Genomic DNA, 72,089 nt, shown 5'->3' with positions numbered 1-72,089 from the left:
AGAAGTGAAAAAAGTTCTTGAATGTCATTTTGCTGTGGAAGAACATTTGTAGGTATCACTGCAGTTCTGTATTGAAAAATCTGATGCACGGACATGCTGGTGCCTGTATTCTAGGGGGTGAATAACTTTGTTCAATACAAGTTCAGTCACCTGCCATCTAAAGAGCGTCAGACCATCATGGAACTGGCTAAGATGTTCCTTAACCAGATCAACTTCTGGCAACTGGAGACACCATCGCTGAGACGGCAGCGTGTTCAAATTGATGATACGGCCAGCTACAAAGTCAACTACACCAGGTGTTTGAAGTCTTTTTTTTTTATATATATATATATATATATATAGGAGTAAAATTATTGTAGTAAAAAAAATGTCTATTTTTTTTTCTTGAACTGCACCTAATGCTTCGATTAACATCGTTCTGTTTGTGTAACTGTTGTTTGTGTTGCAGGTGGCTTTGTTACTGTAATGTGCCGCAGTTTTGTGACAGTCTTCCGCACTATGAAGCCACACAGATCTTTGGTCGCACTCTGCTGCGTTCTGTCTTCACCATCATGAGGAAGCAGCTGCTGGAGCAGGCCAGGCAGGAGAAAGACAAACTGCCTCCAGAGAAACGAACACTTATCCTCACACACTTCCCCAAGTGAGGACATGCAGGATCATGCACACCATTTAAACACAATATTTTAAATGTGTTTGCTGTTAAATGTTGCCTGTGTGATTTAGGTTCCTGTCGATGTTGGAGGAGGAGGTGTACAGCCCAAATTCTCCCATCTGGAGTGAAGACTCCATAGGTGGTGCAACAGGTGGACATATCCCTAGAGGTGAATTGAGTTTTCTTAAAAAAAAAAAAATGTTAAATGTCAGATTTCATTATTTCCCTTTTGTGTGTGTACATAGACTATTTATGTGCATATGTGAATAAGATTGATCTCATTAGAGTAGCACCTGTACAGGAGTGGGAAGTATTAGGCAGAAAGTAAACAGTCAATTCAAACAAATTGGCAAGTTGGGTCTGGGTGGATCATCTCCATAACAGCAGATCTTGTGGGATATTTTCTGTTATGCAGTTCCAGTGCCTCACATAAGTGAACACAAAAGGGCAACCAGTTAACTATCAACAAAGCTGTCTCATGATTGTGTGAGAGGTGTAACGGTTAGCCTGTTTATTCTAGTTCACAGAAGAGATACAATAGCACAAATTGCTGAAAAATGTAATGCTGATTATGATTGTCTGAGCACACAGTGCATTACATATAGAGTCCTGTGTCCCAGCATCAGAAGTGGACCATGGAGCAATGGTAGACAGGAAAAGCTTTGCTAACATGGTGATTAAAAAAAAGTCATTTAAATCCTTATGCTTGTTAATTTTTCCTGTGCGTGTCCATATGACAGGTGCTGCTATAACAAGATAATCTGATATTCACTTCACCTGCACCTACTAAATTAGACAATCATGGTGCAGCAGCACGATGCATAAAATCAAGCAGAAACAGGTCAAGAGCTTCAGTTAATGCTTTTCAATTAAGAGCTCCAGAATCAATTATCAGAATGAAATGATGAAAGAAAAATGGTGATCTCTGTGACTCGTAGCAAGGTTAGTTGATTTTTTCAGCATGGTTAGTATGAGTTTTCCAGAATCTTTAATTTCCTACTGGGATTTTTACATGCAACAGTTTATAATGGTTACAAAGAAAAACAAAACATATGAAACAACACTTTTAATCACCACATTATCTGTGTAAAGCTGCTTTGAGACAATGTTCATTGTTAAAACCGCTATACAAATAAAAATGAATTGAATTAGATTGAATATTGAGTGAGTGAAATTTTAAGTTATAATGACTTGTTAGCCAAGGACAAGAATTCGATGGCATCAAAGGTAGTAGCTTAGTGGCTAAGGTATTGGATCTGAAGGTTGTGAGTTTAAATCCCAGCCACACTAAACTGCTACTCATGGGTGTCTGAGCAAGGCTCTTAAACCCATAGCTGCTCAGTTGTATACATTAGATAAAATGTAAGTTGCTCTGGATAAGGGTTTCTGTTAAATGCCATAAATGTAAAATGTAAATGTAAAATCATGGACACTGAAATATTCAGTCACTTTAGAACACTGTAAAGACAATAATAGGACCTCATTGGCTTTCAGTGCAGCTTTAATTTGTTATGGCATTGTTTCTACAGAATGTTAGAAACATTCCTTAGAGATTTTGGTCTATGTTGAGAGGATTGCATCGGGCAATTGCTGGAGAATTTCTAATTTAAAAAGACAAAGACAGGTTGAGTTAATGATTTATGCAGTTGATATTACATTCTATATCTACTAATTCAATTACATTTTATTTGTATAGCGCTTTTAACAATAAACTTTGTCTCAAAGCAGCTTTACACATATAATGTGGTGATAAAAAATTAATATGTTCTTTATAAGTAAGTTTGTCCCTGATAAGCAAACCGGTGGTGACTGTGGCAAGAAAAAACTCCCTGAGATGGCATAAGGAAGAAACCTTGAGAGGAACCAGACTTAAGAGGAACCCATCCTTGTCTGGGTTGCACCAAATTTGCACCATTTATTGCAGATATACGATGTTGCAGGGTACAGTGATGGTGATCAGAAGCAAACTGCAGACTGTTGACATTAACTACAGTCCAAATCCATCCTCAAAGCGCCCGTTCTTACTCCGGAATTTCATGGACTCACCCAAGGCGTTGATGAGAAATAGTCCCCAGCTGCAAATAGTGGCCTCCAAACGAAGAGAACACTATCCAGAGGCAGGCCTGGACGAAGTGGGAAAATCCACGGAGGGGAGAGGGGCAGGAACAGTGGTCACTGGAACCTTAGAAGCATGTTTAGAGAGAGAGAGAGAGAGAGAGAGAGAGAGAGAGAGGTGACAGGAATAGAAGGATATGGATTATTATGTGTCCTTATTGTTGGATGAAAGTTAATGTCACTGTGCAGTTTGGACTCCGGCAAGACTTGCTATGGCAGCATAGCTAAAAGGGAGAACCAGAGGGTAACATCCACATGAGGGATCACTGGGATAAGAGACGACCCACCACACCACCGTCAACAAACCTGAGTGAACGTGTGAGAGTGAGGGGATGACAGCATACAAATATCCCAGTTCACCAAACACTCTATATCCATGATCCCTTTAGATCTGAGCCTTTACCTTAAAAAAAGCGTCAGACGGCGTGAGACCCTTAAATGCTTTATACGTCAGTAGCAGTATTTTATAATCAATGCAAGATTTGATTGGGAGCCAGTGTATACTGATTAAAACAGGAGTGATGTGGTTATATTTTCTAGATCTAGTGAGGACTCTTTCTGCTGCATTCTGAACTAACTGAAGCTTATTTATGCACTTACTCGAACACCCAGACAGTAAAGCGTTACAGTAGTCTAATCTAGATGTAACAAAAGCATGAACTAGTTTTTCTGCATCCTGTGACATCAGATTTCTAATTGTAGCAATATTTCTAAGGTGAAAGAAAGCGATCCTGGTAATATTATTCACATGAGCCTCAAAGGAAAGACTAGGGTCAATAATCACACCAAGGTCTTTGTCAGTTTGTCAGAAACAGAAACACCATCCAGACATACTACGTAATCGGAAAGGTTGCTTCTAGCTGCATGTGGTCCTAGTAAAAGTACTTCTGTCTTATCTGAGTTGAGCAGAAGAAAGTTATCAATCATCGACTGTCTAATGTCCTTTACACACTCCACAACATTGTTGAGCTGATCTCTCTCATCTTTGCTGACATATACAGCTGTGTATCATCAGCATAGCAATGGAAGCGAATAACATGTTTATGTATAATTTCACCCAGAGGCAGCATATATAAAGAGAAAAGCAGTGGGCCTAAGACAGGTCCTTGCGGAACACCAAACTTTATTTCAGAGAGTGTGGAGAACTCGCCATTTACTTCACCAACTGATAGCGATCATCATACCACAGTTGTAAGGAGTAACAATTGGAGTTACTATAGCCTACATATCAGTTTAAACTAGGCTGGCAATCTTCCAAGCCACAAAGAAAATGTTTCCACCTACAAAACTGTAATTTTTTTGTACTATTTTGTATAAACACTAGAGACTGCTCCGTGCGGAAAACCCAGCAGGAAATGAGCAATTTCTGAAATACTCAATACAGCTCATCTGGCACCAGCAACCATGCCACAGTTAAAGTCACAGAGATCCCAGATATTTTTATTAGATTTTTAACGTGTAACTGAAGCTCTTGTGCAGTATCTGTTTGATGTGATGCATTGTGCTGCTGCCTGACATTAGGCTGACATTTTTACATATATATATTTATTTTATTTTATTTTATTTTTAATTTAATTTAAATTAAATTGTTAATACCCGCAGTCATTTCTGAAAGTTTTGTTCCAACATGTCATCTCTTCTCCTCTCATTGGTCTTGTTCAGTGTCTTTGTTTCTGATTGGTTTAGTGATCAATACGCCCCAAGTGGCCCGGCCACTCCACTGCAACACTACCTCGTCTCCAGTGGGCCTGACAGGAACAGGCAGCTCAAGTCCTGCTCCCAAAACTGCAACCTCCATGGAACCCAGTGCAGGTAAAACGTTAACGTTAACATTAATGCACTAAACACTTAACCACTGACAGCTGTTAGGGGTATGATTTATTTAATCAAGGACATGCCATCAATATTTTTCTTTTTGCGATAATATAAAAAGAAAAGTTTCTTTTACATGTTTTATTCAATCATCCTAATGCAAAAAAATCAATTTATAAATATTAGAAATAGAACAATACAAATATTGCAGTCTCTCCCTATACCTGCTGTCATGGAGGTCGCAGTATTATTCATGTCATATTTTTTTGTTCATATTAAATAAAGTAAGAATATTCTGAAATAATTGATGTATTAATTGCATATTCGTAGAATAAGTAGCAAACCTTTCTGCCATGAGACATTTTTCTGAGTCAATTCAGAAGAGTGGGAAGGAGGATGCAGTGATGTCGTGCCAAAACATTTGCAGCTAAACCTGACTTTACCAAAAAAACAAAACCAAGTGTGTGTTTGTGAAGGTGGAGAGAAGCGAAAGTCCTCTGAGCCAACGTCCCATGAAGACACTAAGAAAGTACGAGTCATGGGTGACATTCCTATGGAGCTGATTAATGAAGTCATGTCCACCATCACAGACCCTGCTGCTATGCTTGTACCAGAGGTACATAGTCTGTACTCTTTGTTATATATGTTTGTGATGTTTCTAATGATTAAAATATTTTTAGACTTGTCATCTGGGTTTCACATCAAAGACAGATTAATTGATGACTAAAAAGCGTCCGACTCAGAAAGCATGTCTCCTGTCTCCTGTCTCGCAGACCAGTCTCCTTTCTGCTCACTCAGCACGAGACGAGGCTGCACGCTTGGAAGAGAGACGAGGAGTGATAGAGTTTCACGTCATTGGCAACTCCCTCAACCAGAAGCCTAACAAGAAGATCTTGATGTGGCTGGTGGGCCTTCAGAATGTTTTCTCTCACCAGCTACCCAGAATGCCCAAAGAGTACATCACACGCCTCGTTTTCGACCCGTACGTCTTAATTTTTTCATTATTTTAATCAAAACCTTTTTTTCGATTTAGAAAACTGTTCACATTTAAATGAAATGATTGAACTTAATGGAGTAACTAAGTATCTAAGTCTAAGTATCAAGTCTAAGTATCAAAACTCAACATCTAATCTATTAAATCTAACAAACACGAGGTGCCTGAGAACTTAAGCAAAGGTATTTGTGTATTTGCACCCCATTCATCACATCTATGTGAGGTTTATCCCCCAAACCTTTTCCACAAAGTCTGAAGCACAAAATTATTTAGAACAATAACATTGAATATAATAACAATTATAATTCTATAGCATTACATTGCATTGCTTAAATTTAAAAGACAAACAATTATCTAGCATGACATGGCCCTGTGCACCAATTGAACGCAATAAACACATGGAAGTGAATAGCTGATAAACTCAACAATGATGGAACTATAATGAATGGACATTTGTTGGCACCAGGCTAAGGACAGGTTCTCTTTTGAGTCTGGTTCCACTTAAGGTTTCTTCCTTGCCTTCTTTTTCTTGCCACTGTTGCCACTAGCTGGCTCATTAGGGCTAAACTTATATCAGTGGCAGGTGCATTTGGTACCTGGGCCTTCAGTGGGAACTTACCTGACTTAATCCACCTCTTAATACCACCATCACGTCGCAATTATAGAAACCATCAATACTATATAAAAACGCAATATAACAATGCATGGCATTACAGAAAGAGAGGCATTTCACATTTGGAGGGTAAATTCCAATTTACTAAAGCAAGAAACCCAGTTAAGACTCCAAACCTCTACACTACCACTGCAACTGTGCACCTACATCATCTGGAGCAGTTCAGAATCAATATTTGTCTAATAACATGACAAAAACATAAAAATGTAAATAAAATTCACTATTTACCAGAGATGCAGACTCATACTTTGCACCGCTCCCCAGAGGCTCGTATTCACTGGTCTGGAAGTGGTAAACAAACCCTTTCCCAGGCTGAGACATGCTAGCTAGCTTCGGGGTTGGCCAACCTCCTCACGATGTCTGGCTATTCTTCAAAATGTATTTTTATGTATGTCTGAGACCAAATCAATTACTCTTTCTGCATAGGCGTAAAAAAGTCTAACTCGGATGTATTAATGTGTGCAGAGCTACACACGTGTTTTGCTAGTCGAACTTGGCTGTAACAGTATCCCTCTGACCAAACAATCGGACAGAAAAATGCTGACGCTATTCTGGGCCAGCTAGCTGCCCTGTGAGGAGAATATGAAATCTGATTTGTTAAAGAAACAGACTTGTTGCTAATTCTCTCTATGGCCGAGGAGCCAGCAGTATTAACTTTAAAGGCCCTGGGCAGATTAGATTGACATGGCAGCACAAAGAGGCTGAAATCTGATTGGAAAAAAGAAAATCTAACATCCACATACACGTACTGGAAGCAGTGCGGCCAAGAGAAACACTACGAAATGAAGTTGGGAATAAATTAATACAATTTCATGGAACAAATATTTGAATTTAGGTTGTAAATGTAGGTCAGTGCTTCTGATAGTGTTTAGGCCAGCAGAGAAGGCTTTGCTGACCCTGACCGCCTGCCACTGACTTATATTGACATGATTTATACATTTGAAAGTGTAATGTGTAATCTGTTTGATTCTGTAAAGGTGCTTTGGGACAGTGTCTATTGTTGAAAGCACTATACAATCACATTTTTATTTAATTGAATGGTTGTTGGTGTTAAGTTTGACTTAAAAGAAGTGTGTTGAGTGTCTTGCACAGAGCCCTGATCTCAACCCCCTCAACACTGAACACCTGTGCGAAGAACTGAAGCATCTTTGGCTTCCCAACATCAGTGTCTGATTCCTTTAATGATCTTGTAACTAATTGAACAATAAAGAAAAGTGGAATAGTAAATAATAATAGAATAATAGAAAAGTGGTGCTTATTATAACAGCAAACAGAGAGCAAATAAAACTGGAAACAAATATTATATAATATAATATAACAAGACATGCAGTTATTACTGACACTGTTTGGCCAAAAGTAAGATGTGTGCTAGTAAGTTTTGATGTTAATATTTAATGATAGTCATTTTAACTGTAAGTAGTGAAGCAGCAGCAAAGACACAAATGATGTCTAGTTTCTTCTCTAATTTCCTCAACACAGAAAACACAAGACCCTTTCTCTGATCAAAGATGGCCGTGTGATCGGTGGGATCTGCTTTCGGATGTTTCCCTCTCAGGGCTTCACGGAAATAGTATTTTGTGCTGTGACCTCCAATGAACAGGTCAAGGTGAGAAGAACTTATTTCAGATGTATATTTTGAATTGAAAACTGTTACTTATATTTCTGACTGTTTTTTCTCAGGGTTATGGAACACACCTGATGAACCATTTGAAAGAGTATCACATCAAACATGAGATCCTGAACTTCCTCACATATGCTGATGAGTATGCCATAGGCTACTTCAAAAAGCAGGCATGTGTTTTGTTTTTAAAAAAACATGCATGAATTCCTGAAAAGTGGTTCTAACACTACAGCATGTCTTAAATTAAATAGTTTTTTTTGTATAGTAATATAGGTGACACTGGTGTGTTAGTGTATATCTAAGATCAGGACATTGTATTTTTTAGTCTTAATCTTTGGATCATTAATTGTTAAACTAGCAGTTAAAGAGGAAATAGTTTGTATCAGTACTTGCAGAGATTTCACAATTTGTCATCAGACACTTCAGTGAGAAGAGCACTCGAATAAAGCTGGTGTTGTAACTGGTCTTGTGTAAAAGTGACAGTATGCCCCACCTTAATTCCTCTGAAATAAAAAAAGATGGAAGCTGAGCTGCCATGAGAAATGATTTTGAATAACGTTATGATCTTAGAGTAAGACTGAATTGCAAAAACATTGCAGATAATTTTACAATACACATATGCCAGATAATTTATTATTAATGCAATAGTTTATAGTGTGTATCTATAGTATTTATAGTGCTTAATTATAGTAACCCAAGTGTCCACTGTGGTAAAATAAATAAATAAATAAAAACCCTAATGTTTATTTTCCTAAGCGAGCACAATTACAACTCAGGTTTTCATAAAATGTATTGCATTCTTTGAAGGTAGAAACAATTTGAATGAAACTTCAGATCTATAAACTAGGTTTACTGTATAAGTGTTTTGCCTCATGAATAAGTGCTGGTGAAATAATAGAAACTTGTTTAACAATTCTTTGCCTTTCTTTCCATTTTAGGGATTCTCTAAAGACATAAAGGTTTCCAAAGCCAAGTATGTAGGCTACATTAAGGACTATGAGGGAGCTACGCTCATGGGCTGCGAACTCAACCCTAGCATACCGTATACAGAGTTCTCTGTCATCATTAAGAAACAGAAAGAGGTGTGTGTGTAGCTCAATTCAGTTCTTATTTTTCCAAATTAGTAATTGGGAACCTGGCATATCAGCTGATTGCGAGTTGTCGTGTACAGATCCATATACAAGTAGAAACCCTGTGCTCACATGACTTTCTAACACATATAACAGAATGTATTGCAGAATACTCTGTATTCTCTGATGGTGTATTAGCTTTATTTGGAGAAAAAATAAACTACAGTGCTGCTACTACTACTTTGTACAGATCATTAAGAAGCTGATTGAGAGGAAGCAGGCACAGATTCGCAAGGTGTATCCGGGTCTATCCTGTTTTAAAGAGGGGGTTCGGCAGATTCCCATCGAGAGCATTCCAGGCATACGTACGTTATACCTCAGTCACCGAGAAATGTAGTGTATTCTTTCTGTTCTCTTTTGATGGATACATTTTGTATTTTTTTGCTGTCTGTAGGTGAAACCGGCTGGAAACCTTTGGGAAAAAGGTAAGTGTTTTTCAGAGTATTTCAGTGTAGTGTAGGGTTCCATTACAAAAGTCAGCAATTTTCTATACAGATGCCTTAAAAGATTATTCCAAAAAGAATTTATTAAATAATATAATTTTTTTTTTTTTCTTTTCAATCAATAGTCTTAGAATTTTAGAAGTATTTTATAAAAGTAGTTTTTATAATACACCTGTAAAATATGTCTTAGGTCATATTTTATTAATTTATTTTTAAGGTATTTGTCTGTAATTATTGTCATCATTTTAGCTGCTTCTCCTGGATATTGGAATTAAATCTAACTGAACACTCTAAAATTGTAATTCTCTCCCCGTGTTGTAGGATATAGATGTATTTTACAGCTTCTGTTGTGTTTATCTGTTCTTTTCGAACAAAATCCATTAAAGCAAATAGATTCAAAATCTTTTCTTACTATAAAATGAAGCCAAATTATTTTCAGCATATTGTGTAAATATTATGTATTAAATAATTGTGTCCCAAGCTCTATTCACAAGTCTCAGGTAATTTACACATCTAGTCTTTATTGACCCCAGTTTTCATGATTTATCAGAGTGCAGGGTTGCCAATTGTGGCAAAAGAAACCCAACAATACTTCACTATATGAAATGAGGGGGAGAAGTCTGTGCTGACATTTCTCACTGTTCAGAACGTCTTACATTTAAACTTAAGCTTATTACCCTTAATTGTTTATTATTTATTGCATGGCTTATTACCTAAGTTTGTGGATACTACTGGAATTTGAAATTTTCCCATAAGGACGAATAAAGTTTCTATCTGAGTATTATATATATATATATATACACACACACACACCAAAAAATTCCACACAGCCCAGCCCTTCACCATGTTCTACTAGATTGTCGGTGAACTCTGATCATTTTCCCAAATGGCTCCAGAGTGGAATATTTGATGTAGTTATTTGGTGTTGTATGATCCTGATTAGTACACATTGTTTGATTCAACTTGTACTGATAAATTCAATAAAAAATTAATAATTTCTCTTTGATTGCACTCAGAAACAATAAAAAAGCCATTTTCTCGTTTTAATGCTTTCAATACTAAATCAAAATACTGAACACTGTGCTTTTTCCCATCACCACACGACCATATTTGATCCAGTTCTTATTGTGTATTGTTGCTTTATTAAAGTAAACAAAAATTGCAGAATGGATTTTGGAAGTACTGTCATTATAATCTTTTCAAATTGAAGAACAGGAAGCTGCTATACATGTTTCATATAAAATCTATATGAATTGATAGGCTGTATTTTTCAAATCGCATAACAAAAACTTCTCTGTTTTGATTTGTGTGAACATTTCCGGTTTGTTCCAGCAAAGAGGTGAAAGATCCAGATCAGCTGTGTAGCACCTTAAAAACCATTCTTCAGCAAGTCAAGGTGATGCACATTAACGCCACACTTCACAATTTCCATATAAGCTGTACAGAATCTTTTCTGTTCTTAATGACAGTGTGTGTGTGTGTGTGTGTGTGTGTGTGTGTGTGTGTGTGTGTGTGTGTGTGTGTGTGTGTGTGTGTGTGTGTGTGTGTGTGTGTGTGTGTGTGTGTGTGTGTGTGTGTGTGTGTGTGTTCCTGTTCCTTAGTCCCACCAGAATGCATGGCCCTTTATGGAACCAGTAAAGAAGAATGATGCACCTGGTTATTATCAAGTCATTCGCTTTCCTATGGGTATAAATAATTTCAGTAGCACACTATTCACTAACATTTGTACTTAGCAATGAATATTTCATAAAAACAATGCTCTTGTGATGGATGCAAACTTCTTACAATAGCTCCTGTTAAATAAAGCATTGGATATAAAAGTCTGATAGTTTTACACATTACATTTTACAAATAAAACCCCTACTTATTAATTGTCTTCTATTTTTATGTCATGTTCAGCAAACAGGTCTTTCAAGTCTCACTATCTATAGTCTGAGCTTTAAATCTCCGCTTGTACATTAGTTTTTAGTGTTATTGCTCCTTATAACACTACCAATCAACCCATTATAAGTTGCTCTGTATTCCAGAACTGTAATTGTAAACAAAATATACGCAACTTTCAGTTGTTCCTGTAAATGTATACAGTCCATGTTCTTGCTGTTGTGTAGATTTGAAGACTATGAGTGAGCGCCTGAAGAGTCGCTACTACACCACAAGGAAGCTGTTCATGGCGGACATGCAGCGGATCTTCACAAACTGTCGGGAGTACAACCCTCCTGAGAGCGAGTACTACAAATGTGCTAATCTGCTGGAGAAGTACTTCTACATTAAGATTAAAGAGACTGGCCTTATTGGCACATAGAAGGCAACAGTGAGGGAATTGTCTTATTTTTTTAAATCCCTTTTTTTTGCACTTTCTTTCCTTTCCAATGGCACTTGTCAGACTTTGTTGAATTTACAGTTTCCATAAAATTGGTTGTAGCACAAAACTGGACAAGCAGAGCTTCAAGACTCCAGATAGTGTAGATGATCTTAAAGAGTTGTGTGTACACACAAGTTTCCCTCATGTTTCTTCAACCCTGCCAAAAACATTATATTTCACAACTGTGTTTAAGTGAGAACCTGTGTACTTTAAATAATAGCTGTATATTTTCTACAGTAGAGTTTGGCCTTGTGTACATAAATACTCTGTCATGCAAGAAGTGACATTATTACTAAAGAACACCACATACTTCTGTTTTCTATGTAAAAAAAAATCTGCACTTATTTAAAAAGAGATTTGTGAAAAGCATTTGTAAGATGAAGTATAAGGTATAAGGATTTGGAAGTTTTACTGTGGTTTGGTCTTAACTTCTAGCCAACTGATGGGGGGAAAATAACCAAAACAACCTTGTAGTTAACAGCTAAAGAAAATGTGCAATAACTAGTAGATTTGTTGTTTTGTAAAATGTTTGTATTTTTAAATATTTAGGAAAGAGCTTGACTTTGTATGATGTAATTTTATAAATATTATTAAAACTTTAGATCAACTAAAACCTTACAAAGCAAAGTTGTCTGTGAGATATGCCGGTCATATCAATTGGGATGGACTGTTGATAACTGAATAAGACAAACAAACTTTAGTTTCCATTTCAAACTTTTGAATATATTCATGCTAAGTTGTTTCACTTTATTGAAATTATTAAACTAAATACAAATATAATTTATAAATATGTTTAAAAATAGTTAAAGAAACAAAATGCTTAGGATAGATTTTTTTGTTTTTTTAAAAACCTGTGTGTCATATTCATCAGCACTCATGCATGTATTACTTGGTGCTTAAGGGCAAGGCTGGCCTGTTAGGGCAGAAAGGTATCCACCCCACTATCACAAGGTGCCAATGTCATTTCTTACAATACAGCTCAGTCACAGAACAGGCTTGGTTAACCCGGTGACAATCCAGAGCCAAGGCCAGGGAGCAAACAAGCAGCCTAAAGCAGCGATTGCTAGCTGCACTGAGTCATCACTCAGGGTCCACCATACCCTGTGTCTGTTCCCCGAGTGAAAACAACTTAACTTGGGTAAGACTGAATGCATAGCAAGCACCTTTGATCTAAATATAGGACTGTCAGTTTTATTTCTAATAAGTGCTATTTGCCATAAGATAGCTAATAATTATTACTGATCAGAAGGACAATGTACTGTATTACACAGAAACATCAATTAAAACAAACGACTATTTAGAATTAAATGAAGCTATTCTTCCCGGGTACAATTATATACAGTACATCCGCTCCTAACTGGCACAGAAGGCAATGTTGGTTATTTATTATAATAATAAATGTTACAGGAAACTACACAAATGGAATTTGTTAATAGTTGTTTACACCAACAAAACATGTAGCTACCAAGGTTAAGTCCTTTAATTATTAAAGACCCCGCTATTCCGATTTTTCTTGCAGGATTTGCAGATTTGACACTTCTTCCACTCAAACCTTAACACTGAAAACATTGTTAATACAGTATGAAGCTTGCTTTGTGCACAGGGCCATCATGATTTTGAAACACTTTTTGGGTCTCTTTGAGTAAAAAGAAAAATTGAAACAGCATACATTCTATACAGTGCTATTAAAACTTTGTGGTAAAAGTCCCTCATACTTTGGCTAGATCATGTACTTGCTCTTACATTAATGTGTTGAAATATTCACTGATTAAATCAGAGGGTTTTGTTGGCCAAATTTCCCATGTTTCTGTTCAGCAACAAACATTTATATAATATGTTTCTTCATTGATTTTGAAACACCTAAAGTATGAAAACAACCATATCAAAATATATTTTAAGCAGAATAATAATAATAAAAAAAGCTCCCCAGTTAATCCAGAATGGAAAAAAAAAGTCTTTACTATAATCTACTAGAAGTGGTACTTCAATCTAAAGGTACAGGCTCGTTATTAGTAGCTTGAATTATAATGGCAAGAACAAAAGGCAGATCTTTCTCTTACAAACCTGGTAATTACAGAACAGCCTTCCATTTAGTGTTCGGGACCCAGACACAGTCTAAGTGTAAAAGTTTTTTAAAAAATTTTGCAAGTTGTTGTCTTAGATAAAGTTGCATATCTGGAGCGTTCAACAGTTACAGTGGTTTAGTGTACTTCGATATCGCCCCATCCGGAAATGAACCTGAATGAGCAATTACTACTAAATGCCATAGAATTTGGACATATAAATAAATCCATCACAAAGTCTTACGAAGATACCATTTATTCTTAACACGTGGAACATGTAGTATAAAGATTTCATACTGAATAAATTATATTTATTAAGCCAAAAAAAAACACCAAGATTTTTTTTTAGCTACATTGTCTGAAATACAAATATGAAGAATCCATAGAACTTCCAGGGGGGTAAGGGATGATTTTCTTGAGGATTTCTTTAGGAATCGCCTAGATTTGGTTAAATGCAGAGCTCACTTAGAGCTGCAGACATATTAGATTTGACACGTTTCTAAATAAGTGTTTGGGCTGAACATAAGGAAAAAAATCTGTCCCAGGTGTATGTGATAAAAGGGGATTAAATGAACACATGGCAATGCGCAACAAAGAGATCTTGAGTGTAACCTTTAATTAATCAAAGATTAAAAATGTTGAAGAGCGCAATAAGGTGAGTAAAAGAAAGAGAGCGAAAGAGAGCAAAGTGTATTGTACATCATTATTTACACTGCAGCCTGGACTGCATCTGAAGCTCAAGACCAGTCCTAAGAGGTGATTTCTTTGAGGGTCAAGTTATACAATCAAGGGACAAAGAGGTCGGGGTGTTGTACACGATACTTTGGGGGTGGGGAGAAGTCCCCCTCTCTCTACAGAAGAACGAAAATTCATTTTAAAAACTACAGTTTTTTGCTGCCAAGTCAGCATTATCTCAGTGTGAAACAGTATTATTATTATTACAGTATGTTTACAGCTCGTCACTTTAAGGTATACAGTACAAAAAAGTCATACAATCTACTGTACAGGCCTTCCATTTACAGATGTCTGTTCACAGCCAATGACCTGGTTCCTGGGCTCAGTGTATATCATCCACGTTACAATTTTATAGTCTGAAACTTTATAGTCTCCAAACAAGATCTAGACAAATGGTGTCTGCTAAGCCCAGTAAACCAAAAGTACCACTGGGCCACCTTTATTCCCCAAACTCACTGTAAATGTGACAGCAACTTTGGTTAGTTTTATTTTATGGTTCTTTTTAAATCTACTTTTCATTTAATAAAAAAAAAAAAAAATCTTCAAAAATGGCAGCACACTCTCCCAAGGTCAAAAGTCATATATCCACATTAGTTTCTCTTCATTTTATTTATGTTAAATCCACTTTGTGAAAATCCTTCCTTTTATAAAGAGGCAAGGTAGAAAGAGCAATTAGTGGAATTTGAGGTGATTTTTGCATAAATTAAAAAAAGGGACGTTTTTCACCGTTACATTTCTCCATTCAGATTCAAAAGGGTTAAAAAGGAACAAAGCTCAGCCCCATAGCTGTCATGACTGGCCAATCAGAAACAGTACATCACAGATGACGTGGGACACTCCTGAGTTCAGGAGGGGGGATACAGAGACATCCAGAAGCCGTGACTCGTACAACATGAACTCGGAGTGGTTCTCCTCTATTTTGGCGAGGGCATGCAGTGCACGGGCAGCCCGCCGCATCATGTCCACACTAGTGGGTTCAAAGTGTGACCCTTGCATATGCAACACTGAAGCCTGACTCTGTTGAAACTGTGTGGCCGCTAGACTGTCCTCCAGAAACCCCAAGAGGTTCCCTATACTACCTTTCTGTACGGCAATGGCCCGAGCTGCCACGCTGTCACCGTGGGCCAGGTTAGCCAACAGCACCACTGCCATCTCCCGACATACAGGTACCTTACGGTCACCAATTAAGCGTACCAGAGAACTGTAAAATTTCTCCAGGCGACTAAAGGGTGGTGTGGCTAGAATGAGGTCAACATTGTTGTCCTGGATGCTGAGCTTGCTGAGGGTCTCCAGAACCATTCTCTGAGGGGAAACTGCTCCATTAAGTCCGAGTGTTGGAAAGGGGTCAATGGCTTCTGCTGAGGGGCAGACAGCCCAGTGGAGAAGACCATCCAGCAGTGGCAGGCAGATACTCTCAGGATATATGGACAGGTCTAACTTGCCGGAGATGTTCGCCAATGTGACCAGACAGTTTTCTCGCAGAACTTCCAAACAGTCCCACCACCATTCATCTTGCTCACAGCTGACTCCTTCATCCTCCTCGTCCTCTTTCTCATAGGTGACAGGTGCCTCCTTGCGCTCAGGATGCCTGTGGTGCAGGAGAACCACACGGCCCAGTATAAGCAGCAGGCCTGGGTGTTTGGACATTTCAATGTCGTTGCCCGGGATGAAGGAGAGACTGCGGACAATGTTAGAAACGCATATGCAGCGGCGTGCTAGTGCATCCTGCCAGTCTGACAATGTGCACAATGGGGACTCATCTTTGCTGTGTGGCTCATCCTCAAGTATCTTAATACTGCTAACCTGCTGTGATGAGTCAATTCCAAACAGAAACTTGTTCTTCTCCTCCTTGTTCTCCATGCCGTTCTGGACAGATTCTTCAGCTACTAATGCCGAACACCCAGACAGCATATGGTTAACAGTGGATGTAGTCGTAGCAGCTTTACTGTCGATCGCTGCAGTGTTGTTCTCCTCCAACAGTTGGCCTGAGGGAGGTTGAGACTTCGTATGCTCTTCATTTTGCTGGTGTGGTGTGCTTTTCTCTTTATTTCTGTTCTGAGTAACCAGGTCCACTTTAGGAGGTGCCTCTGTATGGACAGGTGCCTGTTTATGATGTTTATGTTTTAGCAGCTCCATCTTGGTCTCAAAATTAGTTTGAATGTGCTCTGTAGTGTCTCCTCCACCAACACTCCAATGAATCAACCCACTGTCAAAAGTCTGCCGCCGGCCCAACTTGCCGGTGCGACCAATAACAAATGGGTCTTTCTTCCACACTACCTTAATGGGAAGCTTGTCAAATTTGCTAGCCTGTTTAAACTTAACCTGTACAGCACTACTGTCCTGGTAGGGAGTAGATAACTCCTGATCCTTAGAAGTTTTTCCTTCGTCCCCTTCTTCAGACTTTTCACTGGAAATCTCGTCATGCATAAGTTCACCCTTCTCATGCTTGACTTGGATCTGTGATGGTTGTTGGCTACTATTCTCCTCTTTGTCCTCTTCGTCATCCATTTGCCCTACTTCTGGGATTTCTTCATCAGACAGATCAGTGTCGACAGCATCCGGGTTGATCAGCGTTCGCTGCCCAGGATCTCCAACCTCATATTCCTTCAAGATGCCAAAGATTTCAATGAGACATCTACGGAAGTACTCTACTATCAGTTCAAGGAAGCCAGGAAGCTGAAAGAAAGTAAAGCAAGATCATTAGGCAACTTTTCCAGCTTTTCATCTCCACAGTTTTGCAGATATTGCACAAAAATCTCACCTGACACAGACCAAAGGTAGAAATGCTATTATCATCATACAGTAGAATACTGATGGTGTCCAAGGCCCAGGAACTCTCTGCCAGCAATCCTGATTTGAGGGACATCATGACTCTCCAGGCTTCCGGTGTTCCTACATACACATATGCACATAAACTAGGATGAAGCAATTGGAATACACATGTTCCCCATGGCAAAAGATAAAACTGTACACAAAGCTTCTTACCAATATCTTTTGTCGTGAGTCGGCGGCGCGATTTGAGTACAGGCTGGGTTGCCTCCACAGACCCTGGAGGAAAGGCTACATCTCTTCTTACCAATGGAGGCTGTACTGGTGGTAGGGCTACATGTGAGGCTGGGACTAGAGGTCCAGCTTTCTGAATCTTCATCCCACTGTGCATATAGGGGGACTTGCTAGGTGATGTATTATTCTCCATTGTTCTTGGCATGGGTGCTGGACTTGATACCTGTGGAATGTGATTTTGAGAGGATTGAAAATTGGACTGCAGAGTTCTGGACACGGGTGGGCCAGAACCACTGGGTCCATAAGGAGGTTGCCTCTGGATGACATGACCTGGCCATGGACCTTCATGATTCATTCGCTGTTCTGAAGGTAACATGTCTTCAGAACGGCTCATTGCATGATACCCTGGACCTTGACTGGGAGCTCCAGGAGGTCCCTGACGATTGGGATAGTTGGAATAGTTCATGTCATTTCTGCCTTGCCACATGGGACCTTGGGGCCCATCAGGAACAGACGGCAAGGGGCTGCCCATCATCGGCGGCGCTATGGAGGACTGAGTGTTTGTGCCTACAGCATTAGGCCCCCTGTCCCTTCCAAAACCGAAAGGGAAAGGACTCTGTGGACCAGGCGGACGCCGATCTGTGCCAGGATAGGCATTATACTGGTTGTACATGTCCTGTTGGGGTTGGGTTCCACCTGAGGGTTGAGGGCCCTGTTGCTGCTGGCCACTGAATGGATACATTTCACCTTCATGACGTTTTGCTGGAGGACCATAACCACCATCTCCTGGCCTCTTCTGTGTGAAATTCTGCAAGAGAGTGATCGGGACATTTCTTGTTTAAACTAAAACATGTAACAGACAAATTAGATCATGATTATTAAGAGAAAGGCTTAATGTGTTCAGTGCTGTACAAACCGGCTGCTGCGAGTAGATTCCAGGCTGCTGATTTTGGTATTGTCCACTAGGAGGTGCACTTTGGCCAGGGTACTGATTAACATAAGAATCATGCCTGCAGGAAAGAAAATATGGCAAAATAAACAAGGTAATAATTATTACCAATGCAGTCAACTTGACAAGAAGTAATGCTCACCTTTGCTGCTGAGGATTGGGTGAATACATCCCTGTGTCAGCACTAGATGACGTAGTGTTTGGTTGTGGTGCTCCATGACTGACACTGCCATCTGGACTCAAGCCAGGCTCTTGTCTGAAAGGAGACAATGAAGGGTTAACATACATTCTTTTAAATCTTTGTTGCTTTGTTTGTTGTACACAGGCATTATTACACAGCTTCAGAAACTCACAATGATGTACCAATTTTTAACTAGCTTGTACAAAGCTCCAAAACATCATAACAATGCAAAGTATTAATAAAAAACACTTCATTATATCCTTAAAGACAAAAGCCAGACATGGGTCCAGAGGGCATGGAGCTCTAGGACAAATCCTGCCATCTAGACTATTGTCTGGCTCTTATCTGTAAAGATACATATATGAACATTTTACTTTTACTCTATACTTTTATACCTTCGGTCATATCCTGGTCCATATGGTCCGTACTGTTGTCTGTGACCCAACTGCATGTTACCAATAGGTCCTGGAGGACCTCTGTTATACTGTTCATTCAATCCACTGCTGTGTCCTTGTCCCGGATTCATGAACTGCTCACCAGCTAAAACGTAAACAGAGTAATAGCGAAGTAAGATTCTCTGGCTTTAATGCTCAAATCAACAGTTAAAATATTTGCAATTATTCGAAATCTGGGAAACATTTGAGAAAATCATTGCACTTCCATTCTTTGATGTACAGTAGTTAGATACACACAATTCTTACCTTTCCTCATGCCACCAAAAGGATCCTTATTAGGTTCATATTGTCCTAAACGACTTATGTCAGGTGGGCCACCCATTCCAGGCTGAAAGCTGGAATTTGGCGTCACTGAGCTCCTTCTAGCAAAGGCAGGATCTCCATTATCAGCAAATGGATCTTGAACACTTACACTGCTCCTGTTTGAAGATTTGACCAAAAAAAGCTGTATTTATATATATGCGCACACACACACACACACACACACACACACACACACACACACACACACACACACACACACACACATTCATACATACACACACACGAACATACCGCACACCAGGCATAGGGGGCATCTGGCTGTGGGGTGTTGATGCAGGTGTAGGGGGTTTAAGATCATTTCCTTCAGTCATGGAGCTGCTTGTTGACTGTGGCGTTTGAGGGCCCTGTAAAGATCCAGATCCCGCTAGAGAAAGATACAGAAAGACCAGTTTATATGTAAAAGCCATTTATTTATCTCCCTTTATTTAAAATAGAAAAATAATTGTATTTCAATATCATCATCATCATCATCATCATTACAATATGCATTAGATATATCTTACTATATTAGATATACATATGTCAGATGTTTTATATATGAACTATTATACCTTTAGCAGAAGTTTAGATAGCATTTTTTTAAAATACAATGAAACAAACTACCACTACTGACTAAGATCTAAGGTGAGAACAAGCACTGACCTGGAGAGGGAGGCTGTACCTTCGCCTGATTCTTTTTTGTGTCATTGTTGAAAATTTCTGGAGGTGGGTCCTCACCGCGCTCGATCTTGCATTCGAAGGCATACAGACACTGAATGTACTGCTTCTTTAGTGAACTAGCTGCACTACTAGAGGTTCCAACATTCAGGTTTGTCGCCAACTCCCTCCACTTTTTATTTTTATTCACCTTGAAAACAGAAAAAGCAAGATGAGAGTATAATTACATGCAATCTGAGCACAATCCATGTGGATTAGTTAGGAATTTTTTTATGTTTCTGTTGAGTACAGAACATTCAAATGGTCAAATTCACATTGCAACCCATGAAAAACAAAGACAACATCTCTGCTGTGATCAAGACCATGTCACCATTTCTACACAGGCTTTCAATCAAATTCAGAATCATTTAACTTTTTAATACAAAATTATTTACAAGCAATGATTTTAAACCACACTTTCCGAGATCAACCTAAAATAGACTGGTTCAATTCAATTTGACTATTTGTATAGCATTTATTAACATTAGCATAACATTGGTTTTTTATTTAAGTTTGTCTCCTCTCAAGGTCACTTTTTTTTTTTTTTTTTTTTACACACACTGCATGTAATATATATATATATATATATATATATATATATATATATATATATATATATATATATATATATATATATATATATATATATATGAATAATATATATTTGATTTAAACAGGGATAAGGTTTCTTGTTTCTGATAATACCAAAAAAGGATAATATTTTGACACAAAATTGTACAACTAGCTAAAAATAAACACTGCTCATTATTCATAAAAAAAAAGCATAGTGCTTTTAGGGACTGGGAAAGCAGTCAGGATGTGTGAGAAGAAAAAAAATGTTAAAATAATAATAATAATAAAAAGCCTACAGACAGCAAGACTTTAGAGACTAAGGGCAGTGGATCAAATCTTTATGTACCTGTGTAAGGCCACCAATCTCTTTAACAGATACGTAGAGGCGAAAGAGGTCGAGAGGCTTTCGGCCCACCGCCGGCAGGTTGGTCAAGCCCATGGCTTTCTCCTCAGCAAACGCCAGGTAACGGTCCACCCACATCTTCCTGTCTGGCTCAGTACCTAACTCATAGAGCCGGGTTATTTTCTCATTTGTAGTGGTGGACGAATTTGACTTCTACAAGTGTAAAAACAAAGAGAACCAAACAAGAAAAACTTAATTGACAGTTCAACAACCAAAATGTGGGATCGTAATGTTTGAATTTTAGTGCGTGTAGCACAAAGTTACTCTGACACAGATCCTAACCTTTTTTGATTCTGTTTTGGGAGTCCCATCAACTTTATTATTCATCTTCTGGTTTTGGTTGATTTTATCCATGCCAAACTCTGGACTAGGAGCTATACCTGGAAAACAGAACGAAACAGGTGTGACCTTTATGTGTTAACATACAAATGGTCCAGGAAACATCTTTAGTAACAAGTCAACCAATCATAATCGACTAAATTTAATTCCAACACAATATTTTACATTTTTTTTTTTCGGCTTAATAAAAAAACCTTTAAAAACATAAATAAAATGCAGTTATATATGCAATACAGCAGCTCTTTTTTTCTCCAAAAAGCATTTCTTTATATATTCATTGGGGGGGGGAAGCATATATTTACTACAGAAAAAAGAGAAAAATATCTTTGAGGAGATCAATATCTATGAAACTGAGCAATGCTAAAGGCTCTACTAACATATTCAATTAATTTCCATACCAAGAATGCCACTACTGTAATCTTGATCTGAAGAATTTGTTCAAATTATACAGATCCTAGAGAATTATATTTATGCCAAAAATACAAAGAAAACTACTAGAAAGTAGTAGTAGATTGCATACATTGTTCTGGCACAAAAGCTTCTTTACATATAACTAAAGCTCTATTCCAGTGTAAAAAAAAAAACAACAGGTTAAAAATGTTATAAAAGTTTTCTGTAAAGCTAAAGAAAATAGCTTCGGAGCTCACCTGCTGAGTTGTTAGCCATGTTGCCTCCCATGGGGTATGGCCCTGCCTGGTTCATCATCCCATGTATACTGTTCACAGGTGGTACATATGGAGATCCAGCTCCCATCATTCCCTGGTTCATTCCGGGATAACCAGGAGGCCTGCAAAAAAGCAAGCTACTCAGCTAAAAAAACCAAAAACAAAGCCTGTCTACGTGTAATATTTATAAGCTACTATTTTTAGGCTTTAGGCTGCTCATGACCTAGTATCCTGCCAGCAGCAGCAAGGCCACAGCGAGGCCAATGTAATGAGCAGTTATTGAAATAAGCAAGTTAGCATTTCCTCACACACCTTTACAAAAAATAAATAAATAAATAAAAACCAAACAAGTAGTGTGAAAAGGTGCATCATCACATCTGTCATCACAAGTGCCAAGACCATTTAATATAAAGTGAGCCATAAAACTTTAAGGAAATTAGCCTTTGAATTTGAATCAGTCACTTAGGATTAGTTGTCTATTGACCCCCCAATACTTGGCCAGATATTGCCACTTGACAAGTCACGAGGCAATACCTAGCAGAGTAAACTCCTCACTGCTTTATTTTCAGATTAAATGCACCAGCTGTGTAAGCTCCTACCTGTGTATAGAGTTCAATGGACCATGGTGCATGCCTGCTGAGGGTGGATCTTGAGCTTTTCTGTTCATGCCAGGTGGAGGGCACATGCCTGAAGCCACCTGAGGTGGAATGGCACCCATGTTGGGACTCATGCCAGGACCGTATGGCCTCGAACCCATCTGCCCTGGACCCATGCGCCCTGGAGGCATACCGCTATACGCACCCCCTCCTCCCTGTCCTGACATGGGATTTATAGGGTTGCCCATGCTCGGACCTCCAGCGTAGTTAGGACCAGGAATACCACCATAGCCTGGCTGTCTCGGATAACCTGCAGGAAAGAGCGCAGATGTGTGAAAAGTGTCAAAGAAGATAAAAAGTATAAATGTGTCTTCTACTTGTTATCAGATGATCTAAAGCCATATACACGGGACGATCTCTTATAAAATCGATATGCTAGAGTCTGCATAAGCAGAAGCCATGTTTTTTTTTTTTAACATGTACACTACAGGTATATTTAAAAACTGCACATCGCAGGTATAAATTATTTAAAAGTCCAATAGTGCAGTGGTCCCCAACCCCCGGGTCGAGGACCGGCACCGGTCCGTGAGTCAATTGGTACCGGGCTGCACAGAAAGAATACATAGCTTACATTATTTCCATTTAATTTATTATCTGATTCTGAATGATGTTGTATTTTGGAAAATTACCGGATTCTCTTCACCACATCTGTCGACTCACTCTTGATGCATGTCATGATGCCTCGGTCACATGTCTTACCAACATCTGCTACCTTCTTAAAGGGGCTGCTCCGGCCGCTAACACATAATACATTACCGCTAAATTCAAACCCCCAAGCCAGCAAAATGAACAAAAAACTACACAGTGGATTCTCGTTTATTATTTTATTTAGAAAATAACAGTTTTTGCCGGTCATATTTTATTTTGTTGTATTTATTCACCACACCTTAAAGGCCGGTCCGTGAAAAAAAGGTTCATCCCACAAAAAAGGTTGGGGACCACTGCCATAGTGTAAATAAAACAAATTATTAAAAAAATTACAAAAACTGAACTCTAATTTACATCAGCATTTTGGTGAATGCTCTCCAAAACAGAGCTCAGGTGCTTCCTGTTAGCTTTGAGTACCTTGAAAATGTTCCTAGAACATGACTGGAAGCCCTAAAGTCCTAAATAAACTCTACAAAATCCTCACTGATCAAATTGTATAAAAATGTTTTCCAAAGTTCTGAGTGAAAAATGTGTCAATATTCAATATTTGTTCTTCTGTATAGGTAGATTAAGAACCAACAATCTACCAAGTAAAGTGTATTTTCTAAGATTTTAATAAAATCTGAAAAGTACACAAAACTGGTAATATTTTTAGAAGCCATCAGAGACTCTGCTTGAGAAGGTAACACATGTAAGACTTCAAATTAGAAGAAGAAGAAAAAAAAAACTGAAAATGTATAATTGTTCAAACTCATCCCAGTTTGCAATGCAATATACACTTGCAATCAGAAATATTCAACCCCTAAAGAGTTTTAAGGATTTATAATTAAAAATCTTTTTAAAGTGCAGGATTCTGCTTTGGATGGCCTCTTAATGAGTTTAGTGATACATAAAATCATAGTATTTGTGTGTAACAGTATATTTTGTTAAGATCGCCATGTCACAATTATTCAACCCCTATATAATATTGTTGTTTTTAAAGCTTTTTGACAGTTTTTATGGCCTGAAGTGGAGCTGAAACATCATTAAGCCTTTGGGAACTCTATAACGATTCCTTCATTTGCTTCAGCTGTGATGCATATATAAACCCCGACCATGCAGACGTTTAAGGTGAGTTGCAATCATGGAAAAGACAAAAGAGCTTCCACAAAAGCTGAGAGAGAAGATTATTTCATCACATTTGAAGGGCATTGGGTATAAGAAGATTTCCAAAAGATTTAACATTCCAAGAGACACCATTGGGAGCATTATAAGGAAGTTTAAAACCTATGGAACAGCTGCAAACCTGCCTGGCCGTGGAAGAAAGCTCACAATTTCATCAAGAGCCCTTAGCAACTTAGTCAGGACAGCTAAGAAAAACTCCCGTGTGACTGCAAGAGAGCTACAGGATGACATGATGGAGGCTGGTACAAGTGCTTCAGTGGCAACTATAAGACGTGCAATGAATAATCAAGGACTTCATGGCCGGACCCCAAGACGCACTCCACTCTTGACTAGGGATGCACCGAATATTTAGCCACCGAAACTTTTCGGCCGAAAATGGCCCAAAAGTGCATTTTCAGAAACAGTTTGTTGTGATGACGGAAACAGAAAACGCGGCCTGCACGTGCATGTCTGAAGCAACATGTCTGCGGTGTGGACGTATTTTAGTATATCTGAGAAAGACCCACGGATGGCAAATTGCAAAACATGTAATGCCAACATTTCAAGAGGGGGTGCGTCTGCAAAGACTTTCTCCACATCGGGTTTAATTTATCATCTAAAATTTAAACATCCCAGTCGCTATGCTGAATATGAGAAGAACACGGCACAAAAAAAGCACAACCCCTCCGAGCACGCGCACTCCGTCTGTGGCGGACTTTTTTGAAAAGACAAGGAAGTTTCACAGTGATGGTGTCAAGGTAAAGGCCATTAAACAAAAGATCATGGAATTTATTGCCTACGATGATCAGCCATTCTCTGTTGTAGAAGATGTGGGGTTTCGCAGGCTGATCGAGCACATTGAGCCCCGTTATGCCATACCGAGCAGACGACATTTTTCAGAGGTGTGTTTACCTGAGCTGTATAATGTTGTTGCAACTCACGTTCATAAGAATATAACTGAAGATATTTCAGCATTCAGTTTTACGACAGACATATGGAGCTCAGACATCAGCCTTACTAGTATGCTCAGTCTAACTGCAAAATGGATCGACACCGATTTCCAGCTGCAAAAGATTCTGCTCCATTCACAAGAGTTTCGAGGGTCAAATACAGCAGCAGCCATTTCTAATGCATTCGCCAATATGTTCGACACCTGGCATATCGACGGATCTAAAGTACATGCTATTGTCAGTGACAATGCAAAAAATATGGCAAAAGCGATAAAAGACAGCCAGCTGAAGGGAATACGGTGCATGGCCCATACACTAAATCTGGTTGTGAGTGAGGGAGTGTTGTCTCAACGCAGCGTAAAAGACGTACTTGGCTATAGGCAGAAGAATTGTTGGACACTTTAAACATTCTCAGTTGGCCTATTCCCGCTTGCAGTCTATGCATGATCAGTTTGGAACACAAATAAAACAGTTCCAGCAAGACGTGAGTACGCGGTGGAACAGCACTTATTACATGTTGCACAGCCTCTTTGCGCAAAAGCGAGTCTTGGCTGCACATAGCGCAGATCACGATCTCCCCGCAACATTCACTTCACACCAGTGGGTCTTAATAGAAAACATTCTCACTCTTCTTGCCCCATTTGAGCAGCTAACTAAAGAGATCAGCTCCTCTGATGCATCTGTGGCGGACGTTATTCCTTTAATCGCAGCACTAAAGCGTCTCTTAAGCAAAGAGGTTGAGACGGATCACGGAGTGAAAACAATGAAAAGTACACTCTTAGAGTATGTCAGCACACGTTTCACTGAGATCTATTCAGATCCTCTGCACTTCATCGCAACTGTACTTGATCCGCGTTATAAAGATCATTACCTAGATGCGGAAATAAAGCAGCGCGCACGAGAAATGATCCAGACCGCGATGGATGCGGAGAACCCACGGGGAGACGGAGCGGGAGCAGCGCACAGCGCAGGAGAAGAAGATCAGAGCACAGAAAAAAACACTCGTCTCTCTGCACCAGATGAGGGGCATGCACCCTCGTTGTCTGATATGTTCACTGAAATCCTGCAAGAAAGTGCCTCAAATAAGAATAGGTAGGCTATTTATTCTGTTCTGACTTAGGCTTCTATATGACTATCAGATTGTAGCCATAGTTCTGCTAGATATTTTTTTTATTTGACAATTTTAATTTATGCACTGGCCCTATTTAAATAACTATCTCAAATCTTTCTCAAATGTCAGGCAGGTGACAAGCTCAACCACTCAACAGCTAGTTGGTTATCTGTCTGAAGTCCCCATCCCCAGAAGTGATAACCCTCTTGTCTACTGGAAAAATAATCACGGCCGCTTTCCTGACCTGGCAAAGTTGGCACGCAGGTACTTGTCTGCTCCGTGCACAAGCACTGACAGCGAGAGACTCTTCAGTGCAGCAGCCCATGTTCTCGATGAGAAGAGGAACAGACTTCACTGTGATAAAGCAGAGAAGCTACTCTTCATCAAGAAAAACCTGCCACTTTACCTCAAGAAGTAGAATGGGCTTGTCTATTGTTTAAATATTTATTATCCACTTTGCAAATCTGCAATTTTTGGTGCTTTTGTTGTTGTTAAAGTTCTACAGTTAACATATGGGCTATTGTTTTGATACACTATTATGTTGTAGGCCTACAGTGAAAATATGTGCAGTTGCACTTGTTCTGAATGCACGTTGTTTTTGTTTTTTTTGAAAGAACACATTTAATTTTACAACCTTTCAGCAGGCCAGAGGGCCTGTACATTATTATTTAATGTACACGAGTGCATTTAAGTTTGAATTTTAATTTATTTTATCCTGTGCACTGTTGCAAATTGTGCTATAAATAAATATTTTCATAATTTTAAATTGATTTATTCTTTGAAACTTTAATATTAATTTATGCAATTGAAATGCCTTGATTTTAGTAAGGTTAGTACACCGTCATAGACATAAATGCAATGGTAAATAATAATAGCCATAATTTCTTTCGCCGTTTCGGTTTTCGGTTTTTCGGCCTTGCTTTCCTCTTTTTCGGTTTTTGGTTTCGGCCAAGAATTTTCATTTCGGTGCATCCCTACTCTTGACCACTCTTGAAGGAACATCAGGAGTCGACTAGAATATGCCAGGAAGAATTTGGATAAAACTACAGAGTTCTGGGAGACAGTTCTATGGACTGATGAAACCAAACTGGAACTTTTTGGACATATGGATCAGCGAGATGTCTGGCCTGCAAAAGGTCAGGCTTATGACCAGAAAAATACCATCCCCACGGTCAAGCACGGAGGTGGGTCAATAATGATGTGGGGCTGTTTTTCTGCGGCAGGAACTGGCAATCTTGATTGTGTACCTGGCATCATGGATTCCCAGAAATACCAGGTCATTTCGAAGAAGAACGTGATGCATTCTGTTGACAAAAACCTTGGTGATCATTGGATCTTCCAGCAAGACAATGATCCCAAGCACACCTCCAAATCAACCAAAGCTTGGTTGGGGAAAAGATGCTGGAGTGTCCTGGAGTGGCCTTCTCAGTCACCAGATTTAAATCCAATTGAAAATCTTTGGTGGGATTTGAAGAAGGCAGTTGCAGCACGGAAGCCGTCAAACATCACCGAGTTAGAGGCTTTTGCACGTGAAGAATAGATAAAGATTCCAATCGAGAGGTGTAAGAAGCTTGTCAGCACTTATCGAAAACGCTTGTTAGAAGTTATAGAAACTAAAGGGCGCTCCACAAGGTACTGAAGCTGGGGGTTAAATAATACTGCACATGCTCATGTGTTACAAGACTTACAATTTTCATTTGAACTTCAAGTTCAAATGAATCAAGTCAACTTCTGTTGTCAAAATAACTTAAATATGTATCAATAAATATTGTTTGTTATTTCACGGGTTTTTTTTTTTTTTTACCATTTATTTTCATTATCTTTCATCAACATCACTGTGTTGTCTATTGAGGTGAGAGAGTTGAATATTTCTGATTGCGAGTGTAGATATGAGATCTTAAATCACAGAGCAGGGAGCACATTATTACTTAATTTCTCTATTTTAAACACAACAGTAAATTATACAGAATGTAAAGTTCCTACATTACCTTGAGAAACATACTGCCCTCCGTGTGGCCCATAGCTGCCCATAGAGTTGTTTTGAGGATAATGACCCATCCCAGCATGCAACTGGCCACCGGATTGTGGGCGTGGCGATAAGGCAGATGCAGGCTGAGGAGAGCCGTAAGCAGGCATCTGTGTGTTGCGCATGTAGACTAAAAAAAAGCAAACAATTTAAATAAATTGAATTGTTCAAAAATGTTATGTTTTTCCAATTCAACCAATGGAACATTGATCATAAATACATAACATGAAATTGTAAATGATTATTTTAGCTAGAAACAGCAGATTGTAACATCATCTACATTGTAGCAGCTAATCTCAAATGATCATGCTAAAAAGAAATCATTACAAACTTGTTACTCTTGCGTTAGGTGTGACTGCTTCAGAAAATCCAACAAAGGAAAATCACTTTTTTTCCCACAATGCATAACACAAAACACACGTCATGCCTGGTTTGCTTTGAGCTCACATACAGGAACAGATTGGTATATATCACCATTGTCGCAGCCAAATTGCAGCAGAAACTAAGAAAGCATACGCAATTTCTATGTACAACTGATACATCAATCTAGATAATAAATCAGGAATATCAAAATAAAGGGATTTCAAGGACTCACCTCTCTCCTGGCCCACAGCAGACTGGTTTATGGAAGAATGCAAGATTCCATCAGACTGAACACTGGAAGGTCTGGGAGGCATCTGGCTTCCTGAGAAAGGCCAAACTGACTTTTGAAAATAATACTACTACTGAAATAATCCATAATCTGTTACTTATTCTCAACATCAAGGAATCATATTCCATTCAACAAAACAGTGTTCACTGCTACAACAGACTCTTGTACAATAATCAAACCCAATTTAAACACACAATTCATACTCGATACGGATTTAAGAATTGTGTACTCGTCTTAATTTCTTTTCACCCCTTAAAGCTTGCATGGACAAATCTGCACTAATCACGGCCCTTCACAAAACCTGTAGGTCCGGTGTTCCTTATTAAGTTAACATTATTTACAAGTGTGAAACAATTTAAGATTTTTATTTAAAATGATTGCACTATCAGCAAGCATGACAAACACACACCACACTGTAGGCTGTAACAAGTCAATCATTTAAGATTATTATACTGACTAACACACCTTCTAGAGCTTAATTAGTATATTCTAGCTAAATTGAGTGACGTGAGTCTAGGCTTTTAACCCTATGGGTGGACAGCAGACAAAAATTTTATGTTTGAATGGAAGAGCTAGAAATGTGTAACTGTGAAAGATTTGCACATTTCTATTATTGGTTAAATGACAATAATATATGTAGACCAGCAAATGCAAAAAAAAATCTCGCACAATATTTTATTATGGTCAACAGAGGGGTGTTTTTTTTAAGTATGCAAAAGTCTTACAGAAAATAACTTTGTATTCTGCCTCATTTTTATATGTATAAACACATTCATTAATTTCAATCTAGAATTTGAGAGTAGTCGGTGCCCACCAGCAGGTGAAAGGGGTCCAGACCGAGAAGGCGTGGCACTGGCGGGTGAGCCCACAGGCGATGGTGAAGGCCCACGGATGCCCGGCATGTGAGGTGAGGTGTGTGGGGAGAAAGGAGACTGAGCTGGGTTGCTTTGCTCGCCCTGACTACTCGAAACACCAGATGTGCTGACACCTGGACTCAGCGCACCATCTGTACCAGTGGGCAGGTCATCAATAGACCCAAGGTCCTGAAACACAGCAAGGAAGAAAAATCAAAATTAAGATGAGTTGAAATTTGAAGGGAATTAGACAGATTGAACATGTGTGTGTGTGTGTGTGTGTGTGTGTGTGTGTGTGTGTGTGTGTAAAATACACCCACAAATAAGAAAAGTTCAGGAGAACTGTTTAAATTTAAAGGCATGGGAACACGAACACACTAAACTGTCCTCGTGTTTGTAAACACATATAGAAATGCCTACACATACTGGTGAGTTGCCAAGTATTTCTATAGAAATCCCATACACATCCTCCAAACTGGCTGCAGCATGGAGGTCTGTGGCTCTGCACTAGAAATGGTCTCCACTGCTATTTTTGAGAAACCCTGACCTGATTGATAAATAAACCCCAGAGAGAGAGAGAGACCGGATGCAGGCACTAAATCAGAATAGTCTTGTCTTACAAAGGAAATATAACCACTCAACAACAAATGAGACACACACTTGTTCCTTTGTATTCCAAAGATTATCTGACAAATTTCTTAACAGATATATAGGTGTTTAACCTCCAAGATAGTAACCAATGACTAGCAGGGTGCCTGCAAGCCCCACCCAATCAGTCTACAATAAACCTACATTAATGAAAATAGATCTGAAAACAGAAATCTTGGTTTTAAATACTGTTTCTACACCATTTTCCAAAAATCTTTGTCCAAACATTCAAAAGGCTAAAAACACATTAACATCCCTCTACTATATACTCATGCATAAAAGAATCTTCATCCAATATCATTTCTCTCAGACATTTATCTACTTTCTATCTTTCTGAATTGAAGCACTGAAGACAAGCAGTAATTTCCCATCAGGCCATCAAAGGGTTGGAGTCATTGCTGCAGTTAAAACTAAGACGATAAAGCTCTGAACAGGTCACATGACCAAAATTACACCACTGCGTTGGAATATATTTGTTTTCTCTTTCAGTTCACAACACAACGCCAAAATGAAAAGTCGTTTTCAAATTTAGCCACAAAAATAACTCAACAAAAACTGCCAGGAAGAACATCATGCATTTGTAAATTTAACAAGAGAATATGACATAACTGTCCTGAGAAATCATTCAAACAGTGGTCTCAATTTGTTGCCTATATGCATCATACATCATTTGCATAAGGTTCGTTGCTCACCCAGTTAGATCAGAAATGGATGGTCACCTGACACCTGGTTGCTCACTAGTGTGAACTCACCTTGATTAAGTATTAAATATCATTAGTTCCTACCCTTCATTTATTGTTCCATCTTGCCCCCTAGTGGCTCAAAATTCTAGCTTTTTATCTAATTATTTTAATAAATACTGGATTAAAGCAATACATTTAGTTAGCCTGATCAGGACCAGGACAAACACACAGGTTATATGTTCGACACCCCTATACGTACACACACTCCTCTCCAGCCCAGTCCTACTCCACCTCATCATGCTGTGCTGCAGTCTTTCATTTCAGCAGCGGTTGCAGAAGGTCAAACTGCTGACTGTACAAAATGAAGCTGGCAAACTCTCGGTCCCTGCACATTCCATTCACTGATAACGACTGATCATCACTCATTAAACCCCCCGTCAAAGCACGTGGGTATGACAAATCTCACTAACCACCCCAGATTTACAGCAGCAGAATTTCAGATCTAAAAACCTGCATATAAAATGCATAGAAAAATGAACTGTTATTACTATTCACTGTGTACAGCATTCACGCTGCAAGTATGTGACCGTGATATACGCAGCATAATCCACAGCTGGGTGTGCGGTACACTATTTAAATGCACTCTGCTTCATGTTGGCTGATAACACTTTCCCAGACGACTGAGTTTTCTTAAGAAAACATTCTTCCAGACGAACACTTGAACGCCTTTTTGTTTTGCTGTTGTATGTGAACAGAAAGAGAAAATGGAGATATTTAAAAGCAACATTTTAGTTCAAAACTTTATAGTCTCTGACTTGAACACATCGACAACTAACTCGGTCTTCTCCAAAAAAATATCTTGCTACTTGGAAGCAAATGTAAAAGTATTTTCAGGATGTACGAATGATCAGAGAAGTGATCTTTTAGACAAAAACTTGGAAATAATGGTGGACAAATGAGCATTTTAAATGCACCCCAGTTCCCTGAAGAGGTGGAATTAATTAAACTGAGTCACATGGCCCAGTTTAAAAAAAAACACAAATACACAATGAGAATGAAACGTTCACATCATCTCTCACGCTCCATGTTCATTTTCCCCACTTATAAATCTGTTATTTATTTAACGAACGTACAAAAGATTAGTCCTGCATATTTACCCTGAATGTTAATGAAGGTTTACCATAAAAGTAACTTGTATAGAAATAAAGGGAAATAACAGTTTTGCGTTTATCACTGCACACCTCATCAATAATGGGAATATGGAATAAAGAATGGACGTTCAGTGCCAGCCACATGAGAACAGGTTCCCTTTTGAGTCTGAATCTTTTTAAGTTTACTTCCTCATGCCATCGCAGTGTTTTATTTTCTTGGAACAGTCGCCGCTGGCTCTCATTAGGGATAAACAATTGAAAGGCACAAATGTATAGGCACTAAAGTTATACAATATTTTACAGGACTTTAGAACCACTTTATCTGTTAAACTGCTTAAAGACAAAAGTCCATTGTTAAAAATTACCCGACAAACAACACTGAGATGAACAGAAGACGGAGTGGGGTTGAGTAAAACTAAAATAGACAAACAGAACATACAGTGGAAGTATCAAAAATACATACATAAGCTTTTCTGCTAAAGAGCACAAGAAAGAGTGTGAAAGAAAATGGAAATGAGAGAGGAAGTGAGAGAGTGAGCAAGCAAAAAAAAAAAAAATTAGTAGAAAAAAGGAAAGGGTGAATGAGCAAGGGGCAAAAAGAGCAGAGGAAATAAAGGCAAGAAAAAGAAAGCAAGAGTAAAGAAACAGAGGGAGACAAAGAGAGGGAGAATGGGATAGAGAGAAAGAGAGAGAAATAAGCCATTGAACATAGAAACATGGACAGGAAGCTCAGGCCGAGAATAGAAACAGGAAACAGGCCGCAGACTCTGAATACAGGCTTCAAAACAAGAGGAGCATAGAGCAAAGCTGCTGTATGTGTACGGGTGTGTGTGCATATACACACAAACAAATGCATAATTAAACGAAACCAGAAGAAACATTTATTTAACTGGACCACATAAGCAATACCAAAGAAAATAAATTATTTGGATGATCTACATTATAAACATCTTATAGTAATTTTATATTACACCACCAGGTGGCAGCAAGATTTTTATTTTAATTATTTATTTGGGGGGGGGGGGGACTTTATAAAAACGTCATCAAAGTGCAATGTCGTAATTTACCACAGGGTGGCGGCATCAAACCTTAAATGAGCAATCATTTCTAAAACTTTTTTTTCTAAAAAGTGATTTGTAATACGCGACAGATAAACAGTCTTTTTTCTTTTCTCTCAATATAAACAATCGAGATTCCGTTAATAAATGTCCAAAACACAATGATTATACGGTATACTTTTTTGCATAATCTGTTTATTATGAGAGTTAAACGGAATGTCTGCTGTTCCCATGTTTAAGATCAAGTGTATTAATAATTTAACATATTAAACAGTAAGTAGATTTTTGTTGAGGATCTAAATGAAATAATTATTTCATTAGCCAATCAGATTTCAGCATGCATTAGACACCAGCTATGATCACAAAAAATTAAAACTGGTTAGCGCCATTCCTTTTCTCTCTTTACTAAGTTACCTGACCAATAGGGGGTGCTATTGAAGTTTTTACACTTAAAACAAAGATCTGTGACTTCGGTGTTAAGAGTTGGGCAATAATATAATAATATAATTTCGATGATGTCACGATACGCTTTTTTGAGATATTTCAAAGTTTTTAAAAGTCACAAACAGGACATTGTTGGGTGCAATTTTATATTTATGTTTAAATCTTGTTATATTTGATAGAATCTAAAATATTTCATAATATTAAAAATATAAATACAATAATAGTACTTTTAAATAATAAATATACATGTTTACATTTTAATGTTAGATGCATCAGGACTGTTGTGGCAGCAGAAGGGGGACCGAGACGATATTCCCCAGGTGGCCGTGATGTTGAACCTGCTCAGTGCATGTTTATCTACGTATCTCATATGTACAGTGAAATACCTGTCGCTACACACCTCCAGTGTACTGTTTCCCCCTGATTGTTTGGATAAAAACCATTAATAAAAATGCTGCCTATTAAACATTTAGCCCCACCCACCTCTAAATGTTTATTAATTATGTTTATTTAACATGCAAACTTTATTAAAAAAAAAAAAAAAAAAAAAAAAAAAAAAAAACATGAATGATCCTGAATCATGTGATATTTATACAACTTATAAATAAACTCTCATTTCAGGAATTTCACAGATCACTCCAGGGTTGCTTGAACTCCACAAATCACCTTTTTTATTTTTTCGTTTCTTATAAAAGTAGCGTATTAAAACAATTGTTGAAACAGTGTAAACATTTACACACTAACTGTTATTGTTGAGAGAGAGAGAGAGAGAGAGAGAGAGAGAGAGAGAGAGAGAGAGAGAGAGAGAGAGAGAGAGAGAGAGAGAGAGAGAACCAGCTGAACCAGTCTATCCTGTTTCAATGCACCAGTGTTTTTCTCCTCTCAGTCTGTCAGTAGTTTCTAGTTTCACGTTCTTGAAATGCTCACAAGATATTATTTTGTGTGTCTTATATGTGAACAGTTGAGAGTTTCAGCTTGTTTTTATTTTCAGGTAAAGAGGCTGATCATTAAAAGGGAAAAGTTTAAACAGTGTGACTTCACCCTCTGGCTGCGGAGTAAAAAGTGCTCATGTTTGCTGTTTGGGCATCAACTGGCTCTGAGCTGACAACCATTTATTTCCTCTACTCATCTGTTAAAGGCAGCAGTCTGATCAGCACCGTCATTTCACCTTTAGGAGAGAAAGCGCTCTCTCATGCTTTTAATGTTTTTACTAACAAATAAGTGCCACCTAACTAGCTTACGAGGTGTTGTACCCAACTTTATATGATTCTTTTGTAGCTTTTGAGTTCAAATACACTAAAGTTCAAACACTTTCTAATGAGCAAATCGCAATTCAGTCTGAAAAGCATAATGTGTATAAGTTGAATAATAAAAACGCACAGAGCATTTCACTGGTGAATTGTCAGGGGAAGGAAAAGGCCTGCAAAAGCCAACAAGACTTTCTAGGGGATTTTCTAAAATGTATTTAAAAAAAAAAATTAAAAAAAGGAGATGGAATCAGATCCTGGGTGCATCCAACACTGGCACAGATGATACACTGAGCCTCTTTCATGATTAGACTTTTCCTCTCCTGTCGGCTTCTACTCCAGGTGAGATCACATCTGACAGTTATCTGTAATTTGCCAACCAAAACAAAATCCCAAACACACACAAACCTCTAAACAATCAGGAGGCGAGAATGCAAATCATTTCATCCACCGTTCATCCAATCCCAGAAAACTTGGTCAAATTTCAATATAAAAGGGAAAAAGCTTCATTTTCAGCAGCATATACAATTTGTATTGCAGAAAGGATGGGTAATGCAAAATAAAATAAATAAATAAAAAATAAATATAAATACTAACTTTAAAATTAAATAAATAAAAACAAAAGTGAAAAAGACAAAGAATATAAAGGCACTATATGAAGAATAATCAAAAAATATATTTACTAATAAAGGAAAAAAGAAAACAGGGAAACAAATGTTAAAGATGTGAAAAGTCCTAAAAAAAAACACCAGAACATGTTATGATAAAAAGGAAGGAAGCTTTTGTAGAAATATTTTGACATTTAACTCTGCTGCAACCTTGACCCTGTCGGGCTCAAGTCCAAAATCGAATAATTTTGTCTGGTTACAACGACGATTCCATATAAATCCTTCAAACATTGAGACATCATGCTAATGAGAATATCAATAGACAAAACAAAAACTCAACTAAGGTTATAAAAAGTAGACGATATTTTGATTTCTAAAAAATATTTTTCAATAATCTATTAAAAAACTGAAACATCAAAAAAAAGCTTTTACATTCCTAACCTACCTGTGTGTATAGCAATGTAAGAAGCTTTAGCCCTCATTTGCATAGGGCATATTCCACCTTGAAATTAATGCTATTTACAATGAGCTTTTCGTTGCTTTCAGAAAAATAAAGTCGTCTGAAAGTTATAGAAAGTGACGTGAGAACATTATCAAACCGGATACTAAAACCACAGCACTCACCGGCAGACTTGAGGGACGTCCCTGCATGCTATCCTCTGTACCGCTCTTACTGGAGACAATGGGCTGGTTTGAGGTAGGACCAGAAGTGTGAGAACTGAACGAGTCTTGGGATAGCTCCTTCCATGTAAGAGGAAAAAGAGAAAGTGGATAAAAAATTTTTTTTTTTCGACTTCTGAACTTTACATTTCACACTCTACTACCACTACTCTGCTACTAACAGAATAAGCAAATACAAATTACATTTAAATGTAGAAGTAGTAAATGTGTAAGTAAAATGCAAGACATTTGGGATTTGCCCAAACTAGAAGAAGGCAGATTTGACATAAAAATATAACGACGCTACATCTCTATAGGAAAACATTTCTTTCAACCTCATGAAGTCTCAAGGAGTATTTTAGTGTCATTGCCACCTCTGGCTTGCTCATTAAGGACACGTTTATTCATCCAGGAATGGTATATTTCAGTACAGCTTCTTTGTGAAAATGTCCATTGTTACAGGCATTATATAAAGTACAATTAAATTGGTCTATTTATCATTAAATTTCAACGCAAAATTTCATTATACTAGGGCTGAAATGATTCATAGAGTAATTTGAATACAAAAATGCTTCATTTAGTCCTTTTAATTACACATTATGTTTTCAGGCCTTTATTACAGACGCACCACTTGCTAAACTCTGGATAGGTAAATACAATGAAAGACTTTTTTTAGCCAATTGGGCATAGCCTCTGCAGTGGCAGAAAGCTTTACACATTGCAATTCTATTGATTTGTAGCTTATTTCATGTTCAATCAAATCGTTTGGTTAATTTAATAACACATGGAGCATCGTGTTTCTCCACGGACCACTATTACTGATGCACCAACCATTAAACATGAAAGCTTTTTCATTGAAAATGAAATAGGCTTCAATGAATAGAATCGTTTGGTATTAAACTAAGCCTCTGATCCCTGGAGCAAACTCTGTCTAACAATCGGCTCTGTAGAAGAGGAAACAAGACAGATGAAGCAGAGAAGCCTCGTTCATTCAAACTTCAGGACACCAACAACATGGTTTCCGGTGGATGCACCAGAAATGTTGGATGTTTATGAGAAATAGTCGCAATTACGAGAAATAAGGTTGGGAATTTGGGCAATTTTTTTTTACATGGCAAAAACCGGCTTCCATACAACACAGAAAACACTGCGGAATGAAAAATGGAGGAATGGGGAGAAAACAGTGAGGAGAAGATTCAGGCCAAAGAAAAGTTTCCAAAGTTTGGGATAATTTCAAACTAGAACACAGAAAACACTGTACAGTGCATTTACCCTTTAAAAAGTAATATGTAATACATTTTAATGTTTGAAGTTATGATTTTTTTATTTATTAATATTTTTGTACAGTCAACCCCCCGATAATTCGCCGCTCAGAAAATTCGTGGGTTCTCATTTGGAACCCAACTATCAGCAAGTTGCCGATTATCTTAAAATTCACCGAATGTACAGGAATGTTAGGAATAACATTTTAAACTGTTTTCACTAACAAATTTCATTAAAATTTTTAAAACCCGTTATTGTATTAAAGTGACAATGTGTAGATGAATTCACTGAGGTATCATAGGGGCAAAATTTCAGATCTCTCGATTCTTAGAACTTAGAAATTAAAATTTACATTTTTCTAAAAAGGAAAAACTACTTGTTCATTTTAAAAGACCAGTCTTACTTTCGCTTGTATATTCAGTATTTCTATTTAAATCAAGAAAAAGTTGTTCTTCACCGATTACTCGATTAATTGAAGGAATAATGGGTAGAATACTCGATAACTAAAATAATCGATAGCTGCAGATATACAGATATTAAATACCCCAAGAAATTAGAGAGAAACTACAATAATCTTACTAAATTGCACGAGTACAGCAGGGTTGTATGTGTGCCAACATATGATAAATTTAATGAGCCGTTCCCCTGTGAATAGAAGACAGGAAAGAACTCATTACCTGCTGTGGAGTTGGGAAGCGCTGGAATGGTGTCTGCTGTGGCTGAGGCGGTGTTGGTGGCGTTTGGGAATAAGGTGAGGGCTGGTGACCCTGTGCAGGAGGAGGACCATGACCCATGGGCTGCTGGGATTGCTGAGGAGGTCCTACGTTGGGCTGCTGCTGTGGAGTTGCGCTCTGTTGTTGTTGTTGAGAAGAAGGAGGTGGAGGCTGCTGTCCAGAACCAGGTGGTGTTTGGGAGAACCCGGACTGCTGCTGAGGCACCTGAGCTGACTGAGGTGTTCCCTGTGACTGAGAAAGAGCCTGGGATTGGGGGTAAGGTGTCTGGCCAGCCTGGGAATGTGGAGACTGCAGGTATGAAGACTGGCCCTGGGGTTGCTGAGAGTAAGGAGGCCCACCCTGTGACAGAGGAGGACCCGATGAAGGTTGGGAGTATGGATGCTGGGAGCCTGGGCCAGTGGAATGCTGCTGAGGGTACGAACCCTGCTGAAGTCCTCCATGGGGAGTAAGAGGGTTCTGCTGGCCATAGTAGCCTCCTCCTTGGTTCGGTCCATAAGCTCCTGGGCCTTGCTGTCCATAACCCATCTGTAGTGATGAATAAAAAGAAGAGAAAGCAATCATTTTATATCTTCATTCTAATCAATCAATTAAAACCAGATTTACACTTTACAGGATTCTGACTTTTGACAAGACCAAAGTCTTGTACAAAGTTTGCACAAAAAGCATTGCTAAGGTTTACTACAACATTGAGGAACTTAACCAAAAAAAGAAGCTAATTTTGGTCAAAATATCTTACATTTTTGCGAGGCAATGGATAATTAATTATGGTATTCAAGGTATAGATGCACAGTGAAAAACTCCCTACCCAATCTTTTGAAATTAGATTGAAAACATCAAATTCATGCAATTAAATCATATGTACATCTCAAAAGCATTATGCGTGAAGTTATTGGTAGCAATACATCAATTGATACAGATAATGTGGTGATACAAAGAACATATTCATTACTTAAGTGTAAGTTTGTCCCTGATGAGCAAACCAGTGGTGACTGTAGCTGGGAAAAACTCCTCGAGATAGTATTCATCAGTATTCAGTACTCCAGATGTCCCCAGATTGCATTATTAAGAATAAGCTTAAATACATCCTGGTCTAATGACACCTAACCTCGTCATAGAACAAAAACACCTCTGAATGGCTCATAATAAACTTTTCAGAGCAGCCTATTCACAAATCTGAACCCCAGCAAAATGCAGTTGCAGAAATCTCAAGTCCTCCACAGTGATATGAAAGACTGATCTATAGTTACCAGAAGAATTTGGATTTAGTTGTTGCTGCTGCTGCTTCAAATTTAGAGGATTTTTTTTATCCCATAAATGAAAACCATTTAACAATTGGTTTTATGTTTCACTTGTTTTCATTGTCTTAAATGTTATATGAGGATCTGAAACTAGTTCATGTGAAATATGCAAAAATAGAGGAAATAAGAAGGGGGTTCATTTTCACAGCAACCTCAAGTCAAGTGCTCGCATAAACCAGACGTAAAGCCTCAAAGAATCTCCAAGTCCTGTGTAGTTTGTTAATATTATAGCATGTTGCCTTGTGAAAACACTTGTGAAAGCAGCATAGCTTTCAAATGCATTTGGGCATTTTAGAACAACTGTCAGTCAATTCAAACATTGAAGAAACTAATGATGGTGCTGAGGTTATCAACATAAAGTACCGGATGTAAAATACGTGGCCATGCAACCTAGTTTTCAAAATAGACTAATCCAGGGACTAAATTTGCAGATCCATATACTTTAAGGAACAAATGTCAATATGATAAACTGTTTGAAGATCTTTTAAATATATCCTGAAAACTTTGGTTAAAAAATAATAATAATAATAATCTTAAATGTTTAACATGATTTTTGAATATGTGATTTTAGATTAAGAGCAAACAAAGCCCATCCCGACTAATCACAACAGACATGTCCGGCCCATAGATTAACATATTAATCAGATTTGATGGAAATCAGATGCGACTTGAATGGAGAAATAGTTTGCGAGAAGTTAGTGAGGAGAACAGTGTTTGCTGCCCTACATACCAGTTTACCAAGAGACATTCTGGAGACTCCACCAAATACAAAAACTTTGGTAAAAATCAAACAATGCTGATCATCCTGTGAACAACATTGTGGCATTATCAAAATGTTGTGGGTGATGTTTATCAGTAGTAAGTGTGATGGGAAATTGGTCATGACTGGCTGCAAAATAAACAGAGTTAAAACTGAAAAAGTTAGAATGGTCCATTCAAACCACAGACCTCAAATCTGACAGACTCTTTGCCTGTTCACAAATACAACTGTTTGCCTAAAATGGGCAAAATATTGGAACCTGGAGGTTCATTGGTAAAAAGCACTAAATAAATAAAAATGAATTGAAATAGGATGGCCACAGATCTGAACCTGTAACTGTAGCAAACAACACAATTCATCCATCTAATACATCTCATATGTTGGACGCAAAAAACAAAATCAATAGTAATGCACTAAGTTATAAATACAATAGGGCTAAAACGATTCCTCGAGTAACTCAAATACAAAATATATATATATTTATTTTTTTATTTTATTTTGGCAGATTATTTGCCTCAATGCTTCGTTTGCACACTGAGCATTGTGTTTCCTTGCTGACGATTATTACCGACGCACCACCCTTTAAACTCTGAATCCCTCTGGACAGGAAGACGCTGCAGAAAGCAGCTAGGAGAAGATTCATATGGAAGCCCGTTTCCGCCACATAAAAAAAAGTTTGCCTAATTCGGAATTTATTTCTCCCAATTCCAAGTTTTTATTTTATTTTTTATATATTTTTTTGCAATTCTGACTTTTTTTTTTTTTTAGCCAATCAGGCACCGTCACCCCCTCTGTAGTGCCAGAAAGCTTTACACTAGAGCTGCAACAACTTCATTCTAAACTCGATAATAATAGATAATGAAACTCAGTGTAAAAAAAAAAATGCTTTTTTTAACTAGTTGGGCTTCTCAAGTTTAATGAAGCACTTTTGTGTAAAAAAAAAATGCTTTTTTTAACTAGTTGGGCTTCTCAAGTTTAATGAAGCACTTTTGTGTAAACGGTTTGTAACTTCTGGACAGTCGCACTGGATCTGTTCTGTCGTGACATGCAAGCATCAGGTTACACAATCAGTTTGCTCAAAACATTGTGATGGATTTAATTAAACTAGTGCAAACAAAAACTAAATCTAAAAGCAGTAAATAGCAGCCGTAAGTGATAAAAAAAAATTAAAATAAAATACACCAGTGCGTATTTTTTTCCTTTCTTTATTTTTTTTAATCAAGCCTTTTAGCTTGCTGCATTTTTTCGTTCAATTCTCTATTTTATAGCATTTGTCTACTACACCAGTGGTCCCCAACCCCCGAGCCAAGGACCAGCACCGGTCTGTGGGTCAATTGGTACCAGGCCACACAGAAAGAATACAAAACTTACATTATTTCCGTTTTATTTATTATCTGATTCTGAACAATGTTTTATTTTGGGAAATTCCCAGATTCTCTCCAACACCTTCTGTCTATGACTCACTCTTGATGTATGTCATGATGTTTGCCTCGGTCACATGTCTTACCTCCATCCTCTACCTTCTTAAAGAGGCTGCACCGGCCGCTAACACATAATATATTACCGCTTAATTGAAACCCCCAATCTAGAAAAATGAACAAAACACACCACAGTGGATTTACATTTATTATTATACTTAGAAAATACCAGTTTTTGCCAGTCGTATCATTTTATTTTGTTGTATTTATCCACCACACCTTAAAAGCTGGTCCGTAAAAATATTGTCGAACATTAAACCGGTCCATGGCGCAAAAAAGGTCGGGGACCGCTGTACTAAACCATTTAACTTCTCAAATTTTGAACGTGATTTACTACGGCTTTACTACGTTCAAATGCTTGTTTTTATAAATATATTTTTAATAAATTATATTTAATTTATGTATATATAATTTACAACAAAATTTTATTATATATTCTAGATGCTTATATCTTTACAAATGAAAAAATAGGGGGGGGGGGGCTTATTTACAAAAATTGTCAAAACAATTTTTAAAGAAAAGACGATGATAAATGCACTGTATGGTGTTTTGTTCACATTTTAGTTTGAAATGAGGTCAGAATTCTGAGAAATAAACTCGAAATTGTGAGAAGAACAGGCTTCCGTAGGATTTAGGCCACAAAAACGTCGGAAAGTTTCCAAAGTTTGGGATAATTTCAAACTAAAATAAAAAAAAAATTACTTTTTGAGTAATCTGAAGTTTATTTTTATTTATACATTTGTCATTGCATTTTGATGTAATATGGCAATTAAATGCACTAAATGGGTTTAGTTTCAGATATTCTTGTGTGAAATTTTAGCAAAACAAATTACTTGTTCATTTTAAGAGACCCATCTTATTTTCTCGTATATTCAGTTTTGCTCTTTAATAAAGAGAAAGTACTTCTTATCTGATTACTATCTGATTGTTGGAATAATCAATAGAATACTCGATTGCTAAAATAATTGATAGCTACAGCCCTAAAAGACAATTAGAAATTATATGCAATATATATCAAATCTTATTGATTTAATGGCATCATCATGATACTCCAAATAGTCTTTAAAAATTTGGACATTAAAATATGAACACTGTCAACTCAATAAAATGCTCAAATAATTGTTTCTGTAGTGACATTACTAAAATGTATAGTATACAACAGAAATACTCTATTCCATTACTATTGTTTAGCAAATGTACACACGGAAGTTTGAAATTCATTTATTTATTAAAATATACAATCCTCCTCGAAAATGTTTGAGACTTATTTTAATTGTTTTAATTTTTTTTATCCTTAACAGTCTCACACAAACATGCAAAATGATTATCATAATAAAGATTTAAATGATAAATAAATGCATGTAATTTAAGAATTATACCTTTTTTTTTTTTTTTCTTCTTTTAGAATCACTGCAATAACCAAAACTCTCACCTTCGCACTTATAACACAACACACCTTACTATAACACTACACACAGAGCACACACCACCATAACATCACGACACCCCACAATATGATGGCACACAACAGCACTGCCATAACACCACCACATACCAACACAATTACACTAGGCAATACACACTCCTTCACCCTACAAACCCTATAATCCGTCACTGTAATCATCATAAATATGTATACCTCTGCAGTAACTAAAACCTTCATGACAATGACTTTCAGACTTGCAATTAGTCATTGGATAAAATTTCAGAAAGCAGAGACATTTTCAAATCTCCATTCAGCAGCAAGAGGCTGGGTTTAACAGTAACTCATCACAGGAGAGGTCAGTGAAACAAAACTTAAAACACAGTCAGGCCAATGTGGAATGGAGTATCTTTAGGGCAGAAATCCTGAAATAAAATTAGTCAGCCATCTTAGCTCAGAACTCACCTGCTGTCCATACTGCATACCTCCCATAGCACCAGGGGTGCGCACCTGCATACCCATTGGGTATCTCTGTGGTCCTGGGGAACCATAGCCTTGGCCGGGGTAAGGAGGCCCTTGCTGAGCACCTGGTGGAGGCCCTTGCTGCTGAGAGAAAGGATTCCCTGCTCCATAATGCTGGCCCCTGATCTTCACCACCTGGTCCATTGGGCCGGGGGTCTAAAAAAAAAAAACCGAATAAATAAATAATTTCAGTATCTCTCATAGCATTGTGAAATGAGAACCAGCAATAATAAAATAAATATTTACAGTCGATTTAAGAAGTGTGTGTGCTAAATTGCAAACAACTGTAACTAAAGTAACAGGTACAATTCCATAAAGTGTGAAACAGCTATTTTTAATATTTATTAATGACCCTACTGAGCTAAACTGATTTTCATTCAACTGCAAACATCAAATAATAGCCTTAATTTTCAAAGCAGAGGCGAGATTATGGTATAAGAGGGATTTTATTTATTCACACATACCGATTATATGGATTCAGATACACACATCTTGATTCAGAAGGAAATTAGTGTTAAAATTCATGTAATCGTCTTAAATGTAAATATTAAAACAGACATCTAAATTACAGCAGCTACGGGAAACTCTACACTACCTGCAGCATTAAAACAACCAGCGCAGGAGCTTCATAAACTCACAAGAGTAATGAGGTGACTAAAACTACATCGATACAATACGATAAGATAAACCTTAATTCGTCCCCACAGTGGGGACATTTCAAATAAAAAAAATAATAAAGAATAAAGTAATAATAAAGTTGTACAATGTTACAGATACTGGTTTCTAGGGCTGAGGAATATAATTCCTTGTGTGAATAAATTTAGGATTTTAACTTCTTGAACTGATGCAATAAACGTGGATTATTTTTTATTTACTTTTTAATACTTACCGTAATTTCCGGACTATTAAGCGCACCCAAATATAAGCCGTACCCACTGAATTTTACAAAGATTTTTATTTTGAACCGCACCTGTCTATAAGCCGCAGGTCTACAATAAAACTAATGAACTTTACACAGGCTTTAACGAAGACAGTGACTGTTAAACGGTGTACCAGGTGAAATATGTTGTGGCTTCTTTAAGAGCAGAGCGGCATTTTGGGAATAGGGTGCCGCCGCATTTTTACGGTATTACTGCATGTGTGCAAGACCGAGGATTATGTCCTTTTTATTTTCTGATGCTCATTTCTAAGTTTCTTTGACTAACCCGTAACGCTGTTGCCAAGAAAAATTTAAAAGCATGAGTTTTGGAAACCTGTCTGTGCTTATATGATTTCCGTAGCAACTGGAGTTAGCGAGCTCTCCCTTCACCCAGACTCAACGCGTTACAACAGCTTGTATCTAAACAGTAGCCTTCCAAGGAAGTCATTGTTCACCGTCTTCCTCCTTCCTTTCACAACTATTTCTCTCGAGAGTTTCTTTTGTCATCGTCGCGCGTTTAAAAATCACCATCGGTGGAAGTTTTTTTCTCCCGGTGCCGTGCAGCCCAGAACACAGGTGAAGTGCATTTTTTCGTTTCCGTTCGGAAATTTCATTGGTCTAAATGTTATGTCGCTCAGTTTTTTGGCTTGAAGTTTAGCCGCTCCGTTGTTTCAGCCACCGTGTGCAAAACGTGGGCTTATAGTCCGAAAAATACAGTACATTTTATTTTACTTTATATATTCCAACAACCTATAGAAAATATCTAACAAAAAAATAAATCATTGTTTTTATCATTCAGGTAGTTTTGTCCATGCTGTTTATTGGCCATAGTATAAGTAGAATAATCGATTGTGCACAACTTGTGCATTAAAGTCATATAACACACTCACTAATGGATTATCATTTGAATATCAGTGTAAATACAAGAATCCCTGTGTAAAGGCATTTTTAAGGATCATGGATTGTACAATTATTGAAAAGCAAACAGCACTAATTTTCCAGAACTTCACATCTAAGCTTTCTTTAACATGTGCAGATTTATTCAGAATTTTTTTCCGCAAAAGACCTATAAAATTTATATTACAATCCAATAAGAAAGCCACATTGATGATAAGAGGGATACAACAAAGCGCATTTTCTGAATATTTGATCACATAGCAAAAATTAACAAGCAAAATCTCTGAAATACACACAAGGGTCTGAAACACCATAGATAAATGTTCCTGACTATGGCCAGGGTTCTTATTGCAAACAACTGTTTATTCACACAAGGAATTATATGCCTTAGAAGCCAGAATCTATATCCTGCTTAAACTTTATTATTACTTTATTCTTTATGTGCAATTGAAAAATTTCCCCACTGTGGGACGAATAAAAGGTACATTTTATCTCTTATCTTAAAAGCACAGTGAAAAAAGGGAACCATATTGATCAATTAAAAACAGTTTTAAACAGAAAATCTTCGAAAGACACTAAATAAGAGCACATTTATATCACTACATCAAAATTCCAGTACCGCAAGTCAAATGTCCTTATAAAAAACACAGATTTTTTTTTATTGTTTTTGACCTCTTAAAAATATTTTGAGCTAAAAGCTAAAAATGTCTGACAGATGATGATAGGAGGTGAGAGTAGATGAATTAAGAGACTAATATGAAGTGTGTTTTCACAAAAATATCCCCCATTACCCAAAATGCTATTCAGCTACATGCAGATAGTGGTGCAGCAACATTTACCTTTGGTTTCATCGAAGCTTTAATTAAAATACAGCAGAGAAAATATAAATCGATATAGAAAATATTCTGATCACCCCCTAAAGGACTAAAGTAATCATAAAACCCCATGACCTCAGAGAGAGAAAGAAATCGCTCAGCATGTGACGAAACAAAACGGCCTCAGTAGTAAACACAGCAGTAACTTGCCATTAAATGAGTTATATTGTGTATATTAGGGCTGTAGCAATCGATTCTTTTAGTAATCGAGTATTCTACAGATTATTCCATCGATTAATCTGATTTTTTTTTATTAAAGACCAATACTAAATGTTCAACAGAAAATGATAGGTCTCTTAAAATAAACAACTAATTTGTTTACTTTTAAATAAAATTAATTATATTGATAAAACAAGAATATCAGTGAAAACTAAACCCATTAAGTGTGCTAAATGGGTTTAGTTTTCACAGATATTTTTGTTTTATCAATAAAATTAATATTATTTAAAAGTAAACAAATTACTTGTTTGCCATATTACCTTAACATGCAAATATATACAATGGTGTAAAAAAGTGTTTGCCCCTTCTTGATTTTTTATTTTTTTTTCCCCATTTTTGTCACACTTTAATGTTTCAGATCAAACTAATTTAAATATTAGTAAAATATAACAAGTGAACTCAACATTCAGTTTTTAAATGAAGGTTTTTATTATTGAGGGAAAACAAAATCCAAGGCCGTGTTAAAAAAAAAAAAAAAAAAAAAAAAAAAAGGGTTTGCCCCCTAAACCTAATAACTGGTTGGGCCACCCTTAACAGCAACAACTGCAATCAAGCGTATGCGATAACTTACGAGTCTGGCAGCGCTGTGGAGGAATTTTGCTCCACTAAATCTATGCAGAATTGTTGTAATTTAGCCACTGTAGTAATTTAGGCCACTCCAAAGTCTTCATTTTGTTTTTGGTTTAGCCATTCAGAGGGGGACTTGCTGGTGTGTTTTGGATTATTGTCCTGCTGCAGAACCCAAGTTCGCTTCAGATTTAGTTTACAAACAGATGACCGGACATTCTTCTTCAGGATTCTTTTGTAAACAGCAGAATTCATGGTTCCATATCACAGCAAGTCTTCCAGGTACTGAAGCAGCAAATCAGCCCCAGACCATCACACTACCACCACCATATTTTACTGTTGGTACGCAATCTATTTCTGAAATGTGGTGTTACTTTTATGCCAGAAGTAATGGGACACACACCTTCCAAAAAGTTCAAATCTTTTCTCTTCAGTCCACAGAGTATTTTCCCAAAAGTCTTGGGGATCATCGTGATGTTTTCTGGCAAAACTGAGACGAGCTTTTATGTTCTTATTGCTCAGCAGATGTTTTCGTCTTGGAACTCTGCCATGCAGATCATTTTTGCCCAGTCTCTTTCTTATGGTGGAGTCATGAACACTGACCTTAACTGATTCAAGTGAGGCCTGCAGTTCTTTGGATGTTGTTGTGGGTTTTTTTGTGACCTCTTGGATGAGTCGTCGCTGTGCTCTCGGGGTAATTTTGGTCAGCCGGCCACTCCTGGGAAGGTTCTCCACTGTTCCATGTTTTAGTCATTTGTGAATAATGGCTTTTACTATGGTTCACTGGAGTCCCAAAGCTTTAGAAATGGCTTTATAACCTTTTCCAGGCTGATAGATCTCAATTACTTTTTCTCGTTTGTTTCTAAATTTCTTTGGCTCTCGGCATGATGTCTAGCTTTTGAGGATATTATGGTCTACTTCACTTTGTCAGGCAGGTCCTATTTAAGAGATTCCTTGATTGTGAACTGGTATGGCAGTGATTAGGCCTCAGTGTGGCTACAGAAATTCAACTTAGGTGTGATAAACCAGTTTTAACAGGAGGGAAAACACTTTCACACAGGGCCATGTAGTTTTGGATTTTGTTTTCCCTCAATAATAAAAACCTTAATTTTAAAACGGCATGTTGTGTTCACTTGTGTTATCTTTTTACTAATATTTAAATTAGTTTGAAGATCTGAAACATTAAAGTGTGACAAACATGCAAAACAATAAGAAATCAGGAAGGGGGCAAACACTTTCACACAACTAAAATAAAAAATAAATAAAAATCGAAACCGTTTATGATTACGCTTATCATCTTTCGGCTGCTCCCTTTAGGGATCATCAGTCTCCATACTACCGTCCTCTACATCTGCCTCTTTCAAACCAATCACCTGCATGTCTTCCCTCACCACATCCATAAACCACCTCCTTGGTCTTACTCTTTTCCTCCTTCCTGGTGGCTCCATCCTCAGCATTTTCCTACTGATATACCCCATGTCTCTCCTCTGCACATGTCCAAACCATCTCAATCGCGCCTCCCTCACTTTATCTCCAAAATGCCCTACATACACCGTCCCTCTGATTAACTCATTTCTAATCCTGTCCATCCTCATCACTTCTAATGAACATCTCAGTATCTTCAGCTCTGCCATCTCCAGCGCCACCTCCTGTCTTTTACTCAACGACACTGTCTCTAAACCAAACAACATCGCAGGTCTCACCACAGTCCTATAAACTTTCCCTTTCACCCCTGCAGATACTCTTATCACAAATCACTCCTCTTCTTCACCCACTCCAACCTGCCTGCACTCTTTTCTTCACTTCTCTAACAAGATTTCAGATTATATGAAAATTCAGACTATTTCTCCTAAACATCCATTTCTGGTGCATCCACTGGTAACCCTGTTCTCAGCCTAAAGTTTGAAGCTGTTGCATGAACAGGGAAACCTCTGCCTCATCTGTCTTGTTCAGTATTCTCCAGAGCTGACCGTTCTCGTCAGGGATCAAAGGCTTAGTTTGATACCATGCAATTCTATTTATTGTAGTCTATTTCATTTTCAATGGGTAAAGCTTTTATCGGGTGGTGCATCAGTAAAAATGGTCCGTCGGGAAACACTGTGCCCTATGTGTTATTACATAGACTAAACGATTAAATTCTTTTGTATTTAAATTACACAAGTTACTCAAGTAATTGTTTTAACCCTACTCTGTATACACAATCTTTAATCGACATACATGTGTGTTCACTTGTAAAAAGCTACACGTCAGGGTTTTGGTGTAAAAATATATCACTCAGCACAGCAGATAGCATTTTTCCATCAAAAAAACACTAAAGCATTTGTGGGGATTTTCCAGCCAATTACAATCTGAAACGTTACCCTGGGGAAGTCAAAATCAGCCCTCTTACAATCACCACTGCTTTACTCTTTTTAGCATCCACTACTACAAAACCTTTCTTTAGGTCACTGAAAAAGACTATTAGAGCTATTTATAGCTGTAAGGCACAGCACCGTCTGGGTGAGTCCAACAATGCTGTGTGTGTGTGTGTGTGTGTGTGTGTGTGTGTGTGTGTGTGTGTGTACGCGTGCATGCCAAAGCCAGCCCTGTTTCCCCTGCAGCTTTAATAAAACACTCTTGGCATTGGATGAATTATAAAAATGCAACTACAGACTCAGGAGCTGGATTTCAACCTTATCATTAACCTGGCCAGTTTAACCTCAAGCAGTACAAAAGGGTTGTGATCTACTGACCTCTGACCAGAAAACACCCAACATTTACAGCCCCACACACAATCCACTGAACTACAAAACATTTGACGTGCTTCGGCGATAGTGAGAAAATTGTAAGACTGAGATTAACACTGAGATTAACAAAGACTGAGGTTTTTCTAAAAACGCTCTCCTGAGCAGATAAATATTTAACATTTCATCACTGTAGCTTTGACTGAAAGAGGAACCTGATGTTCAGAATTGATGATGCATTTTTTTCTTATGTATGCAGCCATGCAACCCATTCAACCAGTGCATCAATTCAAAGGGATGGAACGTATAAAACACCTGATGGAAATGACGTGAGCAGTCACACATTACCGCATTTTAACCGATATCTCGATATACATTTTCTTCAGAGACCAAAATTTTAACAATTTCATTTTGTGTCATTTTTGGTCAAAACTTTTTCTGTTGCAGTAATATTTTCTATGAACTTCACCACAAAAAAACATTAAAATGAAAGCCATAACTATTATTGTGTTTGGTCCATAGCAGAAGACAACAACTTTTTAAACATCAGATCCAATTGAAATATTATTTTGTTAAAATACCAGCAGAATGAAAACCTACAATTCAAACAATTTGCTTGTACTTGGCACAGTTAACACTGCCTATGAGGACAAGCCTTCCAGTACCTCCTCCTGAAGACACCACAGAGCATCGTTACCACCATGCTTCAGCACAGGAATGCTGCTACCCAGTTGTCGGGCTGCATTTGTTATATTTGTCTGAATCTGTGAAGAGCTGATATTGTTTGGGCCTGTATAGGTTCTGGCTCGCTCATTAAGGATAAACTTGCAATTATAAGAACAAACTTATAAGCACTAAACTTTTATAACTTTTTTTATACAGTGCATCCGGAAAGTATTCACAGCGCTTCACTTATTACACATTTTGTGTTACAGCCTTATTCCAAGATAAAGGAGAATTCAGTAAATTTTTATTTGTATAGCACCTTTAACAATGAACATTGTTTTAAAGCAGCTTAACGAAGATAAAGCGGTTATGTACTTGAACAGTCCATCCAGAAAGATGCTTCTTTTTTTTCCCCACATTATGTCCCTTTGCAGCCTTATTCCAAAGTTTCCTCAGAATTCTACAAACAATAGCTCATAATGACAATGTAAAAGAATTTTGTTTGAAATCTTTGGCATTTTGTTTTTAAACATTTATAACAAATAAATAAATAAATAAAAATCAAATGTACATAAGTATTCACAGCCTTTGCTTGATACTTTGTTGAAAAATCTTAAGCACCAATTACAGCCTCAAGTCTTTTTAAGTACGAGTCTACAAGTTTGGCACACCAAATTTTTGGGCAGTTTCTCCCATTCTTCTTTGCAGAACTTCAGTCAGTGCACAGCCATTTTCGGATCTTTCCAGAGTTGTTCAATCGGGTTCAAGTCTGGGCTCTGGCTGGGCCACTCAGGGACGTTCACCAAGTTGTCACTCCGTTATCTTGGCTGTGTGCTTGGGATCATTGTCCTGTTGGAAGATAACCTGTTTGGTTAACCTGAGGTCCAGAGCGCTCTGGAGCAGGTTTTTATCAAGGATGTCTCTGTACATTGCTGCATTCATCTTTCCCTTATTCCTGACTAGTCTTCCAGTTCCTGTCGCTGAGGCCACTGGGCTCATTGGGACCTTCACTGCTGCAGGAATTTTTCGGTCCCCTTCCCCAGATCTGTCCCTCGATACAATTCTGTCTCAGAGATCTACAGGCAATTCCTTGGACTTAATGGTTTGGTTTGTGCTCCGACATGCACTGTTATCTGTGGGACCTTCCATAGACAGGTGTGGGCCTTTGCAAATCATGCCCACCTAAATTTACCACAGGTGGACTCCAATTAAGTTGTAGAAACATCTCAAGGATGATCAGTGGAAACAGAATGCACCTGAGCTCAATGACTGTCATGGCAAATGCTGTATACACTTATGTACGTGATTTTTCATTTTTCATTTAATTGATTTTTTTTTACTTGTCATTATTAGGTAGTGGTTGTAGAATTTTAAAGAAAATAATTTAATCCATTTTGGAATAAGGCTGTTACATAATGTGGAAAAAAATAAAGCACTTTGAATACTTTCTGGATGCACTGTACAACTTTATAACCGCTTTATCTCTGTAAAGCTGCTTTGAAGGAATGTCCATTGTTAAAGCAGCTATACAAATAAAATAAAATAAAAAATTACTGAATTCTCCTGTTTCAGCTTGAGTGCTAGCTGAAGTCTCAATCACTTCTCATGCCCAAGCACTCAGTTCAGCCTGATCTTGGCAGTGTCTGGGATTTTTTCCCTCCAGTATTATACATATTTTACAAAGCTCCTATGTGAGATCAAAGCTCTGTCTTTGTTTTAATAGCATTCTTTGCTTTTGTTTACTTTCCAACAACAACTATATGCACAAAACCAAACCTAAATGGTAAAAGTAAAATTCTGACTTAAATCTAAAAACTGTAATAAGAATTTACTGTTCACAAACAACCTGTTTTCAGTTCTCTATTCTTTGCGTCAAACAAGACAAGCAAGCAAGCTGTAAGTTCAGGTATTAGCTTTAAAATCTAACTTTAGTAATGTAATAGTAAAACCACCAGGGGCAGGTAAACTGTCTTATTATTTTAGTTTGAATAATTTTAAAAAAGTCTTTGTTACAGCATATTACAGATTTGAGTTCACGTAGTCGTAATATTGTTAAAGACAAACATCTGTGATTTAGACAATTTAGACAAATAGTTCCATTAAAATATACACAATTCACATCTCTTGTTACTATTTAAAATCTAATTCCTGGTGATCTGCAGACTCCAAGCACTCCTCACCAACATCTCCCCCAATTCAGGTGCCCATTCATGCCAAGTCACAATAAACAATATAGAGAATAGATTAAAATAATCAGTACCTTTGGTGATTATAGCTTGATGGCGAACTCAAACCTCAAAACTTATAGAAAATTCATCAGACTTATGGTTCTTGATTCAAATAGCATATGAAATAAAAAATTCTTTCCAACTCATACTACAAGAATTAACAATGAACATATTGCTACCACCACTGTGCTTCATCAAAATAATGCAAATTACAGCCAAGAACTATTATAACTTGGATGTTTTCTTCAAAGTCACCAAAATACACAAACTTCATATCAGTTCCAATGTCAAGACCAATAGTTTACATTTTCCCCCCAAAAAAAATCAATTTTCCACTTTATATCTTTTTGGTCTTTTTTTTTTTTTTTGCACAAATAAGATTTAATCTGAGCTGTGGATTTCAAATAGCCATAAGAGCAATCAAACATTTAAGTATGTTTTAATAACATCCTCTGTGTTAACAAAAGAAATGCTCAACAGTGGCTTTTAAATGAGGCATAGTGTGAATGCTTAAAACTTATATTAGTAATAAAGCAGGAAAATCAATGGTGGTTCGAGAGGCTGAATACTCTCTGGAGAAAAACTCAGTGTCTGATATTAAAAATGTAGAGTTGAAGCCCTGCCCCTTTCACAGTATCACAGGTGTTTTGCATTTGAGGTTATTTTTGGCATATTAATTATTTCTGCTGTTTACTGCTGAACTGCACACTGATGCTCTGTAAATGTTATTCCAGGCAAATCAGAACGCAATGGTTTCCTTAGAAAATGATCTGAAACGCATGAAAACACTTACATCCATATACTATGAAACTGTAGGACTCTTCATTCTGCATCATTCTCCCTTCGAATTGAAGTGGAGTTGTAGAGGAAAAGCGTCAAGTTATTTTAAACAAACATAAGAGTTGGAGTCATTGCTTCAGTTAAGCCCAAGACAATAAAGTGGTTTTAAGGTGGACTGATCATATGGCTGCATTACAGGAGTAAAAACACAAAAGATTCAAAGACAATTCTTGAAAAAAAGATGTTTTTAACTGCACAAGAAAAGGAGCAGCAAGACGAAGAGAAAAAGAAATGTTTACACAGAGGAACACCACTATCTGAGCAGATAAATAAGTTAGCATATGAAAGTGGGAAAAAAACACAAGCGTCCTGTTTAATAACTCTCCTGGCTGTTTTTAAGCTGATCGATTTCTCTCACTCGTAAAAGTGAGCAACACACAGTCAAGTTATCTGTGAATTTTGTTCTTTTGAGATGTACACACCGCAGCATTAGAACTCGGATTATATTATAACCACTTACAGGTTGAGTTTTATTTAACGTGTGATAATTCTTCTGCAGAGTTAATTTTTCAAACACTGTTGCATTAAAACCACATCGTCTTTTTTTTTGCCAATAGGCTGTCTGCTTGCTTTTCTGAAAAATCGCGAAGCCTCCAACTTTTCGGTGTCATTGTGTTTTACTTTTATGTTAGTTATATTTTTGCATCAATCCAATTCCTAGTTACATGATGGAGCACTATTTAAAAGTAATTTGTAAGTAATTTCATTGTTTTGGTATTGCTGGTTTGTACAGCAATGTTACTTCAGCCAGCATTGAATTCTAATAGACATTTAATTTTGACTGAGTATTTTCTTCATGCACAAAGACTGTCCGGTTTGCCTTGTCAGCATGTTTTCATGTCTGTTCTGACATTGGTGTAGCACTACTGTGGCCTATGTGACACACATGAGTATTCATAGCAATATCCCAAACCTGCTGCTTCATTGTTGCATCCAAACCTGCAACAGCAATTTAAAAAGTAGCAGCTTTGAAATCAGTCATTAGAAGGAGTATGTGGCAGTGCCTGGATCATTTGTGCCCTGCAGTAGACCTTGAATGCCAACTTGACTTGTGTAGTGCCAAATGTGAGACACTGACTCGGTTTTATTCCCATCTTAAAGTGCACATTAGAGAGGGATGAAGAGTGGCATGCCCCTTTAAGCAGTGTAATAACCGTTTACATATCTCCATTTACCTCACACCTGTCGAGGAAACATTTATCCATCTAATGGACATGCGTAAATTTCATTTAGAGAATATTTGTGTTTATGGCACATTTTGAAAAACTTTAACATGGTGTAAAAGACTGCTAGAGACAATTTATTTAAAGGTTTTAGGAAAATTATTAACGGACAATGCCATTCTCATAAATGTAATTTAAATATAGAAACAGCTACATGCTGTATTTGCAACAAAAAAAATAGAGACCTGTAAATTTAAAACAGTACGACGCTTAATTTCACAGTAACTTGCTGGCAACCGTGCTGCCAGTTTTTTACTGTTTTTAACGAAAAACAGTGTGGTTCACACAGAGTGGATCTGGATAAAGGATGAAGTTACGAATAGCATGAACACTGATGGAAGACAGCACCTGATCTCCCCAATCAGACGGATAAATAATAGCAGATAAATAACCGCTGCTAATTTGATTTTACATAAGCCAGCTCCATCCAAACATAAGGTCAAAGAAATTTGGGCCAATTTGGGTGGTGAAGCTGTTTATTCAATTAGGACTCAACTTTTTAATTATTCACTGGACACACATGGCAACCAAAGTGAGTCAGAGGTATCTAAAGCATTCTTTATTCTCAGCCTTGCTCCAACCCTTAACACGTCCTGCTCATTTTGAACCAAATTCTTCCCCTCACACAATAATTTGATTACTTTTGTTTTTTCCCCCCAGATAAGCTGCTGTTCTAGTTTGTTTGCTTCAAACTTTCCCAAACTGAACCGCTGATATTCTGTAGCTTCCAGTTGAGGTTTAATTGAGTTCTTAGAAAATATAGAACAACAAAGTTCAGCAGATCTCATGCCACATCTCAAGTTTGTGTGCGCTTTCGCCTTCATTCAGCTGAGAAAACGTAATTAATGACACGTAAATGTGAATGAATTTCGTATAATGTATGTCGAGTGTTATTCTGCATCTACTATGACATATTTGCCAACAATTGCTTATTAATACATTTAACATAATTCACATCATATAATGGTTTACAGTTGGATTTTATAATGTGGACCATCCAAAAGACAAATCAGTTCCCTTTTTTAATAATGTTATATAAATGTGTAAATATACACTTGGTCTTTACCAGGCTCTGTCTCTCACACACAAACAAGCACACCGAGCCTGTCATTTTCCTGAAGTGTAACAGAGAAAGAGAGATCATTTATAACTCCTTCGGTGAATGAGGAACGCCTCCTGGCAAAAAAAAAAACTTCAGCATTTCAATGTTTTATAATCAACCTGTCTTAAAACCTGTTTATTATTAATCCTAGATTTTGTGGAGCATTCTCCACACACATCCCTGTGAACTAACTGCTCCCGAGCAAACGGTAACATATTAAACGAAGAGCAGATTGATAAACAAACATTCACGTTACACACAGAACAAAGAAATTATCAGTAGATATGTGGCACAGATTCTCACACACACAAAATGCGTTACACAATACACAACCCGCAGCCTCAACAGCATGTGGGTTTAATGAAAACCCAACAAGAGTAACGAGATGAGTAAAGAAAACTGTCCTAGAAACCAATAAAAGTGACTCAAAATATGTAAAAGAACTGGATAACACTGTAGAGTGATCCAAACACTGACTACCAGGACTGAAGCAAAGTTCTGTGAACGGGTCCTGAAGTTTCGTTCTTGAATTGATGCAATTAGTTTAATTAAGAATAATTGTTAAAAACTATTTATTTTAATTTATTTATTTTGATAAGACTAATAATTGTGTTTGCATTCAAGATGCAAATAAGGGACGGATTAAAGAACATTTGCAGCAAGAAAAAATAAATCCACCAGTTTTATTTACCACTTTTTCCTAATAGAGCCACTAAATCACATCATACTGATGTCTTTTAAATTCCAAATGGTTAGAACAACGGCAACAAAATCGCCAATATGTAAAGAGATGTTTAACGTATTAAGTCTCCAGTGTAAACATTTTGTAACAGAAGGTTTTCCACCAGAACTCTTCTTGAGTTTTGCTTTATGCTTTTCAAGTGTTTTGACATTACAGCTCCCAAATACTATTAACCTGTATAGCTTAATACCTTACAATACTGATAATATTACATCCTTTTCTTATTGTCTGCATTTCAAAAAGATACCACTTTAAGGAATTAAACTTTTAAAATGCAAAAAGTTTTATTTTCTAAAATTCATCTAACCCGGACTTTATATTTGCAGTTTAGCTTTCATTTATTTGAAAACTCACATTTTTATTTTACTGATGGTTTCATTTTTATTAGTTCTCATTAACTATAATAACTGTAGATTCTGCTTTCTAGACTGAGAATTAGTAAATACTTGTTTTTTTAGCTAGAACTATTGGTCAGACTAAAGACGATCAATAAAAGTATTGATAAGTGATTCCAGGTATCGTGAACAATATTGAGTCAGACAATTTAATTTCCTATTGGAAAATGAATCTGTTAAATATGTATAAATAAAGCATTAAGATTAACATAAATAGTGTTGTATCTGTTGTATTTATGTCTATATTTCTGTTTCCAACAAAAATTATAATAACCAACAAAACATCTTTTCTGAGGCTTCTTAGATTCCTGTGTCCCTGTTGCCTAATATAGTGGTCTCCAACCCCTGGGCAAAGGACCGGCACCGGTCCATGGGTCAATTGGTACCAGGCCACACAGAAAGAATACATAACTTACTTTATTTCCGTTTTATTTATTTTCTGAATCTGAACAATGTTTTATTTTGGAAAATTACCGGATTCATCTGTCTATGACTCACTCTTGATGCATGTCCAGGTGCTTCCCTCGGTCACATGTCTTACCTACATCCTCTACCTTCTTAAAGGGGCTGCTCCGGCCGCTAACACATAATACATTACCGCTAAATTAAAACCCCCAATCAAGGAAAATGAACAAAAAAACAACAACACAGTGGATCCACGTTTATTATTATATTTAGTAAATACCAGTTTTTATGGCGGTCGTATCATTTTATTTTGTTGTATTTATCCGCCACACCTTAAAGGCTGGTCCGTGAAAATATTGTCTGACATTTAACCGGTCTGTGGTGCAAAAAAGGTTTACATGAATTTAATAAATATCTTAGCTGCTGTTTGAAAATGAGCACATGGACATTGTGCTTTTATACAGTCTGCATTTTAGTTTCTAAAACATTGTCTTATTAATAAGCAATTTAAAAAAGAGCTAACTTTATTTAAGAAGTGGTAAAAAGGGCAATTTCAGAGAAATATTTAGCGTCTTAAAACATTTATTTGCAATAACCTTTTAATCAAATCAGATCTTAACTAGAATTAATCTAGTTTAGTGTTTTAGAAATAAAGTGGTCTATCATCACAATTTTGTACAGCAATAAGAGAAAGTGGCGATGCCGGCAGAATCAGGACCGTGGTGTGCAAAGAGAATTGGAGAAATTGCTCAAGAAAAGTAGACATTTTTACCCTATGCACTGTAATTCTGCTGTATTAAACATGACAACCTCTGTTCTAATCGTAACTACAAAAAGATGGATGATAAAATGGGTTCAGGGCTCCGCTGCAGATGAGTTCGAATTCCTCTCATGATGCTAAATGTAAAAACTGATGACAGGATTGCTAGCCAGTTAAATTTACACACAATTTTTCATTAGCTAGTTGATTTGATACAGACTAGCTAGTTAGCCATGTGTTTGTTAGCTGCTGTCGTAGTCGGCTTTCTTTGTCAGAAATCAGTTTACGATGTACATGAGCTCTGGTAAGGTCTACAAATCATTACTACAAATCAGCCAATGACTTGTTTACCTGCAACACAACTGACTAGCTTTTAATGTCCTCATTAGTCAATGTAAAACGCAAATATTACATTTGTGAGTCTCACACACACTTCTGTCATGGTACTAACTTCAAGCAGGATTGAATTCTAGCTAATGGAGTTTTTTGTTTTTTTTAAACATTTAAAAGTCAGCCGATTCAAACAGTCAAATAAAGTTGACTGATGTAAGTAATTATTTCAGAGCTCCAAAAATAGCAAGCTACTTAGCTAAATTAAATAAACACAGTCACTGTAAAATGCTCCCTGGTTTTTCTGGTGCAATGTGGGAATTCAAGAGACCGAATGTTCACAAGTGCACCAGAAAACTTTAAAAATGGCCAACACTCAAATCCATACCTTGAGAGTAGAGATACAGGGAGCCAAAATGAACCCTGAGTCAGAACTAATGAGCGTCTCATTTGTTTACACATTCATCAAAAATTCTCAAATTTTCACTAAAAACAGTCTACATACTAATGAATTTATTTAAACTGAGCGGAATTTCAAGATAAAGTGCTAGATTATTAAATTGCCAAAATAAGGACTTTCACATGTACTTTTACACAGACCTCTACTGCACAGTTTATTACTGAGCAAAACATTTTAACACATGGAGTCATGTTTAGCATCCTGAAAAAGGGACCGAGGAAGAAAAAAAAAACAAGAGATGGACGAGGTGATGGAGTGAGAGACAGTGAGGCAGAAAGTGAGAGTGATACAGATTGAGAGATTGACAAAGTGAAAGACAGCATGAAAGAGAGTAAGAACCATAGAGTGAGAGCAATAGCCAGAGCAAAAAAGAGAGAGACACAGAGTGTGTGTGTGTGTGTGTGTGTGTGTGTGTGTGTGTGTGTGTGTGTGGAGCTGCTCGTCATCCGGACTCTTGCAGCATTGCATTAGACACAATTATAAATGGCCAGAAGAAAAAACAGGGAGCCAATCAGATCTCAGCTCGCGTGTCAACCGGAGACCAACTGAGTCCTGCCTCTGACAACTATTTTACCTCCATAATTCAAATCCCACAGCCAAGCAGCCACTCCTGCACACACACTGACCTGTTTACACTCACAGAGCCACAACACGCATCCCCCTCACTGACACACGGTCGGCTTACACACACCCACACACCACAGTGTAACACACACCAGTCAACAACGAAACCGGCACGAGATTCACTCTCAGCTCGCTTGCGCTGCCTAAACAAGCGCAATGTCCCGGTGCAAAAACAGAGTGCATCATCACCTCCTTCATCCCGCACTGGAAAGATGAGCAAAAGCCAGCTCGCGTGCACGCTTCATTTGTAAATTTCTGCATTCAAAGACTTATGACTTTTTTCTACTGCAGTGAGGAAACGGCACAGAAGTTTACAGCTCCCTCGTTTTGGTGCATGCACAATCCCATACTTCAAATCATCATCATCATCATCATGCCCTGACTCTACACTGGACCACGAGCAGGATTTGGAGGTTACGTCCGTTTAGTCGAGGAAGACATGTTCGCGTGCACATTGCGAAGAGGAGAAAAGGAGAAAAAGGCAGCCATTTTAGAGAAGACCTAAGAGTGTAACAATGGCAGGTCTGCGCGTGAGCAGCAAGCGTGTTTTTCTGCTTTGTGCATTTTTATGATTATTATTGTTGTTGTTGTTGTTATTATTATTATTATTTACACACACGCCGCGCGCGCGCACGCTCTCCACGCGCTCTCGGGCGCGCACCAAAGTTTTCGAGGGCCAGACCCAAAAGTTCTCACCTGATTCCTGTTGAGCGCGTGAGCGCTGCTGCTTCCGGGGCTCCCGGGGGGCGCGTGGTGGCCCCTTTGTTGCCAGGGCGGATGATGACCCCCTCCATAGGGATTAGTGCTGCTCATGTCGCCGGCTCCCTTACTCGTCCCGTCCTGACTGTTATAGTCACTCGGGGGGTAGTTCTGGTAGCCCCTGTTGGCGGTAGGTGAGGTCAGGAGCTGGTTTAAAGTTGGAGTAGGGGTCGGCTGAGGGTTGCTCATGTTATACCTCTGATTATTAAAAGAACCCGCCATAAGAGTTCCTGCTGCCTGAAGGGGCTGCGGCGGAGGCTTTCCTGCCTGACTCGCCTGACTAGTGCGCGGCGAACTCACGCCATAACTCTGGCTCTGATACTGAGTCCGGTTGGGAAAAGGCCCATAATTGTTGCTGCTGCTGCTGCTGTTGTAGTGGTTGGGGAAGCCGGGATCGTGCGAGTTGGTCGGATAAGGCTCCATTATATTGCCCGGTGCCATGCCAGGGCTTTGTTGTCCGCCATGTTGATGAAAAGGGCCCCGGTTGTAGTGCTGGTTGCAGCCGTACGGCGGTGGAGGGAAAACGCTCGGGTGCTGATGAGCAACGCCCGGGTGACTACTCGCGTCTAGGTCGTTCTGGTTGTTATTAGTACTGCTGTTCATCCGGGACGAACTGTCGCCGTTTTTCATCTCAGGGTCTCCTCCTCCTCCTACTTCTACTGCTCCTCCACCACCACCACCTCCTCCACCTCTTCTTCTTCTTCCTCCTCCCGGTGCATTCGCTACCTCCGCGCCGTCATGGAGGTCTTTCTGTCCCGGAGATCCGCCGTTATCCATAGTCTCCTGCTGCACGTCTCCCGGTATCGAGTCCTCCTGCGTGTCCGGTTTCTTCAGCTCGACGGCCGGGCTCGCGCTCAGCGCAGCGACCTGAGCGGCCATTATTCCCCCGCTCTATTTCTCTCACACTTTCTCTCTCTCGCTCGCTCGCTCTCTCCTCTCCCTAGCGATCTGTCTCCTTTTCCTTGTTGAAAGGAGTCAGTTCTTCCACTCGAACACAACCAGAACACCACTGGATAGAAACACTATTATTTGAACAATGTACCCGTGTCCCGGATCATTCCTCCCCCCACCTCTGCCTTACAGACCGGACCCGGTCTTCTTCTCCTTCTGTCCAGTTTTCTGAGTTTTAAAGAGAAAAAAAAGTTACGTGATTTAATATGAAATAAATAGAAGGACCCCCTCCCCCGGAGGAATGAATTGAAGTGCCACACCAAGCGTGTGCACCGTGCGTCTGTCACATCGGAAGAATCCGATCGAACCAGCACGAGGCTCCGTCAGACACAGCCATTTTACTGAGGCGCAGAGTCACATGGAACAGCAGGCGTGGATCTGAGCATGCGCACGGATCCGGACTACGGCACAAAAACATGGTCACCCAAAACACTGCAACTACTGTACTCTCACTTCAGGATGGTGTTTTTTTCATAGTGTATCCTATGGCAATGCCTGAATTTTGAAATTAGTCTCGTGCACACATTAATTCGTGCTGGCTGCAGTGGGGTTATAATTCATTCTCACACAGAGAGGATATAAAAGTATACTGCATATTTCTCTCTTTCTACACGTGCACACAGCAGTCAGGGGTGGCTGAGCGACACGTTTGTTACTCTGTGCAGTGGAAAGCGTGGAAATTGCAGCCTGTGCTCGCGCGGTTCCGCATGGAAAAGGAAGAATGATTGAGAGGTTTGGACTGAGAACAGGAAGTGAAAATGGTTTGGGGGGGGGTGAAACGCAGTGCAAAGAGGAGACTGAAAAGCATGCATTCAATAAAATGACCTTAGTAATTAGGTCATATATATATTTATATACATTGCATATGTATATATGCATGATTTTTTGCTACGAATAAATTGCACAATTAGTGAACCAGTTCGCACTCCTCTATTTCTCCCATGCGTCCCTGTGCTTCTTTCTGTCGCTTCCCCCCCTTCCATCTCTCTCTCTCTCTCTCTCTCTCTCTCTCTCTCAACGCACAACTTTGCACTGGCAATGTGGGGGAAGGGAAAGCAGCTCACAGCTCATACACAACCTTGCTCAATGCACAAAATAATTTAAAGGTGCAATAGCCTATTTTAATTCCTTGCAACTATACATCACTTGAAATGCAAAACATATTTAAGCCATAGCTGCAGTAAAATGTCATACTTAAACCCACTTATATGTCAAGGTGGTTATTCATATTGATATGAGCCTCCTGTCAGTCTGTTTAGACGCACCCCAACACCTCTTTACTCCAACCTCTACTCAGTTTCTTCACACTATGACGCCACACCTCGAATAATAGTTAAATTATTTCTCTATTAACAATTAAAACACATCTAAGTAAAGGCCTCCTTTATCATAAAGGCATTTGCATCTGTGGAAATTAATTATACACACAGTCCACTTTATTAGAAACTCCTGTACACCTGCTCATTCATACAGTTATCTAATGTGTCGATTATATGGCAGCAGCACAGTGCATTTAAGCACAGGTCAAGAGCATCATTTAATGCTCGAACTTTGTGTTTTTAAATGTGGCATGGTTGTTGGTGATCTCCTACTGGGATTTTTTCACGACAGTCTTATGTTTACACAGAATAGTGCAGGGAAAAAACAGTGAGCTTGAGTGAGTGACAGTTCTGTAGGTGTAAACAACTTGTTGATGAACTAGATCAAAAGAAAATGGCCAGGGAATGGCCAGCCCAATAGTGAGTGTAAGCTAGTACATATTATACATAAATGTATATTCTTCAACCTAAATGCAAATCTATTAGTTTAATAAAGGAAGGCCATACCTGGGTAAGGTCGCTATCTTCTCCTTTAACACTAGATCATTTGAAATGAGTGATTTTAAAATTGTTATTTAAATGGTTTATTTTCAGTGGGATGTCACTTGTCAGGGAAATACATTTACAACCAATAAACAATTATTTTTGAACTGGCTGGACATGTTGAGATGAAGTACTCAACCAATTTATTTTAAATATCTTTCTGGTTGATAGATTTAAGTACATTTAAAAGATTTCTTATATTTTACCAGAAGTAAGCAATTAAAATATTTTTTTTTATAAATTCAGCAGCAATTATTTAAAAAAAAAAATACATTGAATTTTGGTCTTTGTAATTGCATAAGTCACACACGTTTGAATGTAATATAGGCTATAACACATCTAAGTGTTGCAGAATTGTCAGCCCAGTTAATTAATGACAATTAATTAATAATTTTTCAATCTGGGACCTGAGCTATCCAGTAAATACAATCTAGTAATCTGGAGAGGATTTTCCTCAGAGAATGGATTCAGGGTATTGTGCGCTGGGAATGCACACATATTTGGACCTGGTTTAAAAAATATTCCTTCCCACACTTACTCAGTACTTCATTCATGGATGATAAGCAACATGCAGTGTAAGGTATTAATCTATCATGACTGTCAGAAGATACACCAATTCGAGAACTTCTGTGAACTCTCACCACACAGCCGGGACTCTTTTGGAGGGTTGCTGAACAGCTCTGAATCGGTTATCTGGAATGATCAGAAAACTGCCACCTTACTTCTTTTTTTAAAGGATATTTAGAACAGATGAGCTGTATACCAACTCACACAAAGAGTTTAAAGAGAAGTGTAAACTAAAGATTTTGATAATATGATAATAATATAAACACAATGTCTGTACAGCACTCCTTATTGTTGTAATTGATATGGTAATTGCACATTTTTGTAAGGATGTTATATACACAATATTGAATGCTATTTTTGATGGTCAATAATTATTATAAAAAAATAAATAATCTGATGAATAATTAATATATATTGTGTGCTTACTATTAGTTACTATTTTGTTTACAGAGACACGGACTGAACATAAAGAGCAAATATATTCAACCCCACTTGTTAATCTTTACTGACCAGTCTGAAAAAATAATAATAATTAAAACAGGAATTATGAATGCTATACATAAGAAAAGTAATAAATAATTAGGAAAAGCTCCAACACTTACATTGAGAATTTTAAAGTTCAGTAGCCCATTTAGAGGTGCTGATATCAAAGGCTATTTGGAAAAAAATTATATTTGGATAATTTCAATAACAGACTGGGATGATGTTTTTATATTTCTGTAGCCAGGTTTTTTTTAAAGATGCAAAGAATCTTTATCCAGATAAATATATTTAGATCTATATATATATATATATATATATATAAGCCAGATGTGTCAAAAACATTCTTCCTTCAACTGTAGTCTTATTATTTTAGCTACCAACAAAGAGACTGAACCATTAGATCAAAGCAGTCATGCCACATTTTACAATACCAATCAACTGCAACTTCACCCCCTGTTTTTCTTCTAAAGGGGGGTACAAGGTAAATGTTATGGATTCCATAAACATACAAAGCAATCACTTGCTCCTCAAATTTGGAGCAGGGACTGAAAGCATTTCTCCTGTTTAATGCCCAGCCAAATTAAAGGTCTCATTTTGCGCTTACAAAAAAGATTATTTTTATATACAAAAACATCTTATCATCTGTTAGTTTAGCACTTCCACTCCAAGCACTGTTACTTTGGCAATGATTCTCAGGAATATGATTTAACTGGCAGTAATGTCAAAAGCAACCAGAAGAAATTTATTTTCACCAAGAGCTGCAATGAATACAGAGTTTAATGAGCCAAGCTTCTTTATGCTAATGAAAAGAGTCTAAAGACCCCCAGATAAAAAATATAGTGGTGCATGAGGCAGACATTTCTTGTCTTTGTAAAGGATATTGGTGTGTTAGAAATTTTTTTCCAACTCCACCTATTTCACAAAGCACCCAACCTAACCCACAGTCTAGGACCTAGGGCTCTGAACAAGGGCATCTGCTAAATGCCACAAACAAATGCCACTGATGGTGGCCTGTTGATTAATCATATCATAGAAAATATCAGCACTTGTTATCAGCAAAAACTATTTCATTAGCACATTATCACTGTTTAGACTGTTTATTATTTGAATATATGTAATATATGCAGAATAATCTCTCAACAGAGGATAATGATGACATAATAACACAATAGTGAGGGAATACATACAGTAGAGTAACAATTTGGTCACTATTATGTTAATAGGGTGACCTGGCTCCCCATTCCAAGATCGAGTGCACTCTAAAGGAGGTTTCCTTTTAAGTTGTTACCAGTCTCCCAGTCCCTGCCACTGAAAAGAACCCCATAGTAAATGATGCTACCACCACATGTTTCACCTGGGGATGATATTAGCCAGTAGGTACGGTGTCAAAGCTAAAAATGTCAAAAGCAGTGGCCAAGGCTTGTTCAGTTTTAAAATGATGCAACTGTGGTCCTGGAAACATAATTCATTCACTTTATTTTCTTATTCACTTTTATTTTTCACTTTATCCACTGTATTTTCCAGCGTCGTTCATCCAAAGCATTTCCTTACCTTGCTCTTTTTTGCCAATTTTTACACTCTTGTTTTTTCTTTTTATTACTCATTATTTTTCAGTTTTTGTATCCAATACTTAGTACCAATACCAAGTTTGTTGTTTTGTACTGATTTAAGTTGGGCCAACAGTAGTGTAACAATCTCACCTAGGTGGATAAATCACAACCTAAACCCTAAAGTCACCCCTGATGGGCTGTGCGGGACACTACTGTGACACTACTGTGCAGGACACTACACAACAGGACACTACTCAGTTTCTGATTTCATTCATTATTCTACCATCAATAAACACATTCCTTTCTTTTAGGTCACACAACTGATAGGAGCCTATCATCTTGTGTAAGGAAGGGATCTATATACATTGCCAGGCATACACAGACACTCATTTACACCCAGAGCAAAGTAGTGAATCTCATTATTGACATAATGAGATTTGGAAGGAAATTAGAAAACAGTAGGCAGGCTTAGAGTTTTTTCTTTTTTTTTCCATTCATGTTTTTTTTTATTCCCTTGTCAGTTTAAATGCTTTATTTTGTACAAACACAAAACAGTTAAGCTCTCATTGTGTTGCTCTTGTCTCTCTCTCTGCCACAGACTCTCACATCTTCTTCTTCATCTTCTCCCTCGAGAGAGGGGGAAGAGGAGACAAGAGTCTGCAAACCCATTGTGAATCACCTCAAACTTAAATCTCTGAAGTGGAAGATAGCAATGAGTTTTACATGTATTGGTATTCTTTATGCAGTGGAGCTAATGAAGCAGGGAAACAAAGCATGATAGCTCTTTCTAACAGATAGTATTGGAGTGTGAGAAGTGCCCACTTGATGGCTAAGCACTCTTTCTTGATAGTACTGTACTTGTTAATTAAAAACAAAAACAAAGACATCAGGTCAGGATTTTACCTGAGCAATGCTTCTTTTTGGCACTGCTCTGTCTACCGGATTCAATCTAATGTCCTCTTTTTAGTGAGAACAACCAGGGGGCTGGTAATGTCTAAATAATTAAGTACGAACATACAATAATTGCCAGTCAACCCTAGAAACTGTCTTCCTATCTTTTTTGTTTTAGGGTCCTATTAAATTGGGGGGCTGCACCTGCCCATTATCCAAACAGAGGCTCTAAAACTTCTTTGTGTTTCTTATTCTACTTATCTCAAAACTCTTAGAACAGCCCTCAGATGTGGAAGGTACTGCGAGCCAATCATGAGGATTTGCCACTATTTCTTAGTCAAAACAATGTCAAATAAAAAATGCACTAAAGCAATCTTGACTGGACTGGACAGACACATACGCCTGGGGAACCAGACAAACTTCAGAGTTGGCTGCATATCAACTCTGTGTGAGGACTGGGTGGATCGAGCCACATTTTAAATTCACATCCATGTCTAGCTACTCTATTTCAGGACAGAGTATTACCAAAGTCACAGGGGCCTCCTCGGTAAAAGGTTTAAGGAGAATGAGGTGGCATATTTTTAGTGCTTTTGTGTTTAGTGATGTTCAATTCTGGCTTAATTGCTTTTATTTCCAGTTATGTTTTTACTGTTTTCAAATCGTATCTAACATAAACCTGACAGAGCTGGTCAGAGCATAATTCACTAAAAGTAACACAAATCAATGCCCTTGTGCACACCCATTGAGGTTATTACTAATTCTTTTGAAGAGGACCTCAATCAGTGTCATGAGACACAATGGTGTTTTTTGGGGTTGCTGGAGGATTCATTAGGTGATAATGTGGCATGCCTCACACCACCTGCATACACTATCAAAAATATCTAGTGAATAATTCTCCTACTTAAATGGCCTACCATAAGATTATGATGTAAAAGCATTTCCCTGAATCCTAAAAGAGCTGGGAGTCTTTTATTTTATTTTGAGTATATTGCATGACGATGTAATCTATTGCTCTTGATAATCCTTAAAAATAGGGGTAGTGTATGCATAACATTTGGCAGGACATCCTGGACAGTTACGTCCACTTGGTCAAAGGTGTGTTTTGTGGTTTTGTCTGCTGGCTGCTCCAAGGGGAAATTTTCAAGGCGAATTTGCCTTAAGAGTGAGGGTATGGAGAACACCATGAAGTGTGAGGGGGTGTGGTCAAAAGCCCAGAACACCCTATGCTTCTCAAAGAGTGAAAAAGTCAGCAATGGGGGGCTACCTCCCCAAATGGTTCTCTACCAGTTGTACCTTTTCCACAACTTTTTCAGCTGATGGCACTGGTGGCACCCATTGTGGGGACATAACCAGCAATGTGACATTGAATTGATCCAGTAACACAAGGATTTTCACCTTCTTGGTGATATCTTGATGGTGTTATTTTGTAGGTACAGTGAACTTAAATGCAGGTCCAGGTACTCTAGCAGGGGAAGTACTCTACATTGCTGCCATATGCATGAAGAGATTGATAAAGGCCTCTGGACTGTTTTGCTGGCCCATGTTTGATAGCATGCTGTGATCTTTGGCTGCTGCTGGAGTACCTGCCAAGATTTAAAGCACCTGTTGGTCCACAGTCTGGGCATGAAGCAGAGCCTCAAAGATATGTTATTGCTCAGTATGCTGTATAATGATGACCTGGTGTTTGCTTTGGTGGAAAGGGGTCTTAATAATGTCTATGAGGGGCCAGGAATACATGATAGAATGTTCTTCTTTTTTCTTGGTTCTGCACCAAATTGACACCCAAGGGTTTGGACAGGAGTGAGGAAGCAGGAGACCAGCTTCAATGCTTCTCTTTTTTTTTTTGCCAGCTCAAAAGTTCAGCTGTCAATCTGTTGCCTTTACAATCTTTGTGTCACACACTCTCATTTGCTATTTATATTTTTTCTGTTGCTCACTGAAACACACATTTTTGTTAGTAGATATTCATAAAGGTGCAAAATCATGCTTAATTCAGGGGGAATGTATTGTTTTATAAAACTTGCTCATTTAACTGCCCATATCTATCCTGTGCATACAACAATGTCACCACCAAGCAGATATATTTTGGATGGCAGTAACACTGAAATGATATGCATTGGATGTATCATGCATGTATTAATGGGAATGTTCAATGCTAATGCTAGATTGAGAACAATCCACTAAGGAAAGAAGGACCCCTTCCCCATCTGGGTTGCATTGCATGTCCATTTATTACAGATAAACAATGTTGAGATGTACAGTGATGGTGATCAGAATCAAACTGTAGTCCTGAGTCAGTGTAGCAGACAGTTGACATTAACTACAGCCCAAATCCAAATCCTTAGAGTTCCTGTTCTTACTCAGTAATTTTATGGATCCCCAGGGCATTGATGAGAAACCGTCCCCAGCTGCACAGAGTGGCCTCCAATCGAAGAGAACACCATCCAGAGGTGGGCCAGGACGAAGTGGGCAGATCCGATGAGGTGAAAGGGGCAGGAAGAGTGGTCACTGGAACCTCGGAAGCATGTTTAACTCGACAGTGAGAGAGAGAGAGAGAGAGAGAGAGAGAGAGAGAGAGAGAGAGAGAGAGAGAAGAGGGTTGACAGGGAGAAAAGGATATGGATTAATATGTCTCCTTATTGTTGTATGAAAGTCAAGGACACTGTGCAGTTGGGGATTCCGGCTCGCTATGGCAACATAACTAAAAGGGAGACACAGACATGAGGTATCTCTGGGATAAGAGACAACCCACCACACCACGTCAACAAACCTGAGTGAACATATGAGAGTGAGGGGATGACATCATACAAATATCCAAGTTCACCAAACACTCTATATCCATGATCCTTTTAGATTTGCTCCTTTTCCTAAGAAGAATCTGCTGATCAAAGGCTGGACTAAATAAATATGTTTTCAGCCTCGACTTGAACACTAAGAGCGTGTCTGAGTCGGAACACTGATTTGAAGGTTGTTCCATAACTGTGGGGCTTCATAAGAGAAACATCTGCCCCCTTTTGTAGTCTTAATTATTTGAAGTACCAACAAATAGCCTGCACCTTTTAATCCAAGTAGGTGTGGGGAATTATATTGGTACAGTAGTAAAAAAAACTTAAAGAAATTGATTATTGGATGCCTGCTGTAGTCTGTTTTTTTCGACTAGGTCACTATATAGATTTTAAGGACAGGTCATCAAACCCATCAACAATTCACACATTTTATATTAACAAGACTCTTAAATATTGACAACCACAGTGTAAATTTGTGTAAATTGTGCTTTGACTGTACGGCATATACTTCATATATTCAATTAAAAGAGAGTAAAGCGGTGACCAGGAGGGAGAAACAAAGATTATTATGCATCCTTATTGTTGCAAAGAAGTTAAAGAAACTGTACAGTGTGATCAGGGACTTTAGCAAGACTAGCTATGACAGCATAAATAAAGGGGAGAGCCAGAAGGTAACGCAGGCATGAGAGGAGGATAAGAAACGGCAAACCATACAACCATCACTAAACCTGAGTGAACACGTAAAAATCCAAACACACCAGTTCACCTAAACACTCTATATTCATGTTCTCTCCAGATCAGCTCATTTACTAAAGAAAAACCTCCTGACAAAAGGCTTTAATAAATAAATATGTATTTAGCCTCGACTTGAACATTGAGACTTTGTCTAAGTCCCAAACAATAATTCAAAAGCTGTTCTATAACTGTGGGGCTTTGGAAGAGAAAGCTCTGCCCCCTGCTGTAGTCTTCATTATTTGAGGTACCAACAAATAGCCTGCACCTTTTGATAGAAGTAGACATAGTGGCGCATAATGGAACAAACGTTTGCTTAGATACTGCGGCGAGACCATTTGGTGCTTTATACATCAGTAGTAGTATTTTGTAACTAATGTGATATTTAAAAGAGGTGTATTTCTGCATCCTGTAACGATATAATTTTATCTTATTTTAGCAATATTTCTAAAATTAAAAAAAAGGCTATCCTGGTAATGTTATTCACATGAGCCAAAAAAAAAAAAAAAAAACTAGAGTAAATAATCACACCAAGTTATTTTACTGCAGTGCTTATGGGACAGACCAAATAGAGATACTATGTAATCAGAAAGCTTACATCCAGCTGCATGTGGTCCTTGTAAAAGTACTTCTGTGTAATTAAAATTTTGCAAAAGAAAGTTAACAAGCATGCTTGTTAACTTCATATATCTATCATATCTATATATCTTATTTTTTCCCTCAAAGTTATTTTTGGGGAAAAAATTATAATAATTACAGTTGTGACTTTATTTCGCATTCTGCTTCTTAACTTAGAGACTACATAGAATGATACCCTAAATCTGATCTCCATTTGGGCTGATATTTTCAGCCCAGTTCACTGACACATGTTGGACATATACAGTCATGTGAAAATGTGAACCCTATTTGAATTCTATGGATTCATGTATCTGAACATAATATAAATCATTTGGTACTTAAGAGAGCTGTGCATAAAAACATACCCCAAAACTCAAGGAAGACATAGACATAGAAACACAACTGTGAGAAATAATGTATAAACCCAAACTTTGCTCAGTTGCGTTTATCCATATATGAAACATGAATGAAAGCAGTTATAATAAAGACTTGTTGTCATTTTGTGTTTCTGCCTTTTTTATTTAACCAGCACAAGAAAACTTTCTAAGTAGTCATGCATGGCAAAATCCCAAACAACTGAACCATTTACTTTCCCAACATTCAGCTCAGCATCTGCATTTGATTTTTGTTTTGCACAGATGGGGATCAGGTACAAACCCCTTCAAAGCATCTACACACACACACACACACACACACACACACACACACAC

The 72,089-nt window shown here is 37.9% G+C and overlaps 3 protein-coding genes across 6 annotated transcripts in view; 2 read left to right on the top strand and 1 right to left on the bottom strand.

Moving 5' to 3' along the window:
* Positions 1-12,247, top strand: part of kat2b (K(lysine) acetyltransferase 2B) — a 16,425-nt gene extending 4,178 nt beyond the window's left edge. For all 4 annotated transcript variants that reach the window (XM_083543281.1, XM_083543280.1, XM_083543279.1 and 1 more), the window contains exons 5-18: positions 115-296; positions 449-640; positions 724-821; positions 4,454-4,579; positions 5,056-5,195; positions 5,353-5,561; positions 7,726-7,852; positions 7,927-8,037; positions 8,806-8,949; positions 9,188-9,302; positions 9,392-9,422; positions 10,773-10,836; positions 11,042-11,126; positions 11,549-12,247. In XM_083543281.1, coding sequence (XP_083399407.1) covers positions 115-296; positions 449-640; positions 724-821; positions 4,454-4,579; positions 5,056-5,195; positions 5,353-5,561; positions 7,726-7,852; positions 7,927-8,037; positions 8,806-8,949; positions 9,188-9,302; positions 9,392-9,422; positions 10,773-10,836; positions 11,042-11,126; positions 11,549-11,742 — 1,818 coding nt within the window. In that variant the 3' untranslated portion in view covers positions 11,743-12,247. The remainder of the gene's footprint in view (positions 1-114; positions 297-448; positions 641-723; positions 822-4,453; positions 4,580-5,055; positions 5,196-5,352; positions 5,562-7,725; positions 7,853-7,926; positions 8,038-8,805; positions 8,950-9,187; positions 9,303-9,391; positions 9,423-10,772; positions 10,837-11,041; positions 11,127-11,548) is intronic.
* A 1,858-nt stretch (positions 12,248-14,105) lies between these two features.
* arid1ab (AT-rich interactive domain 1Ab) lies at positions 14,106-62,617 on the bottom strand. The gene is made up of 20 exons (XM_083543152.1): positions 60,877-62,617; positions 44,149-44,361; positions 38,668-39,249; positions 36,692-36,808; positions 30,189-30,417; positions 29,318-29,407; positions 28,685-28,852; positions 22,788-23,094; positions 22,171-22,310; positions 21,467-21,564; positions 21,128-21,337; positions 20,155-20,359; positions 19,744-19,876; positions 19,435-19,607; positions 19,129-19,273; positions 18,695-18,808; positions 18,520-18,613; positions 17,586-18,411; positions 17,362-17,492; positions 14,106-17,276 (listed from the first exon to the last, which is right to left on the bottom strand). Exons 1-20 carry the CDS (start codon positions 61,816-61,818, stop codon positions 15,390-15,392), a joined length of 6,804 nt encoding a protein of 2,267 aa, XP_083399278.1. The 5' UTR covers positions 61,819-62,617; the 3' UTR covers positions 14,106-15,389.
* LOC310727149 (zinc finger BED domain-containing protein 4-like) lies at positions 25,434-27,186 on the top strand. Its single transcript, XM_083543370.1, has 2 exons — positions 25,434-26,677; positions 26,826-27,186. The coding sequence occupies exons 1-2, from the start codon at positions 26,025-26,027 to the stop codon at positions 27,112-27,114; spliced, it is 942 nt and encodes a 313-aa protein (XP_083399496.1). The 5' UTR covers positions 25,434-26,024; the 3' UTR covers positions 27,115-27,186.
* Positions 62,618-72,089: the final 9,472 nt, after the last annotated feature.

Source organism: Silurus aristotelis (genome assembly GCF_946808225.1).
Source record: "Silurus aristotelis genome assembly, chromosome: 6".
Taxonomy (NCBI): domain Eukaryota; kingdom Metazoa; phylum Chordata; class Actinopteri; order Siluriformes; family Siluridae; genus Silurus; species Silurus aristotelis.
The sequence above is the reverse complement of the archived record's forward strand: the minus strand, read 5'-3'. Positions and strand labels throughout refer to the sequence as shown.

Coding starts and splice junctions, on each gene's coding strand:
- LOC310727149 (XM_083543370.1), top strand. CDS start 26,025: ATGCATGATCAGTTTGGAACACAAATAAAACAGTTCCAGCAAGACGTG. Junction 26,678..26,825: donor AGTGCCTCAAATAAGAATAG/GTAGGCTATTTA, acceptor CTCAAATGTCAG/GCAGGTGACAAGCTCAACCA.
- arid1ab (XM_083543152.1), bottom strand. CDS start 61,818: ATGGCCGCTCAGGTCGCTGCGCTGAGCGCGAGCCCGGCCGTCGAGCTG. Junction 19,608..19,743: donor CCCCCTATGCCTGGTGTGCG/GTATGTTCGTGT, acceptor ATCTTCAAACAG/GAGCAGTGTAAGTGTTCAAG. Junction 17,493..17,585: donor ACTCACGACAAAAGATATTG/GTAAGAAGCTTT, acceptor ATGTGTATGTAG/GAACACCGGAAGCCTGGAGA.